General features: G+C 47.1%; 1 protein-coding gene across 1 annotated transcript; it reads right to left on the bottom strand.

Annotated features, from left to right (window-relative positions):
- Nucleotides 1–2,603: 2,603 nt before the first annotated feature.
- LOC144108507 (PR domain zinc finger protein 12-like) lies at nt 2,604–14,055 on the bottom strand. Its single transcript, XM_077641725.1, has 6 exons — nt 14,010–14,055; nt 12,933–12,994; nt 10,612–10,797; nt 8,953–9,199; nt 5,355–5,520; nt 2,604–3,162 (listed from the first exon to the last, which is right to left on the bottom strand). Exons 1-6 carry the CDS (start codon nt 14,053–14,055, stop codon nt 2,685–2,687), a joined length of 1,185 nt encoding a protein of 394 aa, XP_077497851.1. The 3' UTR covers nt 2,604–2,684.
- Nucleotides 14,056–62,134: the final 48,079 nt, after the last annotated feature.

Genomic DNA, 62,134 nt, shown 5'->3' with positions numbered 1-62,134 from the left:
CGATCCTGCCACAACGCGCATGTGCGAGTCGCATACTTGCATCGGCGTTACAGTGAACTATAATATTTGATCAGTGTGCCGGCGTTGCGGATGCAGACTTTTGCTTGGCTTAAATGCGAATTGCCTACACACTATAAAGACGATGATGCTGATGCGCTCATAATGCAGTGTAGATTCTGGTCTGTTGGAGTAAAAGAAGCCTTCCCTGGTTTGTTTTTTCTTTTTCGCCTTATGCGAATAGATTACCTGGTAGATTCTGGCCTTTGTAGTAAAAGAAGCCGTCACTATTTTTATATTTTTCGCCTATTTGTAAATAGATATATTCTGCTCTCTGTCTTTGATCCTTTCGTTTTAATAGGTCTGATTTATACTGGTATGCCTGAGTAGGGCAGAAAGACGCTGTTTTACTGTTTCTTTTTGCCCTGAAATTAAGCGAGTGGCATTCCCGCCCATTCCTAATGCGTACCGCCACATACTGCCTGGATGGAAAAGTGTGTCGCATTTTTTCTGGTGTCACAGTTTACTGTCAGGTAGACAGAATACACATCGTTTTACAGAGAATTCGTCTAAACTGGCTAAAAACGAAGACCGCACGAATTGAGCATAATTTTGCATTCATGCGTCCATCCTAATGAAAACAGTTCAGCCCAATTCTCTGTACAATAAACTCTAACCTGCCAGCCCCCATCCTCGTCGTGTATAATGCGCGTGGCCACATCGCCATTGCCAAACCTTTGTTCATTACTTACAGTGCGATATGGTAATGTATGGTATAAAATCTAGATTCCCATGCATCTTAAGTTGGTAATAATGGAGTAATTACTCATTTGCATCTAGCCAAGCACAAACATACAGCTATAAAAGAAGGCTATCGTAAAACTTTCTCAACAACTTCTCAATTAAGTTCGTTCCGGTCGGGGGTTTGAACCCGGGACCACCACTTCACCGGAGCAGTCGGTCCAAAAACTGAGCTAACCAGGACGGAAAGCTTATGGTCAGGCGAGTGTTAATTGCAGATCTATGACAAAAAAATGACGTCAAATGTTGGCAGCTGCGCTAATTTCTTCGATTAGGCTTAATTTCACAGATATGGCTAAGATTCTTCGAAAGCGTAGGCCGCTTTGGAGTCTAGTTTCGACTCCACGGCTAGGACCGCGGCGGTACCCCTACAATCCACTCAGCTTTCTCTGCCGATGGAGCGGAAGTTACGAATTCGAAACGCGTCCTTACATCTTACGCGCGCTTTCTAGAAGGCGTATCTGTAACACATCCGACAACCTAGAGCCCTATAAAATCAAGAAAAACATTTTTATTAAAATGAGTTCGCTAGGCCGGTCTTGTCAAGATGCTTCTTTAGATGACGCCAGCTACCCCATAGATGGGCTGTAGCTATCGAGCATAAAAGAGCTGAATTGGGCCAGGCGGCCTGGCGAACCGTCCTATGGCCAAATTATTTGATGGCGTGACAAATATACAGAACCACCAGAGACCCCAAAAAAGAAGGTAAGGGGCAGTCATCCCCCCCACCCACACACACACACACATTTTTCTAGAGGGGGCAGCGCCCGCCGTCCCCTGACTCCAATTTCTTGCACTTGGATCAGATTTCTGACAAGTGAAACACTTCAGCTCTAGGACTCTTTTAATCCAAAGCACAGTGAGGCTGAGCTATTTTGTTTCGTAGCCAGTTGTGAACATTTCGAATATGAATAACTTAAAGCAGTCATGTCTCAACAGCAGTCGACTGTCTGCAGCGTGTACATTAACATAATTAGCAGAATTTAAACAAATTCTGCACAAACTTTTAAAAGCAACTGATCACTCCTCGTGCGTAATTCTCGTCTATAAAACGTCCCATGCAACTTCATTTTATATTGCCGAGAATATTTGCACTGTTTGTGCTTTCGCACTCAGAACCACCGGCACGCGGCTTTATCATTTTGCTTTGTGACGCCAGATGCTACCAGACTTATCTTCATTCATCAGGGCTAGGTGCGAATTCCTCCACATTTTTCCAGATTGTTGTAGTTGGCTTTGGTTCGTTATCTTGAAGGTTCCCTGCATGCTTTAAATTCAGCGCGGCCAAGAAATGCGAGCATTCAGTTCCATGACCGCCGAGCAGGATTGTGCGTAGCGCCGCCGCCGAGCCATTCAGTTCTTAGTGGGCGCGAGTCTGCTCTTAAACAGTTTCTTTTGGAAGCCTTTTCCTTGTCTTCCTTACTGCTGGAGTGTCGTTTCCACATCCTTAGTTTGCATCAACCTTTGAACATTGAAAAATGAAAATTATTAAAAATGTGTGCAACTGAGCATCAAATAAGTCATAAAATAAGCTCAACGTCCTGCCCCCCCCCCCCCCCCGCCCCCCTCCAAAACAAGTTCCAGAGTCCCTGGAAGGCTCCACATATAACCTTCCCTTCATTGTCAAGACAAGCTGACATCGGGTGTAATCACATTCCGGGGCGTTGTCTATAGGTTCGTCCTTTCGATTAATGTTTGACTTCCTTTAGCTTTTCTTTTGAGGAATAGAGACAAAGTGTATGTGACAAAAAGTTATTTAATCAGTACCGAACGCTGCATCTCGCTACTTTTCGCTACATCGCTGACGCATCTTGCGTTACCTCTTTACGTCGTCGACCTTGACCGGGTTTCACTGCTTGCTGCGGAAGTGCAACTCCCGTAAGCTTCTACGGTCTCGGCGTTGACGCATCTTGCGCTACGGCTTTACGTGGTCGACCTCGGCCCCGCTTCACTCCTCCTTGCAGCGGCGTACCCTCCGTTGTGTTCAGGGGTCGTACCGTTGGCGCAGTTCCATCTGCCCTTAAGCGTGGCCGTCCTGGGCCCCGCTTGAATCCTTCAGTACCCTCCGTCGCTCCCAGCGGCTTGCATGTGTGGCGCCTGAGCTTGGAGACGCTCAAGGCCCCAGCCCCGCACCGTGGGCAGTGGAACGGGTACCGGCGGAAGTGTATGACCTCCTCGTGATTCCTTGCATGGACGCGCTCCCTGAACCTCTTGCCACACTGGCTGCACTCGTAGGGCTTCTCGCCAGTGTGGATCCTCATGTGAACCTTGAGATTGTCCGGCCGGGAGAACCTCTTTTGACACAAATGGCACACGGACTCTCGCCTGTCAAGGTGGGTGCGCTCGTGCCTGATGATATCTGCCCTACGTACATGAAGGGTAAGGAGAAGCAGAATTACCACACGACTACGAAAATCTCCGATGCCTCCTTTAGTAGACATCTTTAGCTTAGCATGTACCATGTTGGCGTTACCGGTACCGTACCATAGTACCGGGAGCCCACGCAGCCAGTGCACATTCGCACATCACCCTGACAGTACCAAATGGCACCAGGTACCCGGCAGCTGTGCGTGCGCATGCAGCATCAGGACAAATCAGCGCGCGCTCACCGGCGGTGGGCTGTCTTCCATTACTTCGGTAAAGAAAACGCGGTGCACCTTCCATCTATATTCGTGCCGCTGGTGTTAGGCGCATCTTTGCCTGTTTCTGACGCAGCTCTTCCGCATGAGCGAACGTCTCACGCTTGCTCTCTTTCCGCTCCTGTGGACGTTTGCTTCCTATGTCCTCACTAACTGAACCTCGGTTGCCCCGTACTTCAGTTGTAGTGGGAGTGACTCAGCACTAATGCTCGCTAATCAGGCTTATTGAGGAGCGTCTGAGGAACCACTGCTCAGTTCAGCTCTGCAAGTATTGAAACACACACGCGCAAAGTCACGCTCAATTCTTTAGCGTCCATAAAGGTATGCGCTTATGAGCGGCTGGCCACGAGGCGACCTGAAATGGTGGGCGGCTCATCCACTTGCGCCAGTCCTGGTGAGAGGCCGCTACCACAAGCACCAGCCGGGCCATTTTGTACACGGGAGATTCGTTCAATTCTGACACCGCAACAACGGCTTCAGGCTACCGGTATCTACACAGGAGAGGCAGCAAATAACGGCCGCAGTTATACGAACACTCGCTTATTGCGAAAGAAGGTGCCGCTACCGTAAAAATGTGTATAAGAGGAGTGGCACTGCGTCTCAGATATAACGAACGACTCGGCCGTGCAACTCGGTTAGGTCGAACAAGGATTCGCCGTGAACTCGACCCCTGTATATAAAAACTCGCACTTTGCGCGACCGCAGATGGCGAATAATGCCACCCAGCCCCGGTTAAATGCTTTGAAGAGAACTTCGCGACCCAGAAATGTAACAATTACAGGCAGCATTACAACTACGCCAACTCGCCGGCGAAGTGCGAGCCGACGTGTTTAGACATGCAACGCTTACCGCTGCGTAAGGGTGCACCGTCTGAGCAAACCTCTAAAGTGCAAGTGAGATTATAGCGGGGTCGCCGATCAACGAATTGTAGCAATTAGAGAAGTATGAATAGCAGTCACGTGGCATGCCTGGCTTTCCCAGCTGATCACGCGGCCAGTGTCCCCAGCCCAATCTGCTCTCCACAATCTACGCGGCCACCATGTGTAGACAACACGCAGGCAGGCTGTGTAGTTGATACGTTCTGCGGGCACTTGCGTTGTCTTCACGGCCGCATGGACCCAGGCGTGGCAGACGACTGTGACGCACGTGGTGTTTGTGGCAAAGTGTCGTTATTGGGCAGCTGGCAGGCAGGGTTGACTTCGTTAACGCCGACAGCACTGAGCCACGAACTGATGAAACATTGTACGCAAAGTACGAGAACTCCCAGACTGCCAGGAACATTATGAACACCACGATGAGGAGGCGTACCTATTGCCACCTGCTTTGAACGCTTACCTTAATTAGTTTTGTCGCATCCCTAAAGCAGTTTTTTGGCGACAAGGTTCTCGGCGGGGAGCACATGACCACCGTGGACAGCATGGAAAAGCACCATAATAGGGCTTTTAAAGTATTAGACGCCCATTACTTCCCTAACTCACTTTTTCAAATATATGTATTGTTTTTCTGATTTTATAATTTGGGTGTAATATTAGATGTCCACTTACAACGAACATCGAATACAACAAACACTATCAGTGCGACCGCCAGGCTCGTTTCGACTGTAATCGTTAGCTTGCTGGAAAAAAGCGGGCAGTGTTTCCTTATGATATGAACGCGAAGCCCGCAAAACAAGAGCGAAGGGACAATTTCGAGTGTGCTACTGGTACTAGTGGTGCTGATGACTGCGTCGTGCTTTATCCGAAAATCGTGTCATTCAAGCATTCATTGTGTAGTTGCACGGCGATTTCACGATTTGTGCTGTTTTAACATATTTACGGCTTGAAAAGGTGGCTCGTCAGCAGAAAGGCTATTTCACCAGTTAACTAGGCACGATGGCGTCAAGCACAAAACGGCGCTATAAAACGGTTTAAGACCTACTTGCGACTGCTCGTGTAGGTGCACTGCGTGCAGTGGTGGATTCCCTGCGTGCTATGGCAGTGTTTCCGTCGGTTATGCATTTCTTTGTTGTACTGCGTAGTGAAGAGGTCGCCACACTTCTCACAGGCATGAAGGAGGCTGTGCAAAGGAATGGTATTGACGTCCTCTGAAAAAGAACCGAGCAGTGGTAGAAGCGAATGAGCACATGTAGATTTAAGGACTGCCTAAAGCACTCAGTGTTCTTAATGTGCACCGTGGCAGAGAGGAAAAGGCCGGCAGTAGTACTTTTTCACATCAGTTCCTTTGTATCAATTAGGTGCATGGTAGTTTCCTTAAGATAGTAATAGATTAGTAGATATCACATTAAATATTTTGCCTATTCGTGATTCAAAAGCAGAGCGATGGTACTAACCCACAGCGATCAGTCAATACGTAATAAAGCCATTAAATATAAAGAGACAGTGCCTTTTCTCGAAGCGCTATCGAACAGCTTTGCATCGGTATACACACATCAAATGAGGAGTTATCTCACATTGCTAAGGTCCTTTATAGGCACTAAGAATAAATACCTAAAAAGCAATCATCCATTCTCTTTTATCCACAATTTTATATCCCTGCTTATTAGGCAATGTTTCACTGTTCCTTAACCTTTCGACCAGATGTCCTTGCACAGAAAGCTCCGCCGTCCCTGCTGACATTCAAAGTGTTCGTAATCAGGCATAATCGAATTAGCTTAGAATTGAAGAAGGAACAGAGGAAGCTAGTGCAGGGCAAGTCCATTACCGAGTTAGCGTTAAGAGGAAAATTAGAGTAATTCAGTGTATCGCTGCTGAACCAATATTCAGTTTAACGGAGGAAGGCGATCTTAATTAGTACACAAGGAACGATAATCTGACCGCTGTCATTACGGAGTGCGCAGTAGAAGCAGGCGGTAGGACGGTGCGACAAGGTACCGGCAAACTATCTCAGGAGACAAGAGATCTCATTAAGAAGCGCCAAACTATGAGGGGGCATAACCGTACAAACAGAATAGAACTAGCAGAGCTATAAATGTTAATAAACAAGCTCGAAGTAGCCCACATAACGAATTTTAATATGGAGACAATTGCGCATGCTCTTAAGAAAGGAGGCAGCTTAAATGTGGTGAAGAGGAAGCGCATTACAGCTAACGTACCATATCTGCAATCAAACTCTCAGCTCTCTAAACTGTTCAATATACTCAGAGTTATTGAGCTATACAGGTTTTGGTTATCACGAGAATATTATATTAGTCAAAATGACGGAAGCAATACCATTACCGACTTTGCCAGACAGCGGTTAGCCGATTCAGTATACAGCACCAGGTCTGCCTCATTTTGGAAAATATCTAGCTGCCGGACTAATTATTGTCTACAAATACTGCATAATCTGTTACCATGTAAGTTAAGTGAATATATAAAGCAAGGTAACGACATTTCAAAACTGCACATTTCTGATCTCATCACCATGTTCTTCCGCTGAATATTTATTATTCTGTATAACATGTGATATGCGCTCTATAAGTGCAGTGTGATGTGTTTATTTTAATATGTTTTATGTTTGTACCACCTAGTAAGGTTTTATTTTTATTACTGTTTATTCGGGTTTATACTGACTGAGATAGCTGCATCCTAGGACATTGCTTCTTCTGCTTTTCTCGCTGCGGCCACTGCATGATAAGTGGGGCCAAAGACAACACAAGCCGTGCTTGAACGGCTTTTCTGTTGGCTCCTTTTTACTGTATAGTGAGAAAAAGAAAAAATGAATGAATGAAGAATGAAAGTGAACAGGAGGGAAATGACATTAGCAACATGGAGAAGATAGTTAAAGTAGCCTAAGAGCTCTATATAAATTTTTACAGTAGCCAATGTAATCCGAACACCAATGAGAGAGACAGTAGCCCACACTAATGTGTCGTCCTACCAGCAAGGAAAGAGGAAGTAAAGAAAGCCTTAAGAGCAATGGGAAGAGAAAAAGCAGCTGGGAAGGATCAGGTAAGATCAGATCCGTTAAAGAGCGGAAAGGAGATCATGCTAGAAAAACTAGCCACCCTAAATACAGAATGTCTTATGGCCTCGACCGTACCAGAAGCAAACTTTATCTTAAATCAGAAAAGAAGGGAAGGCAAAGGACTTGAAAATTACAGGCCGATCAGCTTACTGTCTGTTGCCTGAAAGATATTTACTAAGCTAATCGCTAATAGTCAGGTCTACCTTAGACTTCAATAAACCAAAACATCAGGCAGGGTTTCCTAAAAGATACACCACAATATTTCAGATTCAGACTATCAATCAGGTGAAAGAAAAATGTGCAGAATACAAAAAGGACCTATATATAGATTTCATTGAATATGAGAAATCGTTTGAGTCAGTGGAAATCTCAGCAATCATACAGGCATTGCGGACTCAGGGTTTAGAAGAGCCTTATATCAAAATACTGAAAGCTATATAGAGCAAAATGGCATCCCTCTGGAACCGTTGGAATGAATCCATCTTTGGTCCAGGGTGAATGTTTGGACACACCAGTGTAGAGAGACACATTGAAATATGGAACACCATAGCTACAGTAGTCCTCCATAAAGTCAGCAAAAATATACCAAATGGAAGCGCGTCAGGAAGTGTGACACGATCTCGCCAATGCTATTCCCCCCTGTCTGCAGGAGGTATTTTGAGGCATGAATTGGGAACAGTTGGGGATAATAGTTCATAGAGAATATCTAAATAATCTGGGATTCGCAGATGATATTGCCTTGCTGAGTCACTCAGGAGGTGAACTGCAAATCATGATCAATGAGTTAGACAGGCAAAGCAGAATGATGGGTCTAAAAATTAACATGTAAAAACAGCATAACGGCCTAGCAGCAGAACAGCAGTTCACAATTGGCAGTGAGGTGCTTCAAGTGGTAAAAGTATACGTCCACTTAGAACAAGTAGTCAAAGCTGATCCGGATCATGAGAGGGAAATAACTAGAAGTTTAAGAATGGGGTGGAGTGCATATGGCAAGTTCTCTCAGCTCATTATTGGCAGTTTACCAATAATCCTCAAGAGAAAAGTGTACAGCTGTATCTTACCGGTACTCGCCTATGGGGTACAAACACGGAGGCTAATGAAAAAGTTCCAGGTTAATAAAGGACAACCCAGCGAGCCACGGAAAGGAAAATGATACGTGTAAGGTTGCGAGACCAGACGCAGGCAGAGTGGGTGAGGGAACTAACGTGCGTTAGTGATATCCTAGTCGAAATCAAGAGGCAGAAATGGGCTTGGGCAGGGCATGCAATGTGAAGGCGAGATAACTGCCGGTCCTTAAGGGTAACGGAGTGGATTTCAAAAGAATGCAAGCGCAGCAGGGGGCGGAAGAAATTTCGGTGGGCAGAGGAGATCATGAAGTTTGCAGGTATAAGCTGGACACAGCTGGCAAATGACAGGGTTAATTGGAGAGACATGAGAGAGGCCTTTGCCCTGCACTTGGTGTAGTCAGGCTGGTGATGATGATGATGAATCAGGCATGTTCGCCGCTCGCATGCGCTATCAACCATTTATTATCGACCAGCTAAGGAGGGCAGGATAAGTTTCTCCTCACCTCCTTGCAACGCCCCTGGTCCTCTTGGGCTCCCGAGCAAACTCTTGGCGAACGACGTTGAATATCCAACGAGAAGTTCTTCGTCGGTGCCGACGTTCCTTATCGTGCGGTAGTATATATCTCCGTTGAAGAGCAAGGCCACGAGGTTTTGTCTACTCTTGCTGGGCGTGTAGTTCACGTCGTTCATCCAGTGGTTGCGGCGATGCGGGCGCCCGTCTACCACGAATAACTCCCCACATCGGCGCACCTGCGCAATAATACCGTTCAACTGTCTAAACGCTGAAGACAGATCCTTTCGCAACCGTGCTCACGTGAAACAACGGACGCAAAAAAAACATGGCGTAAATTTTAAGTGTCCAGAAAAAGGCCAGTATTTCGTGTTCTAATCTTATACCTCTGTCAAATGGGTATTTCGAAGGCCCTCGAACTGACAACTGAACCCAGTTAAGGCCACTGAGCGCTGTTAAACGAACGGTTTCTATGGCCATCGAGACACGGTAAGCGTGCCGTGTACACTGTTACCGTTACTGAAGTACCAGAAGCCCGCCCGCCGCCAGCGAGCACGCATTGACTGGTCTTGATGCTGCAGGCACGGCCGCAGCCTGCCGGGTACCTTGCGCCATCTGGCGCCGTCAGGGTGATTTGCGGATGTGCATTGGCTTCGCGTGGGCTCCCAGTACAAGTCAACAGAGCAGCATATAACTCTGGATAACTCTGGAGCGGTGGCCGTGTACACTCTCGGACGCGATCGCATGCAGCAATGCGTATAGGAATAAAACCAGGGCAGTATCATTTTTGAAAATATAAAACTGAAAAATTTATGCCTTTTTTTGATGATGGTGATAGTAAAATATAATGGCGCAAAGCCTTTTGAGGCCGAAGATTACCATAGAACAAGTATTTTTGTCTACTGACAACTTACTTTGGGGTAAAAAAGGACAGCCCGGGCAACCGAACACTGCCGTGCGCATAGTGGCTTTGTCAGCGATGTAGAAAAACCAACACCAGGTTCCTTAAAACTGCATAAATGCTACTGCATTCAGCTTGTCCAAGATAATGTAGTTCATTTAAAGAGTAAATAATATTCCGCTAACGAATAAATATTTCGTTTTTCACCTTTAATCTTAGCATTCAGATTACGCTGAAGCTACCTGCTTGGCCTCTGAGTGCAACTCTTGCACGGTGCGAGTTTTGAAGAAAAATAAAAGGCCCCTGATGATATATCTGCTGACTCAAATGTCGCATGGTTTTGTCTCATGTTTTCCGTGCCAAAAATGTTTGGAAATATAGTGAGGCACTGACAATCATTGGTGAACATTCTTGTAATATTTTTTCTGTGTTTCATGTAACGTTTTCATAATGCGGCCTGTCAGTATTATACAGTGATGTTGGAAAGAGCGCATGTTCTTTGAATCCTCGATATGCGGTTTGCAACTGTTATCATCCGCTGCAATTTTTCCCTCTCACAAAAGAATGGCACGTATTTGAGCATAATCTGTCCCCATGAAAATAACTCACGTAGAATGCACTTGCAAATATTTCACAGAATGACAATGCAAGATGTGTAGTGCAATTACAGCCCAGGTGTTTCGAACGTTGTCTATAAGAGCCTTCACAACCTCAGTCTCAGTGTTCTGCGCATTGGCCGGGCAAGCTTACCGGCCAGGTGCAGCCGCCATTTTCGATGCAGTCCACCTTGACTCCGTGATACGGGCCGAAGTGCAGTCCCTTGGGCAGCGCCTTCAATGTGAACACTCCCACCGGCACACCCTTGACTGTGCACTCGCCCGAGACCCGCAACTCGAGCATGTTCTTACTGATGAGACTGGCGTCTTCCGATATCACCTACGTATATTATTCCGCCGTGCTCACCAGGCGCTGTACAGTAAACAGTGGGCTCACATACACATCAAATTTTGCAGCATGCGCTGTTAATGCTAGGATTGCAGTGTTTCGCGCCGTAATCACGGTCTTCATCCCGGCGCGTGTTTGAGATTAAGTGACCTGCAGCCAACCTTTAAGAAACGTGCTCGAGAAATTGGGTTGACTCAAGCAGCACGCCAGAAGAGCGAATATGGCGTTTGTGAAGTGCACTGCGTATAGAACCGGCTGTAGCTTGTACCCACCAAAGAGGCACGAAACCGTGTACATGGCGTGGTCAATAAGTGATATGTAACACATAAAATGGCGGGCACTATGATTTGGTGGACGATTTGGCACCCATGTGAGATAATGCAATTGTGGAAAGAGTATCGCGTTCAAGCAGGTATCGCCAGGTGTTTGAAATATACTCGACTTTTTTTTAATTTCTTTGGGCTCATTTACTTCACCGACTTACATCATAAGATTTACTTTTTAATCCGATTTACATTATGCATATTGTGAAATGGCAATCAAATACATTCGAACTTCTTTAAAGCAAAACTGCTTATATCAAAATAACGGATATAACGAAGTAATGAACATTCCCTTTGAAGTTCGGTCAACACGGGCTGCTATAAAGTAACTATGGCTATAACGAAGTAACCGCTGGGCCCCTTCAACTTTCTTACAACAAGGTTTAACTGAATGCCTTAAGAAAACGTTTTACTACCGTGAGAAATTGAGGCATCGGATTAGAGTTTTTCCGAATTCTGCGAGAGCTATATTTGGTAAATGCAAATACATTATTGCCAGTTAGGATAGGGAACGAATGAAACTCTGGGGACGCTTAGGCCACCTGTAAAGCTTTAAAGCCACAGCTTATACTGCAACTTATTCGAGTGTTTGCGTCAGTTTCTTTGAAATTATGAGTTCATCAAGCGCCATATTCGGAGTGCTGGCTGCTGCAGCCGTGCTCACAACATGGTGGGCACAATGCGATAACGTCACAACGTCAAGTCACGTGGCCATATGTCTGCCAATCAACGATTTTATGACGACTGTGACAGATTCTACTCCTTACGTAAGTACTATGCCCTCGCATTGATATTTTTTATTTACAAATACCTTACAGGCCTCCAGAGAGGCATTGCGTAAGGGGGTCAAATAGAGATGTTTGGACAAAACAGCTTAAAAAAACGTAGTGAAGTACAGCAAAACCCCAAAAAACAGGTGATATACGATATCGCAGTTCACAAAAAGTAATCAAGTAAAAACAACTATGCACCATGTAACAAAAATATGGGAAATGCACAAAAAGTTATACAAAGGCAAAAGAAATTATATCAGGAATACATGAGGAAAGCTGCGCATCAACAGAACCAAAGAGGCAATAGTCTCAAGCAGCTGAAAATGAAGTTACAAGAATCATGACTATGTAAATGGCGCGCTAAGCGTTATCAATGAAGTGCTTGTGTAGATGTTTGCGAAAGATGTCATGATTACCCTGCAGGGCAATGCAGTCCGGAAGACCGTTTCAGAGACGAATGGCACGCGGGAGGGATGAGAAGTTGAAAGCATGTGTGTTCCCATAAATGCGGGCATAGCTGTAGTTATTATGTAATCTATGTGATAAGTGGGAGGGACGTCGTAGATGTGTTGGCGGTGAATCGGTGGCATGGACGTATTTGTGAAAGATAGATAAAAGGGCAATGTCACGGCGAATTTACAACGGGTGAAGGGATATTTCGACCTTTAGTTGGGATACACAGAACTGATAGCTGTAATTTTGCGAAATGAAACAACAAGCCCTATTCTGGACAGCTTCCTACTTCTCCATTAGATATTTTTGTGGAGGTGACCAAATGGATGAAGCGTACTCTATCTGCGGTCTGATAAAAGTAATGTATGCTTGTTTACGCACGTGAGGGGTAGTGAATTTCAGGTTACGGCCGCAACTACTCCTTCAATTAACGAATGCCATCATCCACGGTGCAGTGCCAGTGCTTTACTGCTTGATTAGTTCATTCTGGGCCGCGATTGCAACTTTTAATAATAGAGAGCACCTGCCGAAGCACGCCAAGAAAGGTATTTTATACGTCCATGTATGCTTCACCTACCTCCCTCTCCACGTCGGCCAGTGCTGTGTCAGCACTCGCAACCGTTCCGCTTCCGTCGCAAGCTGGAAGACAGGATTTCAGGCATATTTTAGATGGTTAAAAATCGCAAGTGTAGCAGTTGTGTTGGTGAACGACTTATCATGGCAGTAAAAAGGGCGGATCGCTCTAAAGAAACGCTGTTAAAATCACACTATTGCATTACTGAAGCAGCCGCAAATAAATATGGAGCTCGAAAATCCAGAAATTTCACTACTGACAGCTTAATTTTACTGGAAGCGGGTCCGAGGAGAATAACTTTGGTGAAGGCGCGTGACTAAACACATGACTAAAGTTGCGGGGAAACGTATATACTGCCGGCCTCAAAGGTTTCCTGCATGCGGGTTCTCAGAAAAAAAATACTGTTGCACCACCTCGTGACACAACCGTCCAGTATCAGTTAATAATGCGTGATGAGTTAATAACGCGTTTCCACACGCTTTCAGCCAATTCACGCGTTTAGCGTACGTCACTAGATCGAAATAAAGTTTCCCCGCATAGCCGTAACGTGTAACCTGCAAACTTTTGTGGCAGATAGTGCAAGCTCGACGCGCTAATACAAGCCGAATGACCGACAAGGCATGCTACAAAAATAGTGTTTTTTTTAGAACAGAAACATGCACCCCATAAGCGTCTGCCGCCGATATCAAAAATTTCTAGCCACGTAGCAAAAATATTCTTTATACTTAAAGCAACCTTTAGTCGCTTTGCAGATAAAAACGAGCATCCCGTCCCCAACCCCGCCCACACCTATAAAGTGTGTCAGGAACGTCGCTGACTTGATATGCGGTCGCCGCTGCAGAGGAAAGGAATTCCCTTCAATGTGAGTATGTCACAAGGGACATCCCTTACCCCTTCCTCAGCAAAGGCGGGCGCGAAAAGAACGAATTCCTGTTCCTCATTACGTATCATAGATGAGCGAAGTAAGCAGCTAGAGGCCTTTGCATATTCCTTCTAATTACTGCGGTATCAATAACTATATCTACTCCTCCATGCAGGCCCCAGTTCAAGTCTCATGTAAGTCGGCAATCGAACACTCACGGTTTTCGTCGTGCTGCTCTTCCCGAGAGGATGGCTCTTCGGGCATGTTCTGACCACCGCTCTCAAGAGCCTCCCAGTGGTCCGGAAGCGCATCGGGGGAACTCGAAGGAGGGCTTTCTCTGTGAGTCTCCCGAAAGGCGTCGATTGCCTACGTTAGGCGGGCATGCAGAGAGCGGCAAGAAGTAATGTTTGCTTTCAAGTGACCAGGGAAGGCGATCGCTGGTAGCTGTAGGCTTACGGGGCAGCGAGGTTTAAAAGTTGCTGTTAGAAGATGTTGGGCTTGTCAGTTCATAGTTATTGGCAAAAAAACTGTACGAATAAGATCGGACAAAAAGAGAGGGCTTTGTCCGTATTTGTGCCTATTTTCCTCCCACCGTCTTCGCACACTTTATTTGGCAAACAAAGTTGAAGCCTCTGCATCAAGGTGAATCAAGTTTTAAGAAGCTAAATTGTTTGCCCTGCTTCAGAAACCGCTTCGTACATGTAGGGTGTTGCCCAGAGCTTGTACGGGTAACATAGAATGGTTATGGTTCGGGCTAGTGGGTTATTCAGATGAGGTTCTATAGAGCAAAACCATGAAGGAACAAGATACAAGCATTTGTGTCCCCTCCCTGTGTTGTTTCGCGATGTCAGGCATCTCCCAGCCGTCTTTCAATTCTCACCGCGCTAATGGTCCCAAAAGGAAACATTTCGCTGCGCTCGTCAGTGGTGAATTCCTTGCAGTCAGGCATATGAGTGACGAATCCGCAATATCGCATTATTGAATTCTGGGAGGAGACCTATACTGAGTAATTGCAAATACAGTTTTGCGAGCAAAAATAGGGGGAACAATGAAACTAAGGGGACGCTTAAGCCACCTTTAAAGTTGATAGCGATAATATTAAATCTCAAATTTTCCACAGTTTTTGCTGCAATTTCGGCGCGTGTTTAGGTCAGTTTGGTTGAAATTCACGGTGCACCAACTGCCATGTTCGGACTGCTAGGTGCAGATAGCTGTGCTGACAACGTGGTGGGCAAGTTGCGACGACGTCACAAAGTCTCTCTTGGCTAAACACAAAATTTTATGACATCTATGGCGGATTCTGCTCCTTACGTGAATACTAATACAATCGCATTGATATTTCGCAGCATATACTCTTTTAGTTAAGGAATGCCATCATCCGCCATACAGTGCCAGTGCTTTTCTGCTTGGTTAGTTCATCCTGGGCCCCGACTGCGCCTTTTATAATTAGAGAACACCTGCTAAAGTGCCCCGAGAAAGGTATGGGAAACATCGGAGCATGCTTCACTTACCTCCCTCTCCGCTTCTCCCAATGCTGAGTAATCACGCGCAAACGTTCCGCTTCCGTCGATAGCTGGAAGACAGGATTTCAGGCGTATTTCTAGATGGATAAAGGTCACAAGCATAGCAGCTGTGTTGGTGAATGGCTTATCGTGGCACTAGAAAGGCCAGATATCTCCAAAAATTTGTGTTAAAATCACGCTATTGCGTTACTGAAGCGGCGCCGAATAAATATGCAGCTCTAAAACCCCGAAATTCACTTCAGACAGCAAAATTTAACAGGATGCGGTTGCGAGGAAAAGAATACTTTGTTGAAGGCGCGTGACCAAAAGGCATGAATGAAATAGTAGGGAAAAGTGTGGGGATACTGTCGGCTTCAAGCGTTTTCAGCATGCGTGTGCTCGGGTAAAAAAAGTTAATGTTGCGCCACCTTACGACCGAGCCGTCCAGTATCACCTAAGAACGCGTGATCGTTTCCACACACATTCATACATTTTATGTGATTAGCGTACATCGCTAGACACAAATAAATTTTCCCCTATAGCCGCAACCCGTAACATGCAACCTTTTGTTGCCAATAGTACTTGGTACATCCGCTGATACGAGCTGAAGAAGATACAAGGCATGCAAAAAATAGTTTTTTTCGAAGAGATGCCTGCATCCCTTAAACGTCTGCCACCGATATCAAAATGTTCAAGCTACGCACGAGGAACATTCTTCATACTGAAATCTGGCTTCTGTCCCTTTGCAGAGAAATACGAGCATCGCCCCGTCCCCGTCCACACCATTAAAGTGTGTTGAGGAACGTCTGTTACGTGATGTGCGGTCGCCGCTGCAGCGCGACGGAAATCCCTCCAATGTGAGTACGTCACAAGGGACATCCTTTACCCCTTCATCAGCAAAGGCGTGCGTGAAAAGAACGAATACTGGTTCCTCATTACGTATCAGAGATGAGCGAAGTAAGCAGCTAGCGGCATTTGCACATTCTTTCTTCTAATTACTGAGGAATGAATAACTATATCTACTCCTCCATGCCGGCCTCTGTTCAAGTCTCATGTCAATCGCGAATCGCACACTTACGGTTTTCGTCGTGCTGCTCTTCCCGAGAGGATGGCTCTTCGGGCAGGTCCTGACCACTGCTCACAAGAGCCTCCCAGTGGTCCCGAAGCGCATCGGGGGAACTCGAAGGAGGGCTTCCTCTGTGATTCTCCCGAAAGGCGTCTTTTGCCTACGTTAGACGCGCATGCAGAGAGTGGCGAGAAGTAATGTTTTCTTTCAAGAGACCAGAGAAGGCGATAACTGGTAGCTGTAGGTTTACGGGGCAGCGTGGTTTAAAATTTGCTGTTAGACATCATGTTGGGCTGCTGGTTTCATAGTGATTTCTAAAAAACTGCGTGAAGACGATGGTACAAGGAGTGAGAGGTGCGTCCGTCTTTGTGCTGCTTTTCGTCCCGCCGCCTTCGCACAGTTTTTCTGGCAAAGTTGCAGCCTCTGCCTCAAGGTGAACCGAGATCTGGGATATAAAATGATTTGCTCTGCTTTAGAAACCGTTTCTTACGTGTAGCGTGATACGCAGAGGTTCTACGTGTGACAGAGGGGGTATGATTCAGGTTAGTGGGTAATTCACATTTGAGTTCATAGTGCAAATCCTTGAAAGAACAAGGCACATGCATTTGTGCCGTCTCTCTTCGTGGTTTTGCGATGTCATCCATCTCGGAGCCATCATTCGATTCTCACCGCGCTAAAGGTTCCGATAGGAAACATTTTGCTGCGCTTGTCAGTGGTGAATTTCTTGCAGTCAAGCATAGCAGCGCCGAATCCGCAATATAGTATTATCGAATTCTGCGAGGAGACCTACATTAAGTAATTGCAGAGACACTTTTGCCATTTAGAATAGGGGTAAGAAAAAAGTATGCGGGCGCTGAAGCCACCTTTAAAGTGGAATGCGATATGATTAAATTGCGCATTTGCCACAGTTTCTGCTGCAACATCTGTGCGTAATTGCGTCAGTTTTTTTGAAATTGTCGGTGCACCAACCAGCATATTCGGACTGCTAGGTGCCGATAGCTGTGCTATCAACGTGTTGGGCCCGTTGCGATAACGTCGCAAGGTCACGTGACCTATCTCGGCTACGCAACGAATTTAATGACATCTATGGCGGATTCCGCTCCTTACCTAAACACTAATGCCCTCGGATTGATATATGGGTGCATATACTCCTTCAATTATCCAATGCTGTCATCCGTCATGCGTTGCCAGTGCCCTACTTCTTGGTCAGTTCATTCTGGGCCGCGATTGCGCCTTTTAGAAGTGGAGACCACCTGTCAAAGCGCTCCAAGAAAAGTATCGTAAACGTCCATATTTGCTTCACTTACCTTCCTCATCACGTCTTCCAATGCTGTGGCAGCATGCGCAAATATTCCTCGTCTCTCGTAAGCTGGAAAAAAAGATTTCAGGCATATTGTTTATGCTTAAAGATCGCAAGAGTCGCCGCTTTGTTAATTACTCATCGTGGCGTTAAAAGTGCCAGATCTCTCTAAAAAATACTGTTAAAATCACAATATTGTATCAATGAAGCTGCGGAAAATAAACATGCAGCTTGAAAATCCCAAAATTCACTATATACAGTGAAAATCTGCAGGATGCGTGTGTGAGGAAAATTATGCTTTTGAGAAAGGTGTACGTATACCGTCGGCCACAAGCGTTTTCGGCATGCATGTGCCCAGCAAAAAATATAGCAGTGACTTATCACAGCTATGCCACGATATACATAGCCAGAGCTGCAGTTACCCCCTGGGTACGCATGTTGTCTAGCGGTAAAGTAACACGCAGTTGTCTCAATGCTGCCTACACAATATTTAGAATGGTTGGTTTCTTTCAGGTACACAAGGTCGATGGTAGTTCCTCACTGTGTAGTCGGAATGCGAGGATCGCAAGCTTATTTAAAAGCAAACTTCTATTTTATGTATCGACTAAGGGAATCTTGTCCTGAATAGAAATCACCACACCGAGTCGTATCACCTCAGCTTTTATGCACAAAGCCGCATCCACACGGCCCCACGTGCGACCATGGTGGCGGCCGAGCTCTGACGTCATGCGCCTCACACCAGCTGCCCTGCTACGCTTGCCGCACATGCGCATTCACGCGCGGCGCCAGCGGTCCTAGTCGGGCGGGCGCGGCTTCTCGCGCAGCGGCGGCGGCGAACTCTGACTTAATGCGCCACGCTCTTCCTGCTCCTCTTCAGTTTCGCTAATGCGCACTGACGGCCTCCCCTGATTATGGCGAAATGCTCGACTTGGTAGCGTAGTGTAGCTCTCGCTACAAAATTACTGTTGCGCCGCCGCACGACGCTGCTGCCCAGTATTATCTACTGACGCATGATCGTTTCCAGGCAGATTCAGACGTTTCACGCGATTAGCGTACGTCGCTAGATCCAAATAATTTTTTGCCGCATAGCCGTAACCCGTAACCAGATACTTTTTGTGGCCGATGGTAGAAGCTCCATCCGCTGATGCGAGCGGAATGAGTGGCAATTGTTTCTACAAAACTGTGATTATTTTTTTAAAACACGTGCATCCCGTAAACGTCTGCCGTCGATATCACAACGTTCTAGCCACGTACGAGGATCGTTCTCAATGCTGAAAGGAACATTTCGTCGCTTTGCAGAGAGAAGCGGGTATCCCGCATCCGCCGACCCTTGAGCACACTACTAAAGTGTGTCTGTCATCGGGGCAACGGTTAGGAACGTCGGTCAGGTGATGCGCGGTCGCCGCTACATGGGGAGGGAATTCCTTCCGACGTGATTACGTCACAGACGGCATCCTTCATCAGTTACCACAGCTGAAGCGTAAGTAGAAAGAATGAACATGACTTCCTTATTACGTATTACATATTAGCGAGGCAATCTGCTATAGAGGCCTTTGCATATTCTTTCTTTTCATTACTGCGCCATCAATAACTATGCGCACTCATCCATGCAGGCCTGTGTTACAGTCTTGCGTGAATCGCGAATCGTAAACTTACGTTCTTCGCCTCGCTGCTCTTCCCATGATGCCGGCTCTTCGGGCAAATACGGACCGCCGCTTCCATGAGCCTCCCATTGTTCCAGAAGGATATATTCGGGCGCAGGCGGGCGTTCGCTCTGAGCCTCCTGTGGTGAGGTAACATGCAGATATACTCATTGTTATAGTGAACTCTTACATTATATAAAAGACAAAAATGCGATCATAAACGATATTCTGCCCAAATGTGCTTTTGTCTAGATTTGCTGGATATATATATATATATATATATATATATATATATATATATATATATATATATATATATATATATATATATATATATATAAACTGTCTTCGGAAAAAAATTAATCTGCGGCGTCTCTGTCCGAACTTGGTGCCAAATGTTCGAAAACTACACGAAAACTTAAGAGCGCTATCCAATTGTCTAGAATCATTTTGAAGATGTACGACTTGACTCGCTCATGGACTCAAAAACAAGGTAATCTGATCAGCTGTCTGAATTTTTCGGATATCCGCGAGTCTCTACCGAAGAGAGATGCACCGAGGCCGCACTAAGCCATGCTAATTACAGTTAACCATTACACGGAAAACTTAAAAATAACGAGCAAATTTTCTATAACAGCGCCAGTTAATTTATCGTGCTCGTTTCATGCCGACCGCCAAAATTGCCGGCATGACCGTTTAGAAGTGATCTCTGTAGCTAACAAAACCATTTTTTACATCACTTAGTTTACCCACGAACATCTGGTAGTTTGCGTCGTCTCTTCTGTCGTCCGCAGTGTCGACCGGCACGTTTAATTTTTTCACGAGTTTACGTCAACACAAATACGCAGGCCGGAACGCCGGTTTCTCTGAAGATGGTCGCTGCCTCACCTGTCACACAGACGACCGAGAAGAGGCTAAAGGCATTGAATATTCGCGAGCAGAATGTGAAGGCGCAGCAGCAAACACTTGGCATTGGATAAGTCGCTGCGACACATTCGCTACGGTAGCAGAAGGCTAACGAAAGACCCCGGGATCCTGTCATGGCGAGCTTATCGCCCTAAAGAACATGTTGGAGCTCAAAACGCCCATCCGCCGAAGTTGTGGTGCAACATATTGAAGCATGACTCTTAGACATTGATCAGGAAGTTCAAACTGGACGTCTTCAGACCTGATGGAATGGGTTTGACCCACACAATTTTGTAAGCGAGCGCCACGGTGGCTCAGTAGATATAGCGTATCGGCGGATGGCCCGAAACACGTGGGTTCGATCCAGGCCGCGGTGGTCGAATTTAGTGGAAGGTGAAATTGTAGATGCGCGTGTACTGTGCGATGTCAGCGCAAGTAAAGAATCCCAGGTGGTCGAAATTTCTGGAGCGCTTCACTATGGTGTCTCTCAATTCCTCAGTCTCCTTGAGACGTTAAAGCCCAATAAAACTAATATAAAAGAAAATTTATTAAGCTTTAAACACCAACGAAGACCATCAGGTTTGACCATGCAACGCACTTCAAGGTAAAAGAGAGTGAAGACGGAATGTTTTCCTCACCTGGTTGAGCTCGACAACCATGGGTTCATCTTCTCCGCTGGCAACACCTTGGACGAAATGCATGAGGACATCAATAAGGTGTGGCGAAAACCACAGACGCCAATTATAAATGTGAGATGGATACACGAAGCTGCTTTGCACAAAACACCTCCTTGCATTTATAAGCTCTAATTAGAAACTTCGGTCCTTCGTGTTATGCACGCGTCAAGCGCACCACCCTCTGTTCGGTCGAGGTCGTTGCAAGTTTAGGGAGCCTGATCTGTCATTCCTATATCTCGGACGTTAGGGTGGGATTTGTTAGTTTTCAAAGCGTGCCTTCCTGTGGTAATTTTAATTCGATGACATTAGAAGCCCAATGGAAAAAAAATGCGTCTTCAGTCATGAAGTTCGTTGGCTGGGTGAAAGTGGTGTCACCGGGCCAGATATTGGCATTGGTTGGACAGAAGTGACGTCCCAACACTGGAAATTACGCCATGCTGGTAGTCATCATCTAACGCTATCGCATCATCAACACTGTGTGATTAGGAGTCGCTGTGAACTTTTTCTTTACATGATGCTGCAGACATCTTTGCCGCATCAAGGAATGGAGGGCACAGAACAGAAAAAATTGTTTATATCTGCCATCACAGCGAGCCTTTGAGAAAACACCGGATCCACGAGCCATGCCAGACACAGGCACTCCTCAAGGCTCGATGATGTCCCCCCTCCTATTCAATATCGTCATGAAAGCGGTCGCCAGGGCATTACAGTCTATACAAAACATTGCATTGACCCTATGTGCCGACGACATCCCTGCGTCGACAAGAACAATCCCTCGAACAAGCCGCCGGCTGCGTAGAGCATATCGCCACGCAATACTGCGCTAGTGCTCTCCACAGAAGTTCGAAGGGATCCGCATGAAAGAATACAATGACCGCACCCAAGAACCAATCCAAATTTTAGTTCCAGGGGCAGAAATCAGAGAAGTCCCAGTAATCAGAATCATCAGAATCTGGCTTCAGTCCGACCGCAGACCAGTAAACGCCATCAAACGTCTGACCAAATCAACCACCGAAGTATCGAGAATGATCGGCCGCGTAGCAAGAACATGGAAGGGAATGCGGAAAGAGGACACTATGCGACCCGTACAAGCGCTGACCATCAGCAGAGTTTCGTGCAACCTCCCCAACTTACCGCACCTCATAGGGGAACGCAAGGGAATCGACGCCATATTCCGTTCAGCAATCAAGAATGTGCTAGGCCTCCCACCGTACACCGCCACCAATAAACTCGACGCGTTGGGTGTCCACAACACTCTTGAAGAAATTAGAGGCCGTTCTCCTATCCCAAAGAGAATGCCTGGTCACAAAAGAAACAGACAGACAAATCGTACGAAGAGTCGGATACCCGGCCGACTTATATAGAGTCATCTACAACCATCATTCCCCTCACAAATAGAGCTCACATAGACGCAGCTACAATACCCAAGAACATGCCCGCCTACTCCCATGAAGAGCGAAAAACAGCCATAATGCATTACATACCATGAATCACAGGGAAGAGCTGTAGGGCAGTCAACGTAGACTAAGTCCTATATCCCTCTTTATGAGAGAACACAGCTGTAGCTACCGTAGAAAAACCCAACTACCAGGAAATCGTCACCCTTTCCATACAGAACTGCACTATACTGGAGGAAGAAGTGGCTGCGATATCGCTGGCTCTACAGTACGGGAATGCTACCGGCCGGTTCTGCAACACCGTGACCGAATGACAGGCGGCTTGAAGGCTGGTACTTGCAAGCACAATAAAGATTGCTCCTGCTAGTCACGGGCAACCCCGAGTCAAATACATCTATCAAAGATAACTTGCACCCCCGCATCCTCGGGCTTGGTAGGGAATGAGGTCCTGGTTGGCCTAGCTCGATGCTACACAAACCGAGCGAGCAAGTTCTTTATTTACGTAATAGCCGCGATCTTAAAGAGATTATATCTTTCACAATACGCGCATCTGTTCGAAATCAGTGACGATATGGCATCTAAACTCACATTTCACGTCCTGCCAGTTTCCTCTCAAGGCTGGCTTTTGAGGTTGACGCGGCCCTCTGCATCCTGGAGCTGCCCATGGGTTTGGAAGCGACGACGCGGAATTCATCATCGGGATATTGCACCTGTTCTCCATAGTGGCTGGAAATACCTGAAAATAATGCAGTTTTAAGGAGTGGCGGTAACAATTTTGATAGGTTTTGCTTCAAGAGAGCCAGAATACTCATCGCTGAAAGGTGAATGCTCACAGCGTGGCATGCTAGTGCCTGTTATACTTGTGGCCTAGGCAGAGGCTCTATATTTTTATTCTTTTTTATGCCTCACTATAATTTATGTTCTAGGAAACTATGTCTGTTATAACCAGTGGCAGAGGCGGGGACTCTTTTAAATTTCGTTCTTAGTCCAAAAAAAAATTTTTTTGTGGGGCACTGAGGGGAGGGAGGTTTGACTGTGCTTCTTTCTCGGGGCATTCTTCACCATCAGAATTCTGCCGGTGTAGTTTCTACTACAAGGTTTTGTAGTGGTGCAACGCCAGTGGTTAGAATGGGACTGCCGGATAACACTCAGTACGGTTGCAAATCCCCAGGAGAGGGTGCAGTGGCCTCTCCATGACATTGTCGTCCTGACGACGCCCGTAGCCCCTGTGCGGGGACAGGTCCGAAGGGTTACGGGCTGGGCACGTGGAATCCGTCTCAAAAGCAGAGCGGCGTCTTGAAACTGAATACGCCAAATTAAGCCGCATGGCCTTCCTCGCGGTACGAAGGGCTCACCACCAACCGCGGACGCGTTGGTTTTCGATTATGAAGAGCTCGGTGCCACGGGGGGGCATGCACCTAGGTGAGCCAAGCCTGGGTTTTGGGGAAGTCCCCTTTATGCCCGAAGATGGGAAAAGTGACAGAGTTAGCAGCCCACTCGGGAGGCTAGTAATCCCCGGAGCTGGAGAAAGCCCGGTGGTCAATACCAATAACTGTTAGTAGACCTGACAAAATCGCACAACGATACTGAGCCTTGTGAACGCCCAGGCAAAAAGACCTTGTGGTAGCGCGAGGTTTGAGCTCTAAGCTGTTGCAGCTTGGAGGCAGGAGTTTCACAGACTATGTCATGGTGTGATGGTCGATGGTGCGACGCCATTCAAAAACCGTGAAAGGATTCCCACTGCAAGCGATTACCTTGGAGTTATGGCTGAAACACCGAACTACCGGGCGAAAATTGTCATCCTAGTAAAGTTGGAAGGTCAGGGTTCCGAAACCTGGCTTGGGGGAGGAGATTTCAGTCAAGCCCCCGTTAGATTACCCTGCCTAGAACGGTCGTAGAACGCGGGAACGTTCACTATGGCATTCAAGTACGCTTGCAGGCCGAGGGCAGCGCTATTGGTTGAAGTTTGAGCACTCGCCCTCTGCGCATGCCTGGAAAGGGGCTCAAAGGCATCAGAAATACGTAAAACATTTCGCGGTCCCCTTCCCTCCTAAGTCTCATAACCCCATCCCTCTATCCTATTTCCGTATCGCATCCTTTCTTGCTACTTCCTAGGGTAGATCAGGGGAGTTCACCGGACCCGCTCTACCAGCTCTGGGTCGCTTCAGTAGATCTCACCCTCCTCTATTTTTCCATCTTCGGGTGGCCAAAATTACAATTGTCCTTGGACCTCTTGTGTATTAAAATTGAATCGAGGCTGTTGTACGAAATAGGGGAGGCTGGGGCTACTCTTTCCATTCTTTTATTTCGCCTCACCCTATTTGTATGTTCTAGAGTATTTCTGCACAAAACAATAAAAGTTTAAAGTTTTCTGCAGTGTGCAGTACTGCAGTATGCAGCTCTTCAGTACTCTTTCAGGCTTGTTGAACGGCGCTGCAATTTACCAGGCCACCTTCGAAAATCAGGAAGGAAATCATGCATTACCGTTTGAGGTTGAGACAACGAGCGAAAAATGGAGGGGACACATAAGCTCCGCTTTAAGGGTATTACACGATGCGTTAATGAGTTAGTGCCCATTAATGCTGAATTACTAATTGTCGACTCCACATTCATAGACCCCTGGGAGTCCACATGCCGCACTTGGCGCAGCTGTGCACCAGTGGTTTGCTGTGCTGGGAGCTGCCACCGGTGGGGCTTGTGCGACACAGGTTGTTGTTCCCGAGGTGCCGCTTACGACCGATGTTTTAATTCAGCTGCCAGTTGTCATGGTGGTCAGTTTGCTCACAAGCCAGTAGGCTGGTTGTGATGACGCCATGCGCTCACGTGACCTAGGTGGTCCATCTGTGTCTGCTTCACCGAAGACCTTTTTTTTGTTTACAATGCCGACGTCGACGGTGTCTGATGTTGAGTACAAAGAGAACCTTAATGCTACCGAATTAAAAATGTTCACACGAGCTCTGGAGGCCTGGTCGAAGAACAGGCCTAGTCTTGTGATAGTTCGAGCACCTATAGTGCGCGAAGTAGATTTAAGCAAACGCTAGTCGCGGCGATATTAACGGCCACGTGCGAAGAATTGAGCGAGGATCTGACAGAGGTTCCACATGTGAGTTCGATGCAACTGTGTTGCATAAGAGCATCAAGAGTTGCATAGCGGCCTCTTTTGAAGCGAGAGCTCTACTACGCCATATTTCGCCAAGGCCATCGGGTGTTGCATTTCGAACTTCAGCAGGAGCAGCGCCGGAGGTGTGGCTGTGACGTCAGAGCACGTGACTCTCAACAGCTTCAGCCGCCGCGCCACTGCTCCGACCGCGGTGAGCCCAGCGCCGCTTTGCCAGATGTGGTCATGTGATTATGCCCGTGACTCGGCGTTCACTTAAGGAGGCTACGCCGCTCGACATGGATGAGAACGCGGCTGACAGTGTGCATGAAACGCCTGCCAAGCGTTTGAAGCGTCTAATCAACCACGTTTAGAAAAGTTAAACCACTGGCAATTTTTTATGGCGTGTTCTTACATCAAACACTGAAAGTAACCTACAATATGATGACGAGGTGTTAATCTCCTTTCTTTCTATGAAGGATTTATTTCTTCCGGCAAGAATGGTTTATTTTCCCCAGATTCACAATACTGGTTTGAGACAAACTGCCTCTGGCATAAACAAAACCTCTGTCTACAAGAAGTATACGGAGCCAGCTACTTGAAACACAGTCACGTTGCGGCTCGTTTACTCTGGTTCTACTTTGTAACCCTGTGCTTCACATGGGCAGGTAGGAAAAATACCTCTTTACTGTGCTGTGACCCTAAGAGACCACAGATGGTATGCGCGAGCGATACCTCGCAGAATGAAAACTACGTAACGAGCAAGGCTACCGAGACACCGCTTATCTAAAAAAATTGTGGTCAAAACTAATTCTTTCATTAATATATTCGGACATACATGGATAGTAGAGTATGTAGATGAGGGGACATATTTTACAGGGAACATACTGTTGGGAACATTCACCCCATACATGGTCAGAATACTGCTTAATGCACTGCTGCAGTCCTTTGCATTGCCAGTTAAATGCAAGCCTTATTCGTTGTCACACTTCCATAACACAGGGCATATCATGCCAAGGCCGGTCTCGAGGGGAGCGCGCGCTCTCTCCTACGGCCTCAGCAAGAGGGGCAGTTGCGGCCTATCGCCGCATCTCTCCGGGGCCGCTGCGAGCCAACCCTCTCCGCTCGAAGGGAGCCGCTGAAATGTTCGCTGGAGGCCGCCTCGGCGCGCGCTGGTTCCGAGGCCTTGCACTTGTTAGTGAACAGCTGCTCTCAAACATTAGATTGGAAGTTGGAACAGATGGATCTCAAAACATTGAAGTTGGCATGCAATGATGGCCCATAGCTAGGCTGCATTATTTGGGACTGACTCGAGTAAAAGTGAAGCATGGCATTTCAGTAAAAAACAGGATTAGGAAACATTTATTTTCATCTCAAAGGCCGGCACAGTCTCTGTCGGTACTTAAAAATGTATTCTAACAATAATATAGCATTTGCCGCTCCAATGCGTTCAAACGCATCAGTTCATTCTGTTCGCACTGCATGAAACACAATACATCAGACAAATCATTTGCTCTTTGAAGCAACGTTTCACATGCTTAAAAGAACTTACACCAATAACAAGAACTGTTTGTAATGAATTATACAACATTGTCGTGCGACTGACAGTTCCGACTGATTCTTTTAGAGCCTGAAATGCTTTCGCGTTGGTTTGTGGATAAACCCAGACGGCTTGTCATTTTGGTCTGTCAACTTCTTTGTGTAATTGACGAGAAGAATTCAGAGAAACTTTTCCGAGATCAGATGTGCTAAGCGTTTGGCGTGGCTCCTGCCAACACCTTCCGGGCAGCATAGGAGGGGAGAATCTTCAATATGTGGCTCAACGATTAGTTGTAAGGTTTCAAGAATATTCCATCGTGGAAGATCCTTGAACGCCTTTTAAAAAAACGTCGAAATAATTTCCAAGAGAGCTAGAAATTCTGGCTTTGGATAGTGAAGTTCACCATTCTCCTGGCCATGCAGAAGTTTGTAAAGGGGGCTGCTAGTCTCGTTCGTCTTCACAAGCATAACGCAAGCGTCACACCCAAGATCACTGATAAGTTTGGCAATATAGCCGTCTACGTGCACCAAGCCTGAATAAGCAACAGACGCAGGCGGAGCTGGAAGATGTGCTCGCAGAGCTTTCAATTCTTCAAATAAATCTTGGGGAACAGAGGCGGCCGGTTCTTCAGCGTTTTCACCTTAATTAGTGGCATCTTTCGATGCCAGTGCTTTTTCTTTACAATGCGATCCGGAGCTGCTGTAACGGATCTTGCGTCCAGCGCGTCGTTACTTCCACATATAAAGCGCAATTTACCGAACAATGCCTCCACAGGATCCCTGTTGAACTTTTTAGTGAGAACGTTGTTGACGCCTCTTCTCAGTAGAAATTGAGTTACCTCCACTGTGGATTTCGTGGTGAAAAGTAGGGCACTGTACGTTTCCTCTGTGAAGTTCCCAACGTTAGTGGCGATGGAACAGTCTTGAATATTCTTCACGTAGCGGCAAAACTCAGTTTGTAGCCACAGTAGTCGGCCATCGTCTTCTTTGGAGATGGGCATTTTGTATGTTGTATCATGAATGTCTAACCATTTCTTCATCACTTTCATGAACTTAATCGTAGATGTTGCGGCCTTGAAAGCAAAGAGAATGGAACTGACTCGCGAGTTCTGCTGGAGGTGCTCCAGAGCCGCGGTGACTTGGGGCGAAAACACCTGCACGGTGCGTAGCATGTTTATTTTCTCAAGGTTCGACGGATAAACATGCTTTCGTTTTAGATTTCTGGCCAACTTTACCGTCATTTCCTTCTGGTGCTCATACAGTTTCTGCACAAATGCCCCGCTGATGACGCCAGTGCCTTCTGTGAGCTCCCGTTCCAAAAATTGGCGGCGGACATTCTTGAAAACATGGCAAGGATCGAAGCTGAAAAAAATTACTCTTTCATCGTCCTGAAGATGCTTCACTATAGTTGACAACGAACCGTTCCCCATGTGCTTGAACATCGTTCTGTTGGCTGAGTAGTTATTCGTAAGAATACGAATGACTACAAAGCCGCATTCCTCAGCTGCAGAGATGACGTCCTTCGTCCACGCATACAAGTCTCTCCCGCTGAGTTGCTTTGTAAAGTAATATGAACATGGTATCTTGTACGAGCTGACCACTCCGTGGAGCACAAAACAGCACTCTGTTGGCAAGCGTTTCGTTCTTGGTACGTGGCGCACCGTTTCCTGGCTTTTCTCTGATCCCAAGAACCACGTCGGAATTCCGATCATATATGCATTTTGCCTTATTACTGCTTCATCGATTATTAATGACACCATGTGCTGTTTGTGGCTGAGAAGGGAAGCCTCCTAAATTAACCTTCCTTTCATGGCGTTACTCATTCCAGTACAAGTTGAGCTGGGACCAACGTCGCGCTGAAGTGTGCACTTATGTGGCAGTGTCAGCAGAGTAGTACGCGAATGATAACCTTTCGGCGAAAGAAATCGCCATATGACGCACTCTCTGATTGCTTCTTCGGGATAAGACAGGAATTTCTTCTGATATCCGTCGATTTGGTGAAGCAGGAAGACGGCCTCTTTCTCCCCCTTTTCAGCGCCTGAAGCAATATTTTAAAGAGATGAGTAGCGCTTGTCGTCGCGATATGTAGATACCTCCTTCCTTTCTGCTTCTAGTTGCTGCTGTACTTTTCAGACTTTGGAGCGATAGTACGCTACCTGTGAAGGAAGCCTCGCTGTCATTAAAAGGTATCGGCTAGCTCGCTGCTCATGGTTGTTTGTTGTTTCCGTGCATATAGTAGCCATCTGCTTGGTTTCACCTTCCGGCGACTCTAACAATGCATTCTCGCAATCTTCCGGCTCTGCTTTTCGTTTTGTTGGCTTCCTGGAAGGAGCAGTGTCTCTGATGTTTAGGGTTCTGAGTGCTTTCTTCGCACTGTGTGCTAGGTAAGAAGGATACCCTTCAAATACGGTTGGGACTACACCGGGAACCAGTTTTCTTATTTTAGAATCACTTACGTAGTCAGTCGTCAAGAAATGCTTGATGCATACTGTAGTCGAGGGTGATTTGTCATTATTGACGAGATTTTCCCGAGAAATGTTTTTTTTTTGCCATTTGGTGCACCGTTCCTGGTCAACTGGAAACTGAAACGACACACTGGGAGTCTTTCCGGACCACGACTGACAAAACGGCAAACAACAGTACACCATAGTCACCCAATATATGAGCAAAGCTTCACTTCACAACCTCGTGAGACGAGTATCCATGAGAAGTCTAACGCAGAAGCTTACTGGGGAAGGTGTCCTTATCAGCATGGCGAGTGAAGCATGAGGCAGGCGTATTGATGGCACCACGTGGCAAGCCTTCCGTTCACACGTTTAACCACAGCGACAAACCCAGCACGTGAAGAAATGGGCCCACGCGCACGGCGACTTGCTGCTCAAAACCGGCCCTGGCGCCCCCGCAGCAAGTGTTGGCTCACTGCGCCCTCTCGCTGAGATGAGCGGTGGGGCAGTGCAGAAAAAAATGCGTCGTCCCCTTGTCGCCTGCTCAGGCCGTAAGGAGAGAACGAAAGCGCGCGTTTGGTGTGATGTCTTCATTTGGTGTGATGTCTTCTAAGTGACTAATACGACAACAGCAGCTTTTTTTTGACAGCAAGCAAACACGTGTGTTTTCAGTACCAGCGTAATTCACCATCGGGATTGCTGCTTTTCCCACTTCCTACGGAGCAAATGTGTCAATATAATAGGATTCGGCGTTGACTTTCATTAGCCGGAATATACAACTGCAGGAGAAAACACGCGTCCCTGCCAAAATGGCTGAGCGGCTACTGCGTCTAGGACCGCACTTCATTGACCCAGGCTTATGTGGCCACGGTGCGATGCAGCGCAATTGTGAAGTGATTGTGGTCAAATATCACTGCGCGTGAAAGCTGTACGGGGGGGTGAAAGTGAGCGCGGGTTGCTGTATTCTGCAGACGAGGCTGAACATCCGTTGTTCTCGCGCTGGCAATTCTGCTTGTGTAATGAACATAAGCTACGCTGATAAAGATCACACATGCGGCGCCACATCAAGGCAATGAGAGAGGTAAATGTGGTACTCACCTGGCCGAGTTTCAGTTCCTGAAAGTGTTCGTCGGCCGCAGCGCTTAGCGCTGGAACAAAACACGAGAGCATTTGACTGTGATGGGATGAAAACAAGAAAATATACAATTTTTTTTATTTTGAATGCTTCCATGCACGCAGCCACCCAATCGCCGCCAAATTCAACAGGCTCTCACTAAAACTCCGCTTGGATCGGTCAACCTCCCGTCCATCAACAGCAAAGCGGGCGGCATGAAAGTTGTCGGAAAACTCTTCCTCCTCCTTGCGTGCTGCAAGGTGTTCAATACGCTAAACACTGATATTGCTGTCAGAAACTGCACGTGCGGAGTAAACTGCAAGAACAGCATTAAATAAAAACTGAGAAGTATTCCACACCCTCCATTCCTTGCCATCCAGTGCAGAATAGGACACGGCATTGAAAAGCGCAGTCAAACAACAGCAACCGACATTAACATTCATATATCCCTTTCCAAATACACTCAAGCCACAGAGCCCTGGGCTAGAAAACTAGAATTATTAGTGCGCGTTGCGCATTTTCGGCGATGTAGAGGGCCTTTCTTTTGATGCTTTCATTGCTGGCATCTCCTAGGAACCTATGTGCTGGAAAATATAAGTTTATGAACAAATATTAGGCCCTGTTGCGCATTATAACAGAGTTTAAGGATAGTCCTATATTACATCTTCCTTGCCTGAAATCATGAAATTTCTTGACCGCTGTTGTTACAAGCACTTCTTCCCATTAATCAGCTCAAGTATATGAACGAAACCGGAATTCAGGATGTCACGTCATATAATATTGACAATTTTTGTTTAGCAACAAGCCAACAAAGACAGCCTGTTTTATCTTGTTTTTTTCGGCCCATTATTACAAAATGTTTTTCTGTAAACGCTGATGTTACCGTCATGCCGCGTAGAACACACAGAAAGAAGGTCAAAATTGTACAGAAGAGGAAAAGATAGATAGGAGAAGACAGGATGAGAAGAAAGGAGGAGGAGGCGCTGCGCTGCAGCACGTGTGGCGGATGATACGAGCAGCGGGTCCAGTGTTTCTGGCGAGCAGTCAGAGATTATGGTGACCTTCCGTAATGATATTGACAATGATGACGCTTACGATGATGATCTATATGATCGTTAACAATATGTGTAAGATTACTACGTAGACTAAGTCAATGATTATGGAGTTTGAATACACGCGTTTTGCTATTACGTCTTGCTTTTTAGCGCCTTCATAGACCCCGCATTGTAACCAGTGATTCTCGGGTTACATGTTTCGAATGCCAGTTGACTACATTTCCTCCTTTGACAAAAGCGGACTCAGTAACTCTGGGGACGGGCACTAAATGCATTCCTTAAAAACATAACGCGAGTTTCTTCGTGGGAAAATAACTCAGAAACTATAGGCTGCAGGCATCCTTACGCGCATGGGATGCAACCACACAAGGGCTGCGGCCTCGAGTACCAGGAGGGGAGCGTTTCGACAGCCGCGCTATTCGCTTCTGACAGCGAGTTGCTAGGTGCGACGAGGAGGAGAGTTCTTAGAGGACGGAACTTCTCGCCCAGCGGCGGTTCAATGCGTCATGCGGTGTTGTGGTTCTGAATGGCACTGGTTTATTCTCTCATTTCAATACGCGGCCTTCACCTGACATTACATCAGTGGGCTCGCTGCTACGGCGGCTATGTTTATCAACCGCTTTGCTGTCCCGCGCTCTTCGACATTCCGATAAACATGCGCACGCTGCGACCGACTCCTTTCTGCTATTAAATCGAGTAGCGTTAAGGCGCTCGATTAGCGGAGAACCCTGCCTTGCAGTCGGCGGTGGCGTGTTCAGAAAATCGGGATTGTTCGAGAAGGCCACGGAGAAGCTGCAGGGTTTATAAGCGAGTAAAGAAAGAGAGAGACAGAGAAGGACAAACGGAAAGGCAGGGAGGTTCTAGTCAGCGCCCGGTATGCTACCCTACACGTGGGAAGGGGAACGGAGGAAGAGGTAGAAAGGGAGAGAACCAAGGAAGATTCTCACTTTCCCACATGTCCGACGATTATAAAATTTAATAAATTCGATCATAAGGTCTCAACATTACTCATGCGTCATTATGACTAGTAGGACTCCAAAATTAAAAAAAAAAAGAATTGGGGTAATTAGAGAGTAAACGAGCCTGCGACCCCTGGTTCGCAAATCAGACATGCTGGCCCTAAGCCAATGAGGTAGTTTTTTTCTTTATTGCATGAAAATAGGGCTGAGAAAAAATCTAAGCATGCTTACGCTACAAAACATCAGGCCACAATAACCCTGCTTGACCCCACGATCTAAAGCATCAAAGGTCTGGGGGCATATACATGCATCCAGATAGAAGAACCGGCTAGGCGGCTCTTCCAGGGCAGCAATACTCGCCCCACCAAAGTGCACTGCTCACGAAACAAAGGTTTCGGGGACCGTAGTCATTCGGTGCGTTGGTCCATCAAGCGGCCTTTCCTAAGACTAAATGGCCCCAGCAAAATAATGAGATCATACGGCACAACACAGTTTTTCTTCATAGATAAAACGAACACTGTAGGCTGTGATGTCAATGTACTTCGTAATTGTTCATTGTAATATGTCCCAGGAGAACATATCATCAATGCACAGAATAAAACAATGGTCAGTTGTATCTGGTGCAATGCACAGGTGGCAGTTCACCGTCCATGGCGCAACCATCTCCTTTACATGAAGCCATGCCTTCACAGGCAGCGTGTGTTTAGTTTAAAGAAGAATGTTTTTACCCCAGAATTAATGCACATTCGCCTAACACGTTTTAAAACACGGGTGTCAAGGAACTCCAGAAAAGGTTTCCGATACAACGGTACAGGACACAAATACTCTGCAAATGCCTGAGTAATCTGCGTTCATGAAAGGATATACAAGTAGACTAAAAAATGCGCACAGTGAGGAAATTGAAGGTGTCAGAAACTCCCTTAAGGAATGTCTATAAAGGCCCCTCACGAGTTTGTCCAGTCGGTGCGGACACAAAAGGCGAATCAGCAGAGACGCCTGATAAGCACAGCTACTAAAAAAGGAAGGTTCGCCTATTTCAAAATGAAAAAAAAACGCGAAACAATCTTATGCAGGAATAAGTGAACAAGGACTATTCCACCAGGGTTTTGAGAAAGAAATATGTTAGCGTGATGCATGGGTTCTCATTGGGAACGCATACGAAGGCAGAAAATATTCTGTGCATCACCGGCACTTTCTTCCTAGCAAAGTGGAGAACGTTTAGCACATACGAAAGTTTTGCGAACAAAAAAAATGTTGCAGACTTAAGCGCGAGCAATCACTGACAGGTCCCTACCCATCAAACTCTGGGTTTGTCGCCTCATGAAGATTATCTCCATGATTATCCAGATTATCTCTAGTAGGCTCCACTGTTGCGTATTTGGTGAAAAGAAACACATAGGTACTGAGAGTCCCACAGTCAAAGCTTATGCCACAAAAATGACTTGGCATTCTACCCCCCAAAGACTGAGCCAAAACTTCTTGGATTGATTTAAATAAAGAGCCGCACCTGATACCTCACGAAACTTTTCAGTCAAATGTAATGGCTTAAGCACACTACTTTTGTCACAAAAAATGAAGATGACATGTGCATAGGCTAAAATATTCAGTTAACATTTTGCAAGGAAGAAAACAGGGATAGTTGCGCGGTTAATATTACTGAGGCAAAGGAGTTCAAGATTATAATTAAAGCTACTTGTCAGATCTCATCTGATAGTGTCTCGAAAACAGAACATGAAATAAGAATATGGGTTTGGATGCTGCGGCCGCTGATACCGCAGGCCTGATGCATACCTATTAAGTCAGCGACAGCTATATGCAGACGGTTGCAAATAACATTTGCAAAAAGCTTGTAATCAACATTGCAGAGGGAAATTAGACGATGAGGCACCTTCATTTGACTTGGTTAAAGGGAGGCTTTGTATTTGTTGTTCGACACTGTCCGTGTCTGCAATGTGATATGCAAAGAGGACTCCAAGCCGCTCTAGGGACCCTATAACGCTAAAGCGTCCTACCCTTAAAGTGAAGCTTAAGTGTACTCCAAATTAAGGCGCCTCCCGAAGTGCCCCTGTCCATCACAATCACGAGGGCTACAGAGCGCACCTGATAGTAAAGGTCCGTGTTCGGTAGGAAGAAAAGGTTTTATAGTTTGTGGGCATTCAACCTTCACGATGCGACGGAAAGAGGGACATACAATTACGTTTGCCTCATCCACAATATTACACGTAACATTATCGGGTACTTTGTAATTCTCGAATAAATGCCTAAAAATCGTCACAACTACACATTTCGCTCCTTTGTTAGCCACCCAGTCCGGAGACGACGAAGTGCTTTCTTTAATAGCGGTCGGCGCAGAGTTTTCAGCCATACAGCCTGCGGAAATCACATTCATTATCAGCACCATCATCATCAAGTTTTCATGACATTAAGGCTGCTTGAGTTGTGGAACTGATCTAGGGTTGTTACTGCAGCAGTCCCCGCAAGTGTTAACGAATTTTTACATTTCTCGATGCTAAAACACAATTCAGCAAAATGCTGAATTCTTCTGTGAGCCGCGGTGGCCAGAGAAAGTCGGCGCGCGGCTGTCTCAGCGGCATCATCCTCGGCTGCATCAGCTGTCTAAGCTGCATCAGCTGCATCAGACAGCGCGGCTGTCTCAGCTGCATCATCTTCGGCATACTGTGTCTTGGCCTCACCTCAGCGGTTGTTAATGTTTCTTGTCCTTTTTGGTATAGCATACCGAATTTCGAAAACACAGGTGAGGACAGAGACTAAGGTAATTGACAAGACAAGCGTGAACCCGCCCTTAGATTCATTCAAGTAATTTTTCGGTCAACAGCCCTCCTGTGGATCGACTTGCGCAAACTAGTCACCAAGAGCAGAACAAAAAAGATAAAAATCATGAACGTACTACCTACAACGCTTTTGGATGTTTCGTTTTTCACTGCAGGCAGGTGGCGTAAGGAAAATGTATTATGCTCGGCGCTGTTCCCAAGGGTAAACAATGAGGCCATTTCGGAATACGCCTGGTCAAGGTACTTGGGTAACACCCTCTGAAGCCTACTAAGCATCCGTTCGGTTGTAGTCTTGATCTTTGTGACGGCGGCGTGTGCCTTCCTGACGCTCTAAAGTAGTAGGCCGAGAATCCTAATCTGCTCTGTTGGCTTGATGACCGCTCCGTCGATAGGGATGATCACGTTCGGCGGCAGCTCCTTCTTGGGCTTTCCCGGTTGGATAATGAGCAGCTCTGATTTCTGGGGAGCGCAACTCAGTCCGCACGACTTTGCATACTCGCGTACGGTCATTGCCGCCCTCTACAAGGCTTCCTCCGTCCAGGCATCGGACCCGGCTAGGGTCGTCCACACCGCAATATCGTCGGCGTAGAACGCGTGGCCCACGCCTCGATTTGCTTGAGTAGATCGGGCAGAGGTAGGAGGGCCAGATCGACGAGCAGGGGCGACAAGACCGATTCTTGAGGAATGCCCCTATCGCCGAGCTTGACAGTGTCCGACTTCTCCCCTGTCCCAATGGTCGTCGTGCGGTTTGACAGAAAATCTTTTATGTAGCCGAATATCTTTCGGCCACATCTGGTCTTGTTCAGACTCTGCAACACACTTGCGCGGGACAAGCTGTCAAACGCTCCCTCCAGGTAGAGGGCAAGTTCGACATCTAAATTACGGATTCAGCTCTTATGGAGTGCGCGAGATGCTTGAAGATTACGGTTCCAACGGCAGATCCAGGCAGATTTAATGCACGCCACAAGGAACCTCTGTTGCTTTGTGTTCAGCGCGCCCTCGCTCTCCCGCGCTATACCTCTGGGAACTTTCGGTAAAAGAAGTTTAATTTTATCGGAAGTATCCTACCACGGCTATTGCTGCGATTGTAGCAGCCACATTCCACGCATATGCACATACTGACATCCCTCCACTGATGTTTGTGGAAGCTATCTACTGCTATTGCAAACGCAGAAAGATATGCGCCATAAAAAAAACCGCATGCACAGCTATGGCTCACATTCCATAGGTAATGGCGCATAAGAAGGATGCAGTATCGGTACCAACGACTGCTACCACTTCTTTCAATTTTGGTCATCTTTAACAAGACCAAAACTTTGCGCGGTTCGTGCACCTTAAAAGACACCGTTTGGTTCCAGCGATTATCCGCAAAACAAGCCACTTGCCTCAGGTCGGGCTGTCAGCTCACTGTATGCTCGTCACTTTCAATCTGCCGGTTTTGCGCCCCGACATGCATTAGAGCGTGCCGGCCATCTTAGAGCGGCTTCCTCACGACAGCTCTGACAGAAAGAGCGAAAGTAAGTTCCCAACAACAACAGAAAGAAAGGTTCGAGAGGACAGCCGCAGCCCCACACGCACTGCTTCTTACATTTAATATCGTCTGAATGACAGTATTCATGTCACAACGCGCGCATTCATCCAAACCAAAAGAACTGCTTTTGGTGTAGCTCTGGTTAACACTGGTCGAAAGCGAAACGCTGCATCTCCCTGGCTAAGTTTGTGGTCGAGCGACTAGGGGTCTCCGCGGCAGCCGTCGCATCGAACACACCTATCGTTAGGCTGTACGCATCAAAGTGCACCGGCGTTCTACGCAGAACCCACGAATCGAGCAGACACTTTCCGCTCCGCTCGGTCAAGGTGTGTTACGTCACGGAGGGAGTAGGCACACCTGGAATGCCTCCTTTCCTCTCTCCGCAACGCGGTGACGGAGCGCACATCTGCCGCTCTCTACGGCAGGCTGCGCATTTATCACACCTAGCGTTCTGCCGAACAGATCAAAGTGCTCCAGCGTTTTATGCAGAACCCTTTTTCATGACCTCCACATGCGATGCCGGTAGAAGTTTTCTCGCTCAACTGAAGGTCAAAGGTCATTGTCAAGATAGATGGTGTAACAGACGCTGGTGTCGCTGCTGCAGCTGACGTCATGTCGAACCTGAGTACCACAAGTTTTCTCATGGTTTAACATCGAGAGAGAGTAAACTTTATTGTTCCAATTGAGAGGATTGGTTGCGTGCCCGGAGACTGCCGATGTCTTCCAGGCTGAGCGTGGTTGGCGCCCCTAGTCCAAGGCACCACTGTCCCTGGCCATCCGGCATGCGTGGCTCACTAGGTCCCTTTGGACCTTAAGCTGGCTGCTGGTTAGCCGGTCCTCCCACTGCTCCGCATTTGGGTCTATTATTTCGGAACGCTACATTGTGTGTACATTCCCATGTGATATGGTATAATGCGGGGTTTCCCCGCACCACGGACATGTATCCCTATACTGCTCTGGATACATCTTATGTAGGACATGAAGGTTGTAGAAGGTCCCTGTTTGGAGTCTTCTCCAGCATGTAGCCTCGTATTGTGTTAACTGAGGGTGCGGCTGGGGCTATTTGCGCGTTCTGCCTTTAATGAGGTTGAGGATAGCTGCGTACGTGAGCTCCACCGTCAACCCCGGGCCGTCCGAGGCATTTGACGCACCAGCTCGGGTAGTGAGCTCGCGAGCTAGCTTGTCTGAATTCAGATTGCCTTTGATTCCGGCGTGTCCTGGTACCCAGTAGATCCTATGTTGAATATTTTCATTGGTTCGCTTCGTTTTCAAGAGTATCTTTAGTGCTGCTTTCTTATTGATTCTTCCTGCCATGTAGCGTCTGCACACTTCCTGGGAGTCAGTTAAGATTGTGAGAGATTTGTTGGTGCGATAGCCCTCGGCTGCGGCTAGGGCTACGGCTATCTCCTCTGTCTGAGCTATCGTTCCATCTCTCGTGGATGCACCGCTGATGAGGTCACCTTCCTTCGTTGTTACAACCGAAACTGTTTCCTTGATGCTTTGGCTGCGATTCCATGGATACAGTGTGGCGTCAGTGTACACTACTCGATCTTGTGTGGCTATCTTCGTTTCTACATATTTAGCCCTTGCCTGTCTTCTTGCTGCGTGGAGGTTTGGATCCATATTCCTGGGTATGGGACTAACATGGAAGGTTCGACGTATTTCATCTGGGATGTTTTCCGACCGGTCCTCGATGTCCAAGGCTTCTTTATAATTCAGCCTTCTTAAGAGGGCCCTTCCTGTTGTCGAGTTCCATAGCCTTTGTATTTGCGACATGAATTGTGCCTTACTAAGCTTATCAAAAGTGTTGTGCAGCCCCTGTTCTGCCACCTTGTCGTTTGACGTGTTTCTTGGTAAGTTCAGAGCTGTTTTGTAGGCTGCTTTGATTAGAACCTCCGTCTGATTTTCCTCGCTTTTGAGCATGTTGTGGTATGGTAGTGAGTAGATTATTCTGCTGATGACTAGGCTGTTCACGAGTTTCAGCGTGTCGCACTCCTTCATCTGCATTCAAGGCCAATTTTGCGGCCCCGCTGACAGCTCGAAAAGCTGGCGTTGTGAAGCTTTTCCCTTTAAAAGAACACACACGTAGATACTCACGTTCCTCGGGGCGCCACGCTTCTCGCAAGGCTGGTTCCAAAGACGGAATGTCAGGCACTGCAGTGCTCTGGTTCCTCGCTGCAGCTCCAGGCACCTGAAATTCACGGGTGTGCATAGAATGGGGGCGAGGTTAGTGCTCGAGCTAAAAGCTGATCGCGCACAAGGCAAGTTACCTGAGTGCCTGCGTGTTCCTAAGCTTTCCGGAGCAGAAAGATCCCTAACTACCAGCGAGTTCCGAGTTAGGGCGTTGCACTAGACCTTTGGGCCCTTCTGAATCCAGGGAGTGAGGAAGAATTGTGTGCGGGCTCTGGAGGCTTTGAAATGAAGAATAAGCCTGCTGTTTCCACCGTCTAATAATACAAGTTATTACTAGGAACTAGAATAACTAGCATCCGAATACTCCCATGCACACCCTAAGTAAACTATATTTTTAAGAAGGAGAGGGAGGTGGTAAGCACAGAAAATTTGAAAATAGCTTGCTCGCCTGAACATGTGGTCTCATATCATATAAAGAGGAAACCTACCCAGAAAAGAAAAAATAAAGAGTTAGATTAACCTCAGTTCATTGAGTTCAAAGCGCTTTCTTAACGGAATTTCTTTTTTTCATTCTTTAGGGGAATCGCGACGTCAGGCTCTATCAACATAGAATTTAAAAACGGAGTGTTTGCTGATCAATAACGTTCGGTGCCAAAGAGGGCACCCGGATTCTTCCATCGCCATCCTTCATGTTCCAACTTCCCCGCAACCACACGTTAATCTGAAATATATCCTTTACTCCTGCCATGTAGCAATTGAATCCCCTTTAATGCGCACTCCACACCCCCATTCAAGCGTGCCTGGCTGACATCTGATCAGCTGACAAACAAGCTGGCCTTGGTGACTCTGGCGCAGCATGTACTCGATGCTTAGTGCTTTCTTTGAAACTTTCTCTTCCTCCCAGTCCACAACAAATATATAGCGCAACATAGCACATAGCCGAAACACACAAGTGTCATAGCACTCTTTCTTCCTAATGTTACCATTAAAAGATTATGATTGCTTTTGGTGGACAATGAACCGTGTAAATAACCATTTATAGGCATCATTTGCAAGTCTACAATCCCTCACAGTATAAAGAAAGAGTGAGGAACAGAGAACCAACACAGTGAGGTCCATCAAGGAAAAAATACTGCTAGAGAGCGACGGATGCTATGGCAAATATAGAGCGTTTTAAACAAGTAATGAGTTGAGTTACAACCACGCTTTGATTGTGGGGCACTTGCCCTATCGATCGCATGTCCAAGTCGCCTAGCCAGAGTTCGGATATTCTGCAAAACGCCCCCACCCTCTATGTAGGCGCTTTCTGTATAATGCTCAGGCGCCAACACAGCTTGGTCCGGGGATGTGCTGTCCATCGCTGTCTCTCTGACACCATAAAGAAAGAAGCTGGCGTTTAACTTCAGACGTCCAGATTCCGCACATTTTGCAGGATTTTCTTTTCGCGAAGTCATTTATTCCAGGCACGATCATCAAATGGAACCATTTGCTTTCAAATATCGCTATGGAATCGGGCACAACAAAACTTCAAGAGCTAATCCATGGCTGGAGTCACATATACCTTAACCCGCAGTCTTAAAGGTGTCAACTTTTCTTTCTTACAATGTTTTTTATCTACAAATCCGCCTCTTGGAAAGATTCATTATGCACCCTAATATTTTGGTGCAATGTATTCGTTTGGCTTTAGCAATAGCTGTATTCATCATTGCATAGTTTAGTGAGAACACTAGCGTTGTAAAACTTTTTTCTCAAAATTAATTACAATAAGCGCGTAGATTTTATCATTCATTCTTATTTGTTTTAGGCTGGTTTTTCTGTGTTATGTTGTCACTAACATTTACTTTTTTTGTGCCACCCATCCGCCGCAGTGGCTCAATGGTTAAGGCACTCGGCTAATGATTCGGAGTTTCTGGGTTCGAACCCGACCGCGGTGGCTGCGTTTCGATGGAAGCGAAAAGCTGAGGCGCATGTGTGCTGTGTGATGTCAATGCACGTTAAAGATTCCCAGGTGGTAGAAATTGTTCCGGAACCCTCCACTACGGCACCACTTTCTTCTGTCACTACCTTTTTTATCCCTTCCCTTATGGCGCGGTTCAAGTTTCCGCCGGTATGGGAGAGAGATACTGCGCCATTTCCTTTCCCTAAAAATGAACCAATTTTTACTGCCAACCCCCTCCCCTTCCTCTCTTACGCAGTAACCTTGAAAGAGGGCCAGTAAGAGTAAACTGAATAAACAAATAAACGCGCGCTGATGCCATTGTGGCACAGTCGCGGCGGCGCCGACATGCTTAGTGGAAGTTCCCGCCATCACGTCCTGCCCCGGGCCACGGCTGCAGTATTTTGATGCATGCAATGAATGATCTGCAAGCATCTTGAAATTTCTATGCGCGACATTAACACCGATTGACTGCTGTAAATACGAATCCCCTCTTATAACGTGTCAAATAAAGAAACCTGCTGTTTTTGATGGAAATGTAGGCACTAACAATTGTCATTGACTGTTAACTTTAAAGTGAACGATTACAAACTTCGGGAGTACGACGGCACGTAAGGCACACTAATGGACAAAGAGCACGAAGCGATAGGAGAGATCGTGGGCGATACACGCTGCTTACCTGAAAGGGCTTCAGTTCCTCAAAGGCCTGGCCGGATGAAACGAGTGGCGCTAAAACAAAATGTGCACAATTATGAAAGCAGGCGGCACTTTTTTTCTAAAACGTGAAATTTGTAGAGTTAACGAGTCCAGCAATTCTCAGCCATCCGAACAGTGCTTTGTACAAAGTCCGCTCTTGCCCCTTGATATTCATGGCAACACTAGTGGCGTAAATAAAGTGGACGAAAACTGAGTACTTGTCACGTATCAAGGAAAAGCCTTCCAAATGCTTAACTGAGGCAAAAGGGATGGCGTTCATTAGGGTCTGGCCTGAAATTCTAGCGTGAGAACCAATATACCGTGTGCTCATAAGCAGTTTGAGCTAAAACGATTCTTTCGCGATCATATGTCGAAGGTGTTGGCGGACATGATAACATATTTGTTGGATAATCGATTTAAATCTGCGAATGAACTCTTATGTATTAACACTTAGGCATTTTTTGCATTTATTGAATAGTAGCGATTCGATAGCGAATCCAATATCAATTTTCAGGTGTGAAGAAATGTAAAACTGCCCTCAGCAGTGGCTCAGTGGTTGGCCGCTCGGCTACTGATTCGGAGTTTCCGGGTTCGAACCAGACCGTGGCGACTGCGTTTTCATGGAAGCAAAACGGTAAGAGCGGCTGTGTGCTGTGCGACGTCAGTGGACGTTAAAGATCCCCAGGTGGTCGAAATTATACCAGAGCCCTACATTACGGCACTTCTTTCTTCCTTTCTTCTTCTTCCACTCCCTCCTTTATTCCTTTCCTGACGGCGCCGTTCAGGTTTCCGCCGATACATAAGACAGATAATGCACTACTTCCTGTCCACAAAAACCAATTATTATTATTATTACCCAGTGCAGTGGATTGAGAAATTTCAGCTGTTCAGATGTATCTAAGGGACACGTAAGCAGAGCGTAGCCACTTCTACCTCTCTCCGCCCCTGCTAGAGCAGTGCCTCGCATACCGCCACTCGAACCAGAGGGAAAGCGCGAAAGGAGTGCCATGCGTCCGTTCTGACCTACGCCATTTCGTGGAAGTGACCATGCAGGCGGCGCTGTAGCCCCGCGCCTCTTCGAAGCCTCTGGACACACGAAGTTCCACACGTCGTAGAGCCGCGAGAAAAATTATAAGGTCTCTGTGGCACCCCCATTGGAAGAATACGTAAGCATTGACGCCTCCACGCCTCTCTTTGCCTGAATTAATTAAGTTGCGTCATTGCGAATTTCGAGTTTTAAAATTTAGCCCAACGCTTCGTTTTCAAACTCGGCGCCACGGTTCGCTTCGTCCGCACTTCTGGTTTTTCAAATTTGGCACCAGCTTTAGCTCTGCCCACTTCCCGTGTTTTCAAATTAGCGCCACTTTTGCACCCGCCCCACTCGTTATGTTATATTTCTGGCTAATATTAATTAGCTAATTACCCAACATGCACCTCAAGATTTCCGCTGCGAGATTTTTTGATGCTCTTATTTAATGCAACCATTCTTCTTCTTATAACATTTTCGCGATGACAAGCTCGTGATGACACGAAACCGCAAACATATATACAATGAATACGCAATAATACATTTTTACACATCTAGTAACTCGCACTAGCTGCCCTGGTGGCCCGCTACAATTTTCTACTTGCTACCAAGCTCTTAAATGTTAACTTGAAGTTAATTAGCTGTTCTTAAAGTTAATGCGTAGTCAACATCTATCCTAACCGTTTCGGCGTCGGTCAATGCCGTAACTATGATCGCAAAACAATCATGACTTTAACTATATATGCGGTTTTTGAAAATTACTCATGGGGAGATGCGCGTCTTGAAATGAAAAATTGTTATCAAAGATATCGTAATGAAATTGGGTGTGCATATGTGTTTCTTCCGGTTTTAGAAATACAATAAGTTTCAGTATACCTCAATCAGATTCAATATTATGCGAAAATAACTGAAGCCTAATTAGCTAAACTCTTACGGGTCATTAAGACACTATCGTTCTCCATTTTCTGTGTTCGATTGAAAGGAAGCCGTAGCCAAAGGCCTGCTATCTGCAGCTTGGCTAATTGTGCTTTATTGAGGTATATCAATGTATAAAATTGTTCAAGTATGTCCAAGCACCATAATTATGAAATGTAGTTAGGTGACCTTATGGTTCACATATTTAGTAGGGTTGAACTCAGCGAAAAAATATAGCATAGCTCCACAGTTTTGTACTTTCATAATTCAACGTTAGTATATGAACTTAAATTGCACAATAAAAACGTAATAAAAACTCCCGTAAGGCTAGTCACGGTTGCGGACAACACGAAGCTGTGAAACACGCATTTGAAGTGCGCGTGCCAGCGATTTTAAGGCCGCTGCGGAGGCCTAAAATACAAGGAAATGCAGACGTTTCAAAAAATATCTCACAGCAGTAATACCAGGCTGTGGGAAAAGGGCTTAGTCATCAAACAAACCATGATGGCGGCCATCGGAGACGCAGTCGTGGGAAGCGAGGGGCACGATGTTCTGCCGCATTTCGCTCCGAAATCGCCATTTCTGCCCTTCGTAGACGGGAAATGTATGTTTTTTGTAATTGCAGCTGCAATTCGGCCTTCAAATCTTTTTGGCCAGTATTTTAGAATGTGCAAAGATGCCGAATATAATATTGTGCAAAATAGAAATTTTTGCATTTTTAACACTTCGAGATGATCTCCCCTTATCTTCCCTGTGAACACCCTGCACTTCTTTGCTGCTCTGAGCGGTGGCAAGGAAACAGAATGCCTCATTAGGCCTAGCCCATTGGCAGCTTCCTCTTTGCTTCCAATGCAAAGTTACCCATAGCGGACGCCAGCACCACCACTTGTTAGAGAAAGCGCAGATGCGTTGTGTGTGTGCGTATTTGCATCTCTTGTGCTGAAGAAGTCGCCCCCACCTGGGGCTGCACTCGGCCCACGTGCCCTGACTCCTGACCCTCAGGTGGCAAATAAAGTTTTCTCTCTCTCTCTCTCTTGCTCTCTCTTGGCCTCTCGTCATTCCCTGTCTTCTTCGAAAAGTTTTGCTGAAAGTAACCAGTACGACGTACACGAAGGAGCTCTAATGCTGACGGCACTAAAGTGCGCATCTATGTCCAACGCTGAAAATAACTCCCTGGTTTTGAGGAGTACACCCCGGCGACTGCGGGCATGTCAATTGATGAAAAAATTGCATGTTTAATGTCTTATCATGCCTTGTGTATATGTATGCGCAGTTCCGCTGCCTGTCGGGCTCTGCCCCTCAAGGTCTATGTAGCTTCGGCAGGCCGGATGCTTGTACATCTTGTTTATATTTGGCGCAGTGATGTATGATTATCATTACCCGGACATAATACAGAGATTAATGGCAGTCACAGGCTGTCCAGATCTGATCTATATTTATCGACGTAGCTGTTTAGTAGAAGACAATCGGAAACATACTGTATTGTTGGGCGCCGAAAACGCCCCTGATCATGTTAGTTACCTAGTCGCATTAGCCATAGCAGCGTGCCTCGCGTTTAGTGGTCATCAGACGGCGCGTGCGTTCGCAACAAGCTGGCGTCAGGTATCATGAAATGCCTTTGAACATTACATCCTGAAAAGACTATATGGCGCGGCATGGGCAGCAGCAGCTGCCATTGTTATAAAATTTATAAGCTCACTGTGGCATCCGTATTGGAGGAATGCGAAAGCATGAACGCTTCCTTGCCCCTCTTCACCTATCTTAATAATAATAATAATAATAATAATAATAATAATTGGTTTTTGTGGAAAGAAAACGGCGCAGTATCTGTCTGATATATAGTTGGACACCTGAACCGCGCCGTAAGGGAAGGGATAAAGGAGGGAGTGAAAGAAAGGAAGAGAGGTGTGCGGTAGTGGAGGGCTCCGGAATAATGTCTGCAACCTGGGGATCTTTAACGTTCACTCACATCGCACAGCATACAGGCGCCTTAGCGTTTTTCCTCCATTAAAACGCAGCCGCCGCGGTCGGGTTCGAACACAGGAACTTCGGACCAGTAGTCGAGCGCCCTAAACCTCTCTTTCATCAATACTCCATTTCGAGTTTGAAAAATTGGCTCCACGCTTCGTTTTCAAATTTCGCATCACGCTTACCTCCGGTCTCACTTCCAATTTTCAAATTTGGCGCGACCTTTGCTGCTGCTCCGCCCACTTCCAGTTTCTCAAATTTAGAACCACGCTTTAGCTCCGCCCACTTCAGGTGTTTAGAAATTTGGCGCCAAAGTTTCATTGGCCCCACCTAATTTTTGGACATTTTTCGATCTAATTACCCCGCAAGCGCCTCATGATTTCGCCTGCGAGATTTTGCGATTTTCTATGTAATGCAACCATTCTTTTCCTTATAAGCTAATTGGTTCAAACGTTCTCGTGATGAAACCAAACCGCAAACATAGCCATGCAATGAACACGCATCAATTGTCAAAACCAGCGAAGTGGCACATAAGTCGCTTTGCGAAAGCGCCAAGAATGTACCAAGGCGAAGCATCGAAGTCTGAACGCTACAAGAACACCGGAGCGCACAAGGCTCCGTTTCTTCCGCGTCGCGTCATCATCTCGTGCCCCGGCGCTGCCGCTCGGCGCCCGCAGGAGAGGGCGAGCAAACACGTGAGGGCAGTGGGATGTCTCCAGACGAGGATGACCGAAGATGATAGATAAAACCGCTAAATTATCCTCTGTCTGTGGCCTACCGCCCTCTTCAGCGGCGACGGGAAGCTACTGCAGTGGCGAGGAGCACAATAGCACGCGGACCGCAGAGGTGATGGTTGGGTCGCAGAGGCGTGGATTGATCAGCAAGTAGCTACCTACACGCGCCTTGACATTAGCTTTCACCAATGATCGCATACGGGGTATTTCCGGTGGCTACGCTGACACCTGGCCTAGGCAGATATCACCGACTCCCTGCGTCGGCACGAGCGAAGCGCCGAAATTACGCGTCGGCGACGCCAGTAGCAAAAACGCTAGCACGACACAGAAGAAACGCTGCCTTGTGGTTCGGCCTTGAAACGCGTGGCGGCTCGAACGAAAGCCAAGCGCTCTTAGAAAGCTGCACTGTCCGACACTAACCTGTCGGAGCTGCAAGGGATAATTCGGTGGGCTTTCAATATAGCTCATGAATATGGCACCGCTACTAGTGGGCTCGACCAAAGCAAGCGGACTCCTCACAAGCGCCACGACACAGCTTTTCTATGTCCCTCTCTCCATGAGGGCTCGCAATGTAAAGGCGCCGCACGTTAAGAGACTCAAGTCCGGTCAGCTATATTTTTCACATTACAAAGCCCTCATATCTCCGCGCGAGCGACAAAGCAACCGTCGCCTAATCATGTGAGACAACGCCATTAAAATCATATACAGCAAGTTCAAAAGCAATGTTGACAAGCTAGCAGACATATGCACGATAATCGCTGTAATCACATTGCTTGTGTTCAACTGCGCCCGCTGTGAACAAGAATGAGGTTTTGCACAAGAGTTCACTGCCTCGGCGTGGTTTTCCTGATCATAGCATTTCACAGCACACTGACCGTAAGGAAATACAGCCCAACACAGAGCTTGCAGAGTTTTAACGCGGAGCTTTAACGCATAACTCATAGCTTGAGTCGCTTTGGGACGTTAAACCCAATAAATCAAATCACTCCACACCAAAGAACAAAATTTCCAGTAGCGCCGACGCGTTCGCTCTTTTCAGTAGTGGTAACGTGAAGCGAGCGTCATGGTCGTTCAGGGGCAGACGCTCTGTGCTCTTCACCCTCCCTCATGCATTTCCTCCCTTGTGCTTGCATTCGCTCCTGCTCGTTCCTTTCCCACTTATACGCGCCGTGCAGAAGGATACAGGTCGAGGAGGGCTGCGGAATAATTTTGATCACATGGAGTCTTTAACATGCACTGACATCGCACGTGACCCCACCACTACAGCGCCTCTTTCTTCCCTTCTTCTATCATTGCCTCCTTATTCCCTTTACTTACGACGCGGTTCAGGTGTCCACCAAGTTGTGAGGAAGATACTGCGTCATTTCCTTTCCCCGGAATCCAATTTACAATTTTTAGACACCGCGGCTGCAGCGTTTTTATCGAGGAAGAACGCTAAGGCGCCCGTGTGCTGTGCGATGTCCGTGCACGTTAAAGATCCCAAGGTGGCCGAAATTATTCCGGAGCCCTCCACTACTGCACCTCTCCCTCCCTTTCTTATTTCACTCCCTCCATTCAGCATTCATACAACACGGGCAAAAACAGTATACAAAACCAGCTAGCGCTCGCATTTGTCTCTCAGGGTTGAACACTGGTCCTATTTTAAACCAAAATATAATTTCCCTCCGCGCAATCTAGCTATCAAGCGAGGAAGTCTAAGTCCGCCTAACAGAAACGCGGTTTTTTCGCTATCCGCAGAACACCTTTCGGTGTGGTTGATCTGCAACAACCCGCAATAAGCTTTTGTTTGCAGGACGACTCAGGCGGAGCTGTTCGCCTACGTCCAAAGAGAAAATGTTGCCGGGCAGCCAGTGCGAAATTATATACATGGCGTCTTGCAAAGCAGTTATACAATCACGCTTTCTTGCAGCCGTGAGCAGTACTATTGGAAAACTAACGCACAAAAGGGCTTCTAGAACAGGTTGACGCTTACCATTTGTTGCCGTTGTAGGGAAATGCTCCTCGAGGTTCAAGAGGCACGTCTTCAAGTCCACTGAGTGTGGGCGCCATGTTTCTTCTGTTAAGTCCGGTTGCTGGCGCTCTAAGGTTTTGTCAGTGTTCAAGTCAAACAGCAAAAATGGCAGGTAAATCACAGATGAAGTGAAATTTTACGACACACAAGAGCACCTCGTCCTCCACAAAATAATAGTTATAGGCCACTAATGGCCCTCACGCTGATTGCTTGGCGTCACTGTTGACTGACAGCACCGGCTCCTTTCTCAACCCAGTTGTCAAGCTTTGCAGCCCATGCGGTGAATATTGGATTCCCAGGCGAACGCTCGTCCAACTGCTTAAAACACAAGCGCGTCGCCCGCGAGGAACAGCAGGTGAAGAAGCGTGCGCATGTGGGCATTGGATCGCGTGAAGCTTGGACGCTACCAAGACGATTCTCTGAGGGGGTGGCTTGCGAGAAGACTGGATGGTACCAAGACGATACTCTGAGGGGGAGACAGGTACTAACACTCGGAGACAGCTATCTGTTGCTGTGCGATGGAAAGTGCGAATGCGTGCCGCCAGGTAACAGGCCGCCGTCTTTGGCTCGAGAGTGCGTCTTAAGAGCGCGGTTGTTGCAGACGGCGTATCGCGTTCGTAGCTTCCACTGCATATCCATAGAAAGCTGTATCTCAGTATAAACAGTTAATAAGCCTAGATGGACATGTGCTTTTCTCGATGAAGGACACTCTCTCCCGTTACGACGCGGCTCAGGTGTCCCCCAAGATGTGAGGCACATACTGCGCCATTTCATTTCCCCAAAATATAATTTTCAATTTTTAGACAGCGGAGATTAAAACGCTCGCAACTGAAGTTACCCAAAATTGATGCGCGTCGCAGGTGTGGAGAGCCAGTTAAAGAGGCGAGGTACCGGCGCAGTGAACAGTGCAGCGACGTTCTGAGACGCGCAACCTAATCCAGAGACAGAGTGCCTCGACATTGGCGATGAAAGCACTGCGGCGGTTAAGGCGCAAGGGCCCTGTGCAGGAACTTCAGCTAGGGACGCTGTGCACAAGCAACACGCACAGGTTGGACTCTGCGACAGCGAAGAGGGTTCGGTAACAGGACGTCCTTTACCGTGTTATTGGCATGAAGCGTTCAAAGCGCTCGGTGCCGATAGGAAACAGGAACGCCAGTACCTCGAAGTTGGTTTGGTTTATGGGGTTTTGCTATTCCAAAGAGAGTTAGGCTATGAGGAACGCCGTAGTGGATGGATCCGGAAATTTCGATCTCCTCGGATTTTTAACATGCACTAACCTCGCGCACTACGGGCCTCTACAATTTCATGACACAATTCGATGAGGCGAAATTCTTTAGGCCCATTCGCGTTTGATGCATAAACCGTAAATGAGATGTGCGTGAGTAACCCAAGCTTTCATTTCACAAAGGTGAACCAGTCAAATCATTCAGCATTCGTACAACACGGGCGAAAACAGTATAAAAAACAGCTAGTGCTCACAATGGTGTCTTCAGGGTGAAGCACTGGTCCTATTTTAAACCAAAATATAATTTCCCTCCGCGCAATCTAGCGAGGAAATCTAAGTCCGCCTAACAGAAACGCGGTTTTTTCGCTATCCGCAGAACGCATTTTGGTGCGGCTGATCTGCAAAACCCCGCAATAAGCTTTTGTTTGCAGGACGACTCAGGCAGAGCTGTTCACCTATGTTCCAAAAAAATGAGGTTCCCGGTGCAACCAGCGCGAAATTATATGCATGGCGTCCTGCACAGCAGTTATAAAATCAAGCTTTCTTGTAGCCGAGAGCAGTACTATTGCACAACTAACGCATAAAAAGGACCAATAGAACAGGTTGACGCTTACCTTTTGTTGCCGTTGTAGGGAAAGGCTCCTCGAGGATCAAGAGACGCTTCTTCAAGTTCACTGAATGTGGGCGCCTTGTTTCTTCTGTAAAATCCGGTGGCTGGCGCTCTAAGGTTTTTTCAGTGTTCATGTCAAACAGCAAAAATGGCAGGTAATCCACAGATGAAACGAAATTTTTCGACACACAACAGCACCTTGTCCTCCACAAGATAATATTTATAAGCCACTAATGGCCCTCACACTGACTGCTCAGCGTCACTGTTGACTGACAGCACCGGCTTCTTTCTCAACCAGAATGTGACGCTTTGCTGCGCATGCGGTGAATATTGAATTTCGAGGCTAACTCTCATCGAACTGCCTAAAACAGAAGCGTGTCGCCCGCGAGAAACCGTTCAAGAAGACGCGTCCGCACGTGAGCATTGGCTGGCCTGAGGCTTGGACGCTACCAAGTCGATTCTCTGAGGGGGGTGGCTTGCGAGAGGATTGGACGCTTCCAAAGCGATTCTCTGAGGGGAGGAACAGGTACTTATTCTCGGGGACAGCTATCTGTTGCTGTGCGATGGAAGGTAGGAAGACGTGCCGCCAGGTAACAGCCCGGCGTCTTTGCCTCGAAAGTGCGTCCAAAGAGCGCGCTTGTGGGAGACGGCGTCTCGCGTTCGCAGCCTAAAATGCATATCTATAGAAAGCCCTATCTAAGTTTAAACAGTTAATGAGCCTAGATACACGTGTGCTTTTCTTGGTGAAGGACAGGGACGCCACCTCATTCTCACAGCAGAGAGCATAATGAAGCGAAAGCTTTACTGGATGCGAGCTTGAGATTTCGCCATGAAGGTGCTTCGAAAAGGCCAATGACCTTACAACGCGTGCCTCGGCGCGGATATTTCTCTCTCGCTCGCTCCTAACCACTACTGAGCATGCACCACTACTAGCGCCGAGCCACAGGCAACCCGCCGCAGTGGTGCGCCAAACCTTTACTCAAAATTCCACTTTCCATTTTCAGCTCTGTCTCTTCTTTCCGTGCCTCCTTTATCATTTCCTTTGCGGCGTGGTTCGGGTGTCCACCGAAATATGTGAGACGGTTACTGTGCCGTTCCCTTTCCTCAAAAACTCGACAAAACAAGCGAGCCGACGTTCTTCATATAGTTGATTGGCGTTGACGACTATGCAAAGGCCGTTCATTTTCATGAAAGGAAAGCCGAAAAACCGGCTACGTGTGTCAGTGCAGAGCTCAATCTGCTTTGATTGCGTTCCGAACTATCCCACTGGATAGGCAGCGCGCTCTCCCTGCCGCCCTGCGAGATGACATTCAGTTAATGGTTGATCGCGAGAGATCGATCACCAAATGAACGCTGTGGCCCAGCTATTGTTGCAGTGCCACATGTCAGCCACAACGCTTCCATCGCTAATGCATTCAGGCCACATCTCTCTCTCACCACTGCCACGCCACTTGTATCGAAGGACGAATGAGGCGTCCTCATATCCAGGGGGCCTGTTATGCGCCCTTCCTTTGTTCAAAACCATCGCCGTCTTGAACATTGTCAACGCCACTGTCAATGAATTCAGTGAAAACCGACATCTTTCGCTTGATGTATTCTGGATTAGGTGAGGTATTCCACATTAGTTTTAGTGGTGGTGTTGGTTTAACATTATTTAATGCCCTGGGGCGTGTTTTAAAGGAGAGTGGAGGGTTTCACAGCTTCCTTGCTTGGGTGGTAGTCCTCATACCGAGACCCCATTAGCAATAGCCGCTGCCCACGCTCTTTGAACCAAAGCCCCCTGGTACTCCAGGTTTAAGAAGCCGGAAAAGGTCGCCTGGCAGCCCACTCTCGCTGGCTGATTTACTCTACTTGCGAAATTTTATGACAGGCCCATACCATATAATGTGTGTCTGCCTAAATGTCACAAAATTTAAAGTACCCCGATAAAGTTGGTTCTATGCGCTTCAACATCGCTGGGCTCAGAAACGACCCCGTTTGCAGCCTGCTGTGGTGTGGTTCCTCAGTTCCATACCGGCACTTGGCGGGCTCTGGGAACGTCTGCCTACTGAGGCGCAGATATGCTGTAATGTCCGCTTATGTGGTAAGCGGATTCGGTACAGGAGTCCCGACAGAGTCTGGGAAGTCAGTGGAACTCCGGGGGAGAGACGCTCGGGCGGATGTGTGAGCAGCCTCGTCCCTTTCTATTCCCTGGTGTCCGGGCACCCATTTATTTCTTTATTAATAATAATTATTGATTTTTGGGGACAGGAAATTGCATAGTTTCTGTCTCATATATCGTTGGACACCTGAACTGCGCCGTAAGGAAAGGTATAAGGGAGGGAGTGAAAGGAGAAGGGAAGAGGTGCCGTAGTGGAGGGCTCCGAAATAATTTCGATCACCTGGGGATCGTTAACGTGCACTGACATCGCACAGCACACGGGCGCCTTAGCGTTTATCCTCCATAAAGAGACAGAGAAAAACTTTATTGTAGGAGAGGAAGTCGGGGCACGCCCCTGGGTCTCCGCCCGACCCCACTGCACTCAAGTGTTTATGTCCCTAAGGTCCATAACACTGGCAGCCCGGCCGGTGGCGATTGTCTTCACGGCCGGGTCCTCCGAGCGCAGCAGGGTCTCCCAGTCCTCCCAGGTCTTGAGGTCCTCTAGAGGGAGAGGATGTGGTGGGAAGAGGCGAATGGTTCTGGGCACAAGGTGCAGGCAGGAGTAGGGAAGGAGGGGTGATATTGGACAAGGGTCAGCTGTGAGGGGAGTGTGTGTGTGTGGAGTTTGCGCCAGAGTGTTGCGTGGTTGTTGTCTAGGGAGGGGTGGGGCGGGGGGTAGAGCTGGCGCGAGGCTCTGTAGGCCTGCGTCATCTCGCTGAACGAGTGCATTCGCTCCCTCGCGAATCCCCGATCCGAGGCCACCTGAACCCGGTTTAAAGAACCTCGGGATAAAAGGTTGGCGGCCTCGTTTCCGCGATTCCCGGAGTGCACAGGCATCCATATAAGCTCTACATGGCGTGAGTGGGGGTGCATCGGGCGAGCCCAGTATGCCAAAAGCAGGGACGTGGATTCGGCCTCGCGCAAAATTTAGAATTGCAGTTTTAGAGTCTGTTAAAATGTATGGCAATTGCGATGGCGGCTTCCTCTGCAGCCTCTGGGGTGGTGTTAGGGGGGAGAGGTGGCGTGAGGAGGGCGGATGAAGAGCAGTCCATCACGGCTGCGGTTGCTTCGTCACCCGTGCAGCCGGCGTCCACCCATACGGCGTCCGGCTCGGAGCCGTACACTCGGTGGAGTGCCTTCGCACGGGCTCTGCGGCGCTGCTCATGGTGGGAGGGGTGCATATTTTTTGGCAGTGGCTTGATGACCAGCTCTCGGTGAAGGGATCGAGGAATGAGGAGGAGGGTTGGGTTGTTGGCCGGTATTCTGATTCCGAGGGAGTCCATGATATACCGGCCTGTGGAGGTTTGTGTAAGCCTTAAGTAGTGGGCCTGTCGATGGGTCTCCGCGAGTTCCCCAATCGTGTTGTGGAGGCCCAGGCCTAGTAATCTGTCTCTGGGGGGTGTTGAGGGGAAGATTAAGTGCGACTTTGAATGCCTTACGGATCAAGGCATCCAAAGTATTTATGCCGTGTTTGGATAGTTCTATGCATGGGGTAGTATAGAGCACATGGCTGAGGACAAAGTCATGAATGAGGCGACAGAGGTCGCGCTCCTTCACGCCTCTATGATGGCCCGAAACTCTGCGGATGAGATGCGATATCGCGCCTGCAACCTGCTTGAGTTTCTTGAGGGTGGTGGTGTTTTTGCCATCGTTCTGGATATGCAGGCCCAATACGCTGAGGGTGTCAACCTCCGGTACCGGGTCCCCATTCAGTTCGATGGCAACGGGGGAGCGGGGGGAGCACTGGTTATTATGCCGGATGAGGAGCAGTTCGGACTTCTCTGGGGAACAAGACAGTCCGATGTTCTGTGCATAAGTTTGGGTGAGGGTGGCTGCTTCCTGTAAGGTGTTCTCTATGTCGCCGTCACTGCCGTGGGTGGTCCAGAGTGTGATGTAGTCGGCATAAAGAGTGTGCTTAACTTGGGGAATAGTTGCCAATTTTCGGGCGAGAGAGATGAGGTTGATGTTAAAGAGAAGGAGGGAGAGGACAGACCCTTGAGGGGTTGCGATACTCTGAAGCGTGTAGGAGGAGGAAAAGGAAGGTCCAAAATGTATCTCAGCCGTGCGGTCAGTGAGGAATGCTTGAATGTAGGCGTACGTGCGCGCACCCACATTCAATGGAGATAGGGCAGTCATGATCGCCTGATGTTCGATGCGATCAAAAGCTTTGGAGGGATCCAAAGCTAAGGCTGCCTTTGTGTGACCAGGCAGAATCGGGTCGAAAATGTCATGTGTGAGTTGCAGCATGGCGTCCTGTGCGGATAGATGGGGGCGGAATCCCACCATGCTATGCGGGTATAGATTGTTGTCCGCCATGTGCCTTGTGAGTCTTCCTAACACAACATGCTCGAAGAGCTTTCCGAGACATGAGGTTAGCGAAATCGGGCGAACGTTTTGAAGTGTAAGTGTTTTGCTGGGTTTTGGTATGAATATTACCTCAGCGACAGCAGTAGCAAAAACGCTAGCACGACACAGAAGAAACGCTACCTTGTGGTTCGGCCTTGAAACGCGCGGCGGCTCGAACGAAAGCCAAGCGCTCTTAGAAAGCTGCACTGTTCGACACTAACCTGTTGGAGCAGCAAGGTATGATTCGGTGGGCTGTCAATATAGCTTATGATTATGGCACCGGTACTTTTGGGCTCGACCAAAGCAAGCGGACTGCTCACCAGCGCCACTATACAGCTTTTCTATGTATGTAGCTCTCTCGATGAGGGCTCGCAATGTAAAGGCGCCGCACGATGAGAGACTCAAGTCCGGTCTGCAACATTTCTCACACTACAAAGCCCTCACATCTCCGCCCGAGCGACAAAGCAACCGTCGCCTAATCATGTGAGGCAGCGCCATTCAAATCATATACAGCAAGTTCAAAAGCAATGTTGACAAGCTAGCACACATATGCACGATCATCGCTGTAATCATCATTGTGTTCACCTGCGCCCGCTGTGAACAAGAATGAGTTTTTGCACAAGAGTTCACTGCCTCGGCGTGGTTTTCCTGATCATAGCATTTCACAGCACACTGACCGTGAGGAAATACAGCCCAACACAGAGCTTGCAGAGTTTTAACGCATAACTCATAGCTTGAGTCGCTTTGGGACGTTAAACCCAATAAATCAAATCACACCACACCAAAGAACAAAATTTCCAGTAGCGCCGACGCGTTCGCTCTTTTCAGTAGTGGCAACGTGAAGCGAGCGTCATGGGCGTTCGGAGGCAGACGCTCTGTGCTCTTCACCCTCCCTCATGCATTTCCTCCCTTGTGCTTGCATTCGCTCCTGCTCGTTCCTTTTCCACTTATACGCGCCGTGCAGAAGGATACAGGTCGAGGAGGGCTGCGGAATAATTTTGACCACATGGCGTCTTTAACATGCACTGACGTCGCACGTGACCCCACCACTAAAGCGCCTCTTTCTTCCCTTCTTTCATTACCTCCTTTATCCGTTTGCTTACGACGCGGTTCAGGTCTCCACCAAGATGTGAGGCAGATACTGCGCCATTTTCGTTCCCCAATAATAATAATAATAATAATTGTTTTTTGGGAAAAGAGAAATGGCGCAGTATCTGTTTCATATGTCGTTGGACACCTGAACCGCGCTGTAAGAGAAGGGAGAAGAGAGGGAGTGAAAAAAGAAAGGATGAAGGAGGTGCCGTAGTGGAGGGTTCCGAAATAATTTCGACCACCTGGGGATTTTTAACGTCCACTGACATCGCACAGCACACGGGCGCCTTAGCGTTTTTCCTCCATAAAATTGCTACCGCCGCGGTCGGGTTTGAACTCGGGTACTGCGGCTCAGTAGCTGAAGGCTGTAATCACTGAGCCACCGCGGCGGGTTCATTTATTTGTTTTGTTCTCTGCATTGAACTATGTAGCGCGTTTATTAAAGTTTTGCTGGCAAGCAGCGTCATTCTTCCTATTAATTAATTTCAACAGGCCTGCTGAGAATAAGAAATTATATGCGCGGCATCGGAGTGACTGGCTTCTAAATCTGTTGCCCCTGTGAAACTAGTAAAGTGGCTTTAGCCGACGATGTGGCAGCGTAGTCAAATTCATTTGACTGTAGTGTCCGATGTCAGTGCACGCTAAAGCCCTACACTACGGCGTCCTTTATAGCCTGAAGAGCTTTGCGACTTTGAGCCTTCATTGAAAATTGACTTTTTTAGGAAAGGGAATGGCGCAGCATCTGTCTCACATACCGGTGGACACCTGAACCATGCCGAAGGGAAAGGAACAAAGGAGGGAGTGAAAGAAGGAATAGGGGCAGTAGTGGAGGGCTCCAGAATAATTTCGACCTCAGCCTGAGCCGCTTTGGGACGTTAAACCCTCATTTAAAATTGATTTTTTGGAAAAGAAAATGGCGCAATTTTCAATGAGAGATTAAATCGTAAATTTTATACGTGTGTTTGACGGCTGAGCGTTCGACTGAAACCAAACAGGGCAGTGTCATGCGCCCGGCGCCAAGCTGATAGCGTCATGTAGGGAAGTTGAACACTTCGATATGGCTCAAGCAAACCGCGCAGCGTGCCCTCAGCATGCCGAAACAGGTTCATCGAATGCCGCTAGGAATATTTGTTGCCAGTGATAGTCCCCAATGATGCACCACATTTTTTCCTGCCACCTGGTTTTTGTGAGAATCCTTTAGCTTAACACAGATTCTGAACACAAGTGCATGCAATATTTTTAGTCCCCAACCATTTATTATGGACATTTCCCGGATTTATCCGTTGCGAGTTTGTCAGAATATCTGTTTGTTTCAATCCGGGTTTATGGCAGGCTGGTTACCTGCCCACCGGGTGGTGGATGCCTGCCTTGGTATATTGGGTGGAGAGGTAAGCGCCGTAGTCTGCCCACCGCGTCAGGCTTCAGCTCAAATAATCGTTAGAGGCTGCCCGGGAAGCTCAACATGGATCGCAACCCAAGTACCACCAATGGCAGCACCTGCCATAGAAGGAGTGTGGCTCATGCCTTGACCACTGCACCAGGAGCGGCAGGAAAACTGTGATTCATCTATGAATGAAGAACAACCCATTTCGCATATATGGACATTAACCCACTATCGCTATTCGAACAACTGCCATCCGTGAACCTTGCATCCGATCACCAGAACTAAAATGACAGTGGAACTTCCAGCACGCGGAATTGCCTTTGGCTTAACGGGACAAATCAACCATCATTTGTTTTGGCAATTCTGGATTGTTTTGCTTTTTAGTGTGCTATTATTTATAGCGGTCATGACCTGCATTTTTCTGCTGTCTGTCAGTCTGTCTCTCGGCTTGAAACCAGTTTTGTGGCAGGCCTCGTATCTGCCCGGCAAGTGGCTTGCAACCTGGCCATATATATATATATATATATATATATATATATATATATATATATATATATATATATATATATATATATATATATATATATATATGTGTGTGTGTGTGTGAAGGGAGCCAACAGTCACCGAAACCAAGGTGCACAGGGGAACGTTAATTTTTTTTTAAATGTGTTATGCTTATCAGTGGGATAAAATTACTTAGATTAATAAATCGCTTAAAGAAAAAACTTATAAAGCAGCAGAAAAACAACCATGCCGCCGGTGGGATCCGAACCCACGACCTCCGAATATCGCGTCCGGTGCTCTTACCAACTGAGCTACGGCGACGGTTGTCCAATCTACTGCTCTCGTGGGTATTTATGTTTACTGGGTGTATGCGAGCCTTGAGAGTGTTCACCAGCTCCACCCTCGACCATAGCGGCGGACGTAGCATATATATCCCAGGTGCACATGACAGCAGGCCAGTATTAGACAGCCACTGGCAAAGCATGGCCCTTAGTAGGCCCAGAGTTGCCAGTGAGGATCTGATATTGGCTGTGCCATCAGAAAATTATGGCTATGATGGGCCATGTTAGCCAGAGTTCTCCCATTCCTTGCCAGAATTGGCTAAGCCATTTTCAAAGCCTGGCTATCATGGGCCATGTTAGCCAGAGATTTCCCACTCTCTGCCAGAATTGGCTAAGCCATTTTCGAAACATGGCTATATTGGCCTTGGCTTGTCACCCCTTATCCAGTGTTAAAAGTATACTAGCAGGTGTTAGCGAACATTGCACCATCCATTATACTGGGCAGAAGATTGATTTTGTAATTTATTATTTAAAATAGTTTATAATTTTCGAACGCGCTAAAACCCGTTTGAGCTCCTGCGCTGCGCTTGGGCGAATTCAAGAATTTTTAAGTTTCATTATTCTTTTTCTTACCAAACACTTTCGCGGTATATGTGCGGAGTTGGATAAACAACGAATATTTTCCGACTGCGCAGCCGGAGATAGAGGCATAGTTACGACGAAAAAACTCAATGAAATCGATTTAAGCTGTCAGCAGATCGCGCCGGCCAGAGGGAGCGCTCGCACAGAAGAAACTATAGGAGGAGCGTGTCGATGCCGTCGAGGAGCGGCGCGGCGACGCCTGCCGCAGGCTCCGCCGCTGATGAATTGTGTTCTAAGATGCTTCCCAACAATTTCCAAACGCATTCCGAAGCATTCCAAACGCATTCTGTCGCTGTGCGCTGCTGCCATCGACTTTTGTTCGGTCCGTTCGCTGATTTTGAGTTGTGCATCGACGTGACGGCGACTTCGGTGGTGGTCAGTCGAGTATGCATATTCCGCCACAGAGGAACCGCTCTGTCCATAAGGCTCGTTTCACATGCTGCAGCTAGACCGAAAAAGTCGGCCAAGCCGGTGATGCCGCAGTGCGATTTTCGGCCAGTGCTTTCACATGCAACTCCGCAGAGAATTCGGTCAAAGGTACAGTCCAGGTTTCTTGCTGTTTGTAAAGCCAATCCATGATTAAACGCGACAGAAACGCTACACGAAATGTGTTGATAATGTTATGACGAGTGTATTTTTAGATGTGGGGCATTATTTCAATGTCTTGATTGGGATAAACAGTTTTGCTTCCACCGCGGCAACTGCTCCCACGTGACGGCACGTCGCACGCAGTCTCGGCACTCCCCATTGTTCAGTCGTTGAGCGAACACACCGAAGCTGCGATTGAATACCAACCGGACGGAACTCGATCGCAAGCCGTCTGCGAATAGACCGACGGCCCTCCCCAGTCACAGACCGACGGAGTTCGCAGTGTCGCAGGCGAAAATCGCATGCATGTGAAACGGGCCTAAGGCCGACTTCGACACCATCCAGACAACTATGGATCTGTAGAATTCTATCCTTTATCTGGGAACAAGAAGCGGCTGCAACTAACCACTAAATTTCCTTTCAAAAGGTCTGGTAAATTTAGTAATTAACGAATATGCGCTGGCATGACCCAGTTGCAATGATTCGTGTAACTATATATGGCTTAGCCACGCCGCTGATAAAAAAAAAATACTTTTTTGAGAAGTGCACAGAGCTCACGCTGTTGCCTTTGTTTGATTTCTGGGCATAATAACCCACCTATTTGTATGAACTTTATGTATTTTAAAGCGTTTTTGCACGCTCTGTTTGCGCGAGTATCTGAAAACCAGCCCAAGAGGGCTTCCTTTTAAAAAAAATGAAATGACTTTCATTTCATGATTTTTTTAATAGAAAAGCGCTTTTTTGCTTCACTCTAGAAAATTCACGGCCACACTGCGCAGTGAATCTTTGCTTAATATAGATACTAAATCAAAAGTAATAACTTAGTGCAAGTGCATTCCCTAAGCCGACTTTGTGTGCCATTTTAGCAACGTCCAGAAACGAACCTGTGGCCTCGTAATTTACAATTATAAGTTGCGCACCCGCGAAACATTAGGCCACCCCTTCACAACGGGGTAAAAGATTCCTACGCTTCCGTACGTCCTTCCCTGTGATCGCGCCTTGCCCTGTGTTTTTCGATTTGCTTTTTCCTTCCTTTTCTGCAGATCGAAATGTTTCGAAATGTTGTTTTTTGTGCATATTATGGCTCTGTTGCGTAATTTTCATTGAGAGCTATAGCTCTTGCTGACGTCTTTACTTATTTGCTCACAAATTATTTTTTCTTTCGATTATTACCTTTGTTGATGAAAAGCATCGGCAATAGTTGCGAGCCACAGTTCAACACGATGTTGTTTCTTTTGGCTTTTTGTATGAAATTTCCACACCAACAAAACGTTGGAAGATTATTCGACGACCAGCGAATAAATCTACTGACAAATGGTGTTAGACGCATGTTAACCTAGCTTGTTTGCCCCATGTCCCGTATGTAATACTATGAAAAAGTGCGCATTTGCTTGCATAATATTTAATTTATTCTTTTATGTTTTTGTTATTTCATGTAATCATTTAAGCCATCCTGAACTAACGGCCCCACAGAATGCGCGAGTGTCTGAGGTCGTTTTGGCGAAGTTCATTTCGAGCTCCACATTTTTCACTTCAAAGTTTTCGGTCGCCAGACATGAGGTTTCTATGGGCTCCGTGCGCTGGTATGGTAGCGCCAGCAGCAACCACATCGCCAGCGCCGCCTCGCGGCACTCGCCGCGTTAACCGGACGCTCAGTCAGTTTGAGAAAAAGTCTCTGACACAGATAATGAAATCAGCTAAGTAATTTACACCCACTATGACATCCGCTATGTGAATGGTCGGCTAGAATTGCGAAAAACGCACTTACTACACATATCAGATTATAATGCTCTACATCCTGCAGGATCGACTGTGCTTTACTTTGTGTATTCCCCTCAGAGAAGCATAGCTCTAAGCATGCAAAAATACGATGGATTTCTTGCTAAGTATCTTCCACAGTTAGAGGACTTTCATTCCAGTGATTTCGTGAAGGCACCAATTACATGAATTATTTCGGTCGTATTTTTCTTTTGGTAAATACTTAACTCTAGTAAGGCCGCGGCGGTGGCTCAGTGGTTATGGTGCTCAGCTGCTGACCTAAATGACTCGGGTTCGATCCTAGTTGCGGCGGTCGCATTTTGATGAAGGCATAATTCTAGAGGCCCGCGTACTGCGCGATGTCAGCGCACGTTAAAAAAAACCCAAGTGGTTCAAATTATTTGGAACCTCCTACTATTGCGCCTCTTATAGTCTGAGTTGCATTAGGACGATTAACTTCATTAAAATCAAAATATTAATTCCATAAATTAAGGGTTTAGCGATGTTGTGAAATCCAAGAAATATATATAGGGAAATTTGAACCACTCTCTATTTTTCTTTTCCCTTGTCCAGAACAGAATTTGAGATCTGAGAAATGCAACAAATAAGCATACAAAATATTAAACCACTGTAGGAAATAAAAGAATTCAAATAAATGCACAAAACAGGCGAAACAATGTGAAAACAACATAAGCATTCTCAGAAGTACGACGTCGCTCCCACAGCATACACACAAGCACAAAAAAAAACAAGAAACAAAATTGACTCGCTGAACCACAGATCAGCATAACAAATGAAGACTCAAACTTCAGATGCTAGCTCCAAGAACTTCACCGTAGACCATTTCCTGTGACTGACTGAGCGCATTCCTTCGCTCTACATAAAGACCTAAAGCAACTCCTACCAATGATGGCACGTTCAAAACACCCTAGTCAGTGTCAACCCTTTCCCAGTTCACACTCATCAATTTAATTCCACAGTGTACTCATTTCCAGCAGACCCTCTGTGCGTGAGTGAGCATGCACGATGTCCAAATAAAGTTAAAATATTGTTACGGGGAAATACTATTTACATTTATTTACAAGTTTTGGGGGTTAGAATAGTTCCTAGTAGGGAGCACCAACACGAACAGGGAGCTTCTTCTTCTTCTTCTTCTCCTCAAGTAATATGGCCGCATTAACCACCTCTTCTTCGTTCGTCCTTTCACGCGAGAGGCCACTTCGTCTTCCACTGCCACTCCATCGTAACAATATATTGGGTACCTTTTGCTGCAGTGTTTTTATAGCTGTTGTGACATTGCTAAACAGAGCAGTAGGTCGAGCACCCATAAT

Source organism: Amblyomma americanum, chromosome 10 (assembly GCF_052857255.1).
Source record: "Amblyomma americanum isolate KBUSLIRL-KWMA chromosome 10, ASM5285725v1, whole genome shotgun sequence".
Classification (NCBI taxonomy): Eukaryota; Metazoa; Arthropoda; class Arachnida; order Ixodida; family Ixodidae; genus Amblyomma; species Amblyomma americanum.
The sequence above is the reverse complement of the archived record's forward strand: the minus strand, read 5'-3'. Positions and strand labels throughout refer to the sequence as shown.

Excerpts from the sequence above, each read along its gene's own strand:
- LOC144108507 (XM_077641725.1), bottom strand. The coding sequence starts at position 14,055 with ATGCCCGAAGAGCCATCCTCTCGGGAAGAGCAGCACGACGAAAACC. Across the intron at positions 12,995-14,009 it reads AGAGCAGCACGACGAAAACC|CTTGCGACGGAAGCGGAACG; the intron begins GTGAGTGTTCGA and ends CCTGTCTTCCAG. Across the intron at positions 10,798-12,932 it reads TGGCCGACGTGGAGAGGGAG|GTGATATCGGAAGACGCCAG; the intron begins GTAGGTGAAGCA and ends TAATATACGTAG.